The 72,089-nt window shown below is 41.3% G+C and overlaps 1 non-coding gene across 1 annotated transcript; it reads right to left on the bottom strand.

Moving 5' to 3' along the window:
- Window positions 1–46,982: 46,982 nt before the first annotated feature.
- Trnaa-cgc (transfer RNA alanine (anticodon CGC)) lies at window positions 46,983–47,055 on the bottom strand. Its single transcript has one exon. It is a non-coding gene; the product is annotated as a tRNA-Ala (tRNA).
- Window positions 47,056–72,089: the final 25,034 nt, after the last annotated feature.

A 72,089-nucleotide genomic window follows, 5' to 3' on the forward strand; every position in this document is an offset into this window, starting at 1 on the left:
TCAGCACCGGTGCTAACCTTGTGTGAATGCTCTGAAAAGCTAATCATTTGCGTATCACAGCATCTTCTTCGTGTCGGTTAAATTTCGCTTCTGTAGGCACATGTGTGTCCATATCAGGGTTGCCACAAGTTTCTCCAAAAGAAATTTCCTGATATTTCCCTGATTTCCAGACAAATTGTAGCATTCTTCCCCGGGAAATTTTGAGATCTCAAGAGTGAGGAAAGACATAAGCTGACAAAAAAATGTAGGCACTTCTGTATTTTAAACATATGAGACAAATCTTAAGTACTGACATCAACATCTTTTGTAATAAAACTATATTTAAATGGAGAAAGCAAGCCAAGTGAAATACAAACTCTCAAAACGCTGTAGAAATAACATCACTGGTCAGGATGAATTGCGACGGAATATTATCGATGAAGGGGGAAAACAAATGGCAGAAGAAAAAAATTTATTATTAGATGGCGCTGTATGTCTCAGAATACGTGAATGAAAACATCTGTCATGCACATTACCCATTGAAGTTGGTATAAACACACTGGGTACATGGCTTTTCCTCCTTTCGCCTATGCGATGTTCGCCATGACTGTCTCAATGTAGTATCACGCTCTGCTTGTAAAGCTATATTACTAGAATGATGACTGTGCACACGTCGCTCAGTAGAGGCTGAAGGGTTTGAAATAAGGCATTCGTCCGATGACTGCCATGGGTCTGGAGAAAATGATTCGGAGATTCGAAAAGATGGGATCTTTTGGTGTGCAACCTGGTAGAGGGAGGAAACGAATTGATTCGACGTCAGTGGAAGCAGTGGCCACAGCATTGCAGGAGGAGACGAGTGATGGTGTTGAAACGTGTAGTGCACGGAGAATTGCCCGAACATTGGACATAACCATGAGCACGGTGCATAAAATCCTTTGAAACATCCGTCTTTGTATCCATTCAAAATTACCCATGTGCAAGAATTGCTTTCTGTAGACCTGCCAGCAAGAGAGACCTTTGCTTTAGAATTTCTTGCTCGCATGAAAGTGGAAGATTTTGTGTACAGACGAAGTCCACTTCCATCTGACAGGATATGTCAAAACAGAATTGTCGAATATGGGCAATAGAAAATCCACACGCAAATCAACCTGTACCACTTCATCCTGGAAAGGTCGCTGTGTAGTGTGGGTTTATGGCATCATTTATCATAGAGCCATATTTTTTCGAAGACACTTGTGCTTCCAGTCGTGTTACTTGTACCGTCACTTGTAAGCGCTGTAGCGACACCACAGCTTAAGATAGGAAAGTTAGATTTGGTGCAATATTTTGGAGCGCACAAGTTACAGCCAGGTGAGGGCTGGATTGCAGTAAGTTCCGCTAATCAGCAGTTGCGAAGTGGAATGGAGGCCACAGGGGCCATCGAACCACTGAAAAGAGTAAACGCAGCAGTTTGCATGTCGCAAGCTATAGGCAGAAGGGGCCCACTGGCACAACCGGAGTGTGGGGTGTATGTGACTCAGAGTGGTACGTTAGCGAAACTGAGGTGCACAGCCGAGTATAAATAGTTGCCGTTTTCTAACGAGATTCATTGAAGTGTGGCAGCTCTCCTGGACGGCGGGGCGTGTCACGCAGCAGATGGGGCAACAGCGTCCCAGTCCACGGCGGTTCGTTGGTTCGACCCTCTAAGGCTGACGCGGGGTCTGCAGCCAGCCAGGGTGGACCACTCTTCGGCTCGCTACCAGGGACAGTCGTCTCGGCTCCCGACACATGCCGGAGACTTATAAGGCTACGGCCGCAGATTCGGACGCTGGAACTGGAGCGGTCATTGCCGCCGCATTCCCAGCTACGCCAGCCGAGAAAGAAGCAGCAGCACAGCCAGCCTATGGCTCCCGGTGGAGCAGTGTGGAGTCAATGGGGACGGTGGCCACTGAGCTGCTAGCACATACATCCTGACATAAATGGAACTCTGCAGCTGGCGTACAAGACCGGCTCGACACAGTGCGTTGCACAGGCCGCTGGGGTGCTACCTCAGCAATGCAGGGCCTGTGACGCGGACCGAGGTCAACGAAGCTCTGTAGTGGAAAAAATACATCATTTGAAAAGCTCGGACGAGTTTTAATACGGCACCTTCTGGCACCAATCCATTACAGCGCTATAAGCGTCATTTGCACAACCACGTCATTCCAGCTCTCCAACATCATGCATGTCTGGATGGGATCATTTTTATCCAAGATGGTGCACCTGCACACAATGAAAATCCAGTTAAGCAGCTGCTGAAATGCCATTTCGTAAATGCTAGAATTATCATCTGTAATTTCCCTATGGCCTGACCGTTCCAATCACCTGATAATCCGTGTGACTTCTGGCTGAGGGGCTATCTGAAAGATGTTGCGTTCAGTGTTCCGATTGCAAACTTAGCTGCATTGAAGGCACGCATTGCGCAACGCGTTCTGAGTGTGACCCTAGAAACTCTTTGATCAATTGTGGAACATGCTGTTTCTCGACTTCCACTCGTTGCAGGAAACGATAGACAGCATATTGAACATGTTTTGTGTCAGTCACTCGGAAATTAATAATCCTATTTGATTTTGATTCATGCTTTTTTGCGGTTTTGGCCTCAGGACAATTAAAATCCGAATTTTCCCATTCGATGTGGTATGACATTGCCATGGTGGATGGGCTTACGTAACTAGCAGTATCACCCCTGTACACCAATGCATACTGAGTAGTACAGTTCGTTTAGCGTCAAACGTACACTATAGACATTTTTGTATGGTTCATTTGTCATTTGTAGTCGACCACTATTAAATTATGATGCTTACAGCGCCATCTGTTGTTATATTTTGTAGCTATTTATTTTTCTTCTGCCATACGTTTTTCCCCTTCTCCGATAATATTCCGCTGCAATTTGACGTCATTCTGAGCAGTAGTGTCATTTCTACAACGGTTTGAAAGTTTAACCTTTAATTATAATCACCCTGTATGCGTTTCATTAAGACCACTGATGTTATTTTATTTAAATAAAACGAAAAACATTTGGTGACAAAACCTTGGCGTAGCAAAACAGATTTAAAATACCTTCACTGATTTCAGAAATAATCTCAGAGAAAAGCAGGCTTTCTGCAAGAAATGTGTAAGGTGGGGAACCAGCATTTTAGGTGACCTCCAATAAAATGTTGGTTCTACTATGTTCTTTATTGTCAGCTATTACACACTGTGTTACATCTATTATTTTAGTGGTATTCTTTGTCCACCTGATGAGCTGAGTAGTAACATGTTTGCCTACCACACACTGAGGCCGGATTCGATACCCAACCAGGTTGAAGATTTTTCTCCGCTTGTGGACTGGGTGTTGTGTTGTCCTCATCATCATTTCACGATCACCGACACGCAAGTCGGCCAATGTGGCGTCACATACATGAAGACTTGCAACCCGGGGGCCGAACTTCCCTAGATGGGGCATCCTGGCCATCATTGCCGCACTGTAATTTCGTTTTACATGCATTGTGTGATTTTTGGCTAGAGAAATATATGAGTACATAGCGTATAAACCGCCAGTGACTGCCACAATTTTCTTTTTCTTATTGTCCACGCCACAGTGTACTACAATATATAAAATGTCTAAACGCCGCACTGTGCAATATACTTGCCGTAAGATCGTCGCTGTTTCTGAAATCCATCGCCTGTGACCACTGGCCTGCCGAGGAGCACCACAGTCCTGGGTCCACGACGAAAATCCGTCACATTATGCCACACACATACAGATGCGTTCTGCGGGCAGATTGGTGCGACTAGATCTGACGGGCAGGTCCTGCACATTACTGGAAAATGATGGACTTCAGATCGGCAGACCCGATCCGTTAGAGATACCTGCTGAAATGGCCTCCAGTTTTGGCTCGTTGTGGAAGTCCACTTGTGTGGCCAGCTATTCACGTGTCACAGACACCATGTTGATGAAATGAGACTGCGGTGATCAATCTAAGTAACAGATAACTTACACGAATACTCTGAGAATCAGTACTAATGAGGATAGGTAGCAACTCACTGTGAAGATGATCGCTGAGACGCAGACAGGCACGTAGAAAAGACTATCATACTCTCACAACTAAATTTACATCCACTGCCTTTGTCAGAAAACGAGAGCACACACACTTTCACACAAGCACTCAGACACAACTCATGCACACATTACCGCTGTCTCTGGCCGCTGAGTCAGTAGTCTCTGAGAATCAGATCGAAACAAACCACTGCTCACGCCTCCCTGCCTCTCATCAGCAGCTGCTAGGCTAGTGGCAAGAACCGGTGGCAGCACTGACTGCAAGCTGAGAGGAATGGTATGAAGGGGAGAAGCAGTAAGAATGAGGAAGCAGGGAAGCAGTGCACGTACTCAACTGCGCCCAGCCAGTGACAATGCATGACATCTCAGTAAACATACCATTTCATCTACTGAGACAAAAATGAGATTTTTCCAGTGTTTTTTTTTCAGATTTTCTTGATATTTCCCTGATTCTGCTGACATGTTTCAAATTCCCTGATATTCCCTTATTTCCAGAACTTGTGGCAACCCTGCATATATTGAACACACCTCCTAATCCCTCTCTCTCTGTCACCTCTTCCTCCCTCTGTCTGTCCACCTCATCCTCCCACCTCTATATGTCCCTCTCCTCCTCCCCCTATCTTTTGCCACTTCCTCCAGCCCTCTCTCTGATTATAACTTCCTCCACCCCCATCCCACTGAAAATATCCTCCTCAACATCATTCCACCTCCACCTCCTCCTCTTCCTTTTCCACCTGTCCACACTATCCCTCTACACCATCCACCTACCTCATGAACCTCCCCATCCTCCTCTCTCTCTCTGTCCATTGCATCCTTCACTCTGTCCATCCCCATCGTCTATCTATCTCAACCTGTAGCCTGCTATGCTCATCAGCACCGGTAGTCCCTGAAACAAAGTTCAATAAAGCAGTCCAATACTACTACCACTACACACCTGTCATGCACGTCAGGAGCTTCAAGATAATTTATTTGCCCCTGAAGCATTTGCTACCATGCAAAGCAGCTTGCTAAATCAGGCCATACTATCCCAACACGACACACCTGTCATGCAGGGCAGAACACATGCCAGGGCTTGCCTCTGACATATAGGAGGCCCTGTGATTCAGCAGGCAGATACTATTCCCACACAACATGCCTGTCAAGCAGGGCGGCCTATATATGAGGTGCTGAAAAAAAAAACACATTTGTGTTGATATCTCCACTCCTACGGGAGCTAGGAGGTCATAAACTCGACTGTGCTGATACTTGTGAGGCCTGCTGTTTGTATGGCAAATTTGGTTGAAATTGACCCAGGGTTTGGGAAGAGACCCCAAACATACACAAAGATATAAACTCTGCTCTATGTATATAAGAGGTACATTATTATTACCAGAATTTACAACTGCAACACTCATCAAAATTTCCTTTTATTGAACTAACTTGGGTTAGCAACTGCAGATGCACCTTCATTCCTTATATCTGTGATGCTTTTTGATGGACTGTAATACAAGAGTACTTGTCATTGAAACACAAACTCTTCGAGGATATGACTTGTAAAATGTATGTTATTCTTTTCTTTAAATTGTTTTATTGCACTTGATTGAAAGGACGTCGTTATTCATATAACTGGAAGAACTCAACTGACTGAACCGTTAGTTAGTAATGGAAATAAAACTAGCGAGGTTTACTGCTCTTTGTGCAATGCAGTTTAACCTGAATACTGTTCCATGAGCCAGAATGAGATTTTCACTCTGCAGTGGAGTGTGCGCTGATATGAAACTTCCTTTGCCCGCGAAAGGCAAAGGTCCTGATTTCAGGTCTCGGTCCGGCACACAGTTTTAATCTGCCAGGAAATTTCATTGTTCCATGAGGTTTAATTGTCTTCATGCAATGCAGATTGACCTGCATATTGTTCCATTAAGACCTGCATTTGTCTACAGTAAATATGTTACTAAACAGCTAAAATAGTCATCCAGTCCGGACTGCTGGATGCCTACATAATGGCTTCAGGGACAATATAAATTTTATTTCCAATATTTTATATAATTGTTGTCGCCAGCGTGTGGTTTAATGGTAACATTAAGGAGTCATGTGTTCGATTCCCAAATGGCTCTAAGCACTATGGGACTTAACATCTGAGGTCATCAGTCCCCTAGAACTTAAAACTACTTAAACCTAATTAACCTAAGGACATCACACACATCCATGCCCGAGGCAGGATTCGAACCTGCGACTGTAGCGGTCTCGCGGTTCCAGACTGTAGCGCCTAGAACCGCTCGGCCACTCTGGCCGGCTGTTCGATTCCCAGTCAGAGTAGATTTGATCTGCTAGTGGATTGGTAGCCCTCATCATTATTGCATTATCATCGACGTGCAAGCTGCCGAAGTGGAATCAAACAAGAAGACTTGCACTAAGCAGCTGTCACCAAATCGGGTTCCCAGCCAATAATCCCATACAATCATTATAGCTTTTATATAATTACTAAACAAATTTAAAAATTTAAAAAGCTACCACAATCTACTCATTAAGAGGTATAACACAATAAGTCAAGTATTAAAGTTAGAAACAGAGTTTATGTCTTGAGGCAGCATGTCATTGCACACATATTACCCATACTACACTCATCCAGTATTTGAGAATGAGATCCCTTAGTGACTTCAAACAAACTTTACAAATAATTATTAATCATTTTCAAACGTTTTCTTGCTGACACACTTCATAATGTAATGAAACGAAAAAAGTTATCGCTCACAGCATTTTCGCTGTTCATGCAGTAAAACTTCATAATCAGTCATGGTGTTTTAATTTATTATTTCTTTGCTCAAATGTTTAACACATTACATACATGGAAGTTCGAGTCTTTAAAGCATTAGGGTGTTTTTTGTTGGGTGGGGGTTGCTGGTAACTATCTAATTATCTATTTGACTGTCAGGACTCCACAGAATAGTTAAATCCATGTGACAGGTTTTTGGTACAAGGCACGTAGATGTTTTTATTTTTTAATTGCAAGTAAAATGTGAAATGACGAAGAAAGTGTGATCTGTAACTTTAAATAGTATCTAGGAATCTTTACACAAGTAGCTTCACACTCATTGTTTTAGATGTACGTTAGGTCTCTCATTACACATGCGTGTGTATCAACACCCGTGAACACCCTAAATGATATTTTCACCTTTCAATTAGAAAACTCAACTTTGATATATCCTGTACAAATCGTTATGTCTTCACAAGTTGTTCTTATGTGAATGATCCTCATACATACGTGCTATGTGAAAAAACAAAATTTCACTCCAGATTACGTTTTATGTTAAAGTGTAATTGGTTGTTTCGGAGAGATAATGCTGTCATAAGCAGAGGAAGAAATATTTGTAATTCCCAAGAATATAAAATTTATGTGGATATTCAGCTTGCTGCACAAGGCACGGGATATATGCAAGTCGATAAAAAAATACGGTTCCAGAGACCTTTCAAATCTGAGCATTCGAATCCCGATCTTGGTATAAATTTTAATTCGTCACTTCAGTCTGCGTGTATACATCATAGATGTTTTCGACTTGAAAAGACTCTGGAACCGTATGGTTTTATTTCATTAAACCATGTATGCCTGCGTTTCAGGCAGTAACCTCCGTTTCGTTCGATGCTGACGTGCTAATCTATACAGGTGGTGAGCATCTACAGTGCTGTTCGAGTTGAGGAGGAATACCAAGTGGACTGAGGCATGAATGGGAATTTACATTGAGGAAGGAGGCATACTCGAGTAGTCCGTGCAGCTGTGCAAAGCCACTGTGCCAGGGTGGTGTAGTGATTAGCGCATCTGCCTAGTGAGCAGGAGACCCGGGTTCGAATCCGAGCTTTCGTGCAAATTTTCATTTGCCACTGCATTCAGCATATACGAGGGTTGGAACTTAAATAGTGGCAACTATTTATTCACAACCGATAAAAAAGAGTTACATGTTTTCACCTGTTAATGTCCTTCAGAGTAGTCTCCAATCCGTTGCCAGCGACGTGGAAGGCGTAATGTACCGTTAGCAGAGCCTCTTCTGTTGATGGTGCGAATGGAGCGTTCTACTGCCTGTCGAGTAACTGGAACAGTTCTGAAGCGAATGCCACGAAGAGGTTCCTTCACCTTCGGAATCAAATCAAAGTCACAAGGACTTAAGTCCGGCGAGTATGGTGGATGGTACAGTACTTCCCAGTCCCATCGACCGAACAGAGCAGGCACAGCTTGCGCTGCTTGCGCCCGCGCATTGTCGTGCAAAATGATGGGTGGGTTGCGCAGAAGGTGTCGCCGCCTCTTTCGCAAAGCGGGTCGCAGGTGATGCTCCAAAAACGAACAGTAATACTGTGCATTGACGGACTGCCGTGGAGGAACGTAATGCGTTAGGATAACACCATCCAGTCATACACGAGAATCACCATAACTTTCACCATACTGGGGCTCTGATGCACTTTTGTCTTTCGCTTCGACCCATAATGACGACATTCGTTGGATTATCGTTTCAGTTTTGGCTCGTACGATGTGGCCCATGTCTCATCCAGTTTTACAATACGGCGTAAGAATGCCTCTCCTTCGCGCTCATAGCGCTCCAAGTGCGTCAGAGCAGCGTCGTAACGCATCCATTTCTGCATTTCCATCAAGTCATGCGGAACCCATCGCGATGCAGTTTTTCGCAAGTTCAGACGTTCCTTCAGAATGCGAAGCATAGTCGTATGCACTAATCCGGTTTCGTGGGCGAGCTCAGGAATCGTATGGCGTCGATCACTGTCCACTAATGCGTCAACGGGATGCACTTCTTCTTCAGAGACCCTAGGACGACCTGCCCAAATGAATGTCTGCCGCAGTTCGCCGACCTTCCTTGAAGGCTTCTACCCAACGTGCCACTGTTCTGTATGGCAATGCCGATTCCCCGCACGCCTCTTGAAGACCTTGATGACACTGTCGTGCTGTACGACCTCTGGCACATTCAATCTTGATCCAACTCCGTTGTTCCTGTTGCGAAAACACAGTGACACCGTTACGTTAGACCGCTAGCTCACAAATGACTGTGTTTCCCTCGATTGTGCGCACACCGGTGACGTGGGACGGGCGATTTTTTGTGATAAGGTCTTATGGGACCAAACTGCTAAGGTCGTCGGTCACTAAGCTTACACATTACTTAATGTAACTTAAACTAACTTACGTTAAGGACGACACACACACCCATGCCCGAGGGAGGACTGGAACCTCCGGCGGGGGAAGCCGCGAGGACCGTGACAAGACGCCCCCTTAGACCGCTCTGCTACCCCGCGCGGCTGGGACGGGCGAGTCCATTTGCTCGGAGGTAAATTAGGTATGTCAACAACGTGTACTGTCAGCGACAATATTAGATTACACTGCACATTGTCTCCACAGCAGTGTTGCCACTATTTAAGTTCCAACCTACGTATACATTATACACGGAAATCCCGTGAACCAGTTCAAACATGATTTTGTTTCAAAAATGTTATCTAAATTTGCCCGTTATGATGTCGCAGTACTGCTAAACATTTTGTCATACATTTCGTATAACTTCTGTTTGGTTTTGAGAATGGTACACGTAATTATAGAAAATTTGTACACAGTTATTAATAAGTACCTTCAGGGTATCAGAAAACGACTGTGCGAAAAGTACAAGACATACAGAGAAATAACACACATCAGTGGATGAAACATCTCTTGCAAGTTTATTAATTTAGTTATATGCGTCATGGCGTAGTTTCAGAGCACACCACTAGGACGGCATGCGTGTCAGAACACGTAGACAAATCATCGGTCCCGTATAGTCGCGTGTTAGAAAAAGTACATATTTTCAAAGCGGGCTGCTTTCATTGCGCCTTCCTTGGCGGCAGCAGGTGCAGCGACTTCAATGAATAACAGCGCACATACTGACAGTCCGCCGCGTCACAAATAGCGCCTATATTGAGCACATGTAATCTGAGTTAAAAACTTGTAGGGATGCTCTATCCACAAATATGTGTGTGATTTCTGTATGTCGTATAGTTTTTACACTGTCGCGTTCTGAAGATCTTGACATACAATTAACCACGTACATAACTTTTGCCAGTTTCTTGAGATAAATGTAATTTTTACAGCTTTGTTCTTTTTTTCTGTTGCAGCTATTCTTGCAGCAGACTGAGTTTTGATTTTAAAACGTCGGCTCCCTTTCCTTGAACTTAAGAGGAATCGAATCGTTTCCAACATGGAATCAGAAGCTCAGAAGGTCGAAGCAATGAAGCAGAACGCAAAATATCGCAGGCATGTGATGAAGAAAAGGAAGCACGAAAGGAACATGGCCCAAGCAAAAGAACACGAAGAGCACAGGAGTCATTACAGGAAAAGATCTGATTTTGACCATCACAGAATATATGCACCCGCGGCCAAGCTCAAGAACGTAACCTCGGGCAGACTGTCTGTACCCAGAGGGCTTTTTCTTAAAGGAAAGACAAGCTCTGTTCTCAAGAAAACGGGCGATGCGCACCTAAATGCCCTTAATTACGCTAGAAAGAAAGAAAATCTTGGGCAGATAATAAAGATAGGAATGGATCAGGCACAAAAAATCAACAATCGGGTCTGTCCGAAACGAAAAAGCGGCATCAGTGATCCAGTGAAGCGATTACACGAAGAAGCTGATGTTATGAATGACGAAACTGTAACTACACAGGAAGCAAAACGTAAGAAGAACGTAGGTCGTATAAAAACAGTTTTGGGCCTAGCGGATCCAGCACCTTCCTTCATGCTCTCTCCGACGGCCGATGCACAGGGTTCTCAGTTTGTTGTGGGTGGCATTCCGACACCAGGGCACCCGTTAGTGAAAACGAAGGCTCATGAAAAGAGCGAGAGCCCATGGCGAAGTCCAAACAGTTTAGACTCACAGCGAGATGTGCGTGCACCTGACAGGAACCCATCGCAAAAGTCTTGCAACATCCTAGAGACCGAAGAAAAGGTGGACGAGATGGATGACTTATTTCTGGAAAAGCTCGTGTCTGATATTGGGCTGTACGCTTGGAATTCGCAAAAGCCCAGCTCCGAGCCGTACGAGAACTGTGATGAGAGACTGATCAAAGAGATAATGTCACTGAGGGATGTATCGCTGAACGAAATGGCGAAGTGTAATCAGGCGAAGGAAGCCGAACAGCCCAGAAAGATATCAGAAACGATTACATCTCACCCTACAGGACTTCTACAGTCAACACCAAAGCCCGCTGATTTTAAGCTTGCGGCATGCGACGACGAAGAACAGAGCCCCTGGGATTCAGACGAGCAAACTGGTTTCACCACTAACAAAGGTAAGTCCCAACAGAAGATGGAGACAACGCAGAGTTACTCTGTTGGCTACAGTGCTCTGGGCGACTGTTACCGTTATTTATTTACGGGAAAGGAAGCAGAAACGAGTGTTGGAGGAGCCGAAGGCACTGGTGATGAGCGCGCTGGGATTATTCCGTTCGTATCTCCAAGTACACCCCCTATAGCTGCCCGCACTTTCGACCCAAAGGCGTTCATGCAGGATGTCGAAGTTCAGCGAGAACCCCAGGAAGAGTTCAGATGTCCATCAAAACTGGGGTGTTCTACAGGTGGCGGTTGTGGCAACAGTCGTCATTTTGACAGATCTGGCAGCAGTCATCATTTTGACAGATCTGGGAGCTGTAGTCATTTTCACAGATCTGAAGATGAATTCAATGTGGGCGATTATGAGAGTGCTCTGTCCCAGTGCTACGAAGCTGAAGTTACAGGAAGAAGCGACGATTCCGATATAAGCTGTAATTTGTATAAATATAGGAGAGCCATGTACTGAGCTAACAGCAGAAAAAAGTGGCCATTATTCTTTTCATTTAACAATTACTGGCAATATTGTAACTATTAGGCATTCATAAAATGTATATATAATAGTACCTCCTGTGATTACCATCTATGGAAAGATATATTTTTGGAGGGTACGTAAATTATAATATTAGTATATATAATATTTTTAGAGCGCATTTGAGAATCTACGACTTTGGGATAAATATTAGAAAAATTAAACACCAGCGATTGCTCAGAATTCCATAAGAAAACGTCCTGAATCTCTTGAACATTTTTATACTGGTGTTCATTCCTTTGGAAACACGTAACGTCACAGAAGGAAAAGATATGGGCAAAGAGATGTTACAGGAAAAATGAACAAAGTACCTAGATTTATGCTCAATTATATTTTGTTATTTCAGATACTAGTCAATACAGTTCTGCGAGAAAAGATTTATCAAATCAATTTAGAGAGCAATATTTCCACTTTTGTTGCACGACCTGCCAAATGTTGCCCCTTAACTTTGAGACTGTTGTTCGCCATTTGCAAGGGAACACGTATTAATAATTTCTTTGCATACGACCTATGTCAATTTAAATGTTGCACTTTTGAAATTTCCTAAAGTGTGTTTGTAATTGTCATGATTGCGTTTCAGTTTAAGTAGCGTGAAAATCTTCTTTAGCTTATGAACGTGTTTAGTTTTCCCAGGTATTTCATTAAGAAAATTAAGATTATTTCAGTGAAAAATTATGCAGGAAATGATTTTCTTTCTCTAATGCTGCAGTGTTGGTTCGTAACCAGTACCTTCTGATATCTGTGTTTCGAAGCCCAGTATTTATCAGAGCCCTCTCCTATAATAAAATTCTTACAGAAATGACGTATTACTGTAATTGATTTCATTACATCATTTTTTCGGATGTTTTGTGCTCCTGGTTACCGTTAAGCGAAATCTTGCATAGGCCTGAATGAAATAAGTATTAATTTGTGTTATTACGAAGCGAATGTATAATCTGTTTACTAAAAATGTTGCAGCTTCTGTTTCCCAATCGTATGTAAGCAGAACATGTGAAGTATGCTAAACATAAACAAATAAAGGCAATTGAAAATTCAACGTTTAAAGTATTTAAAAATTGTGAATAAACCTGCTTGAAAGTCATTATTTCTCAGCTAACTTTCAGAGCTGCCTTAGGCTCACTGTTTTCCCATAATATTACCTTTTCTTAAAATAATGTCGACATAGCAAATTATCTTCTTCACAAAATACGTTTTACGGGTTTTACCCTTACAGACATCATATGGAAAGACGACTTCCTCAACATCTGTACTCCACAAGCAACCTTACGGTTTGTTGCGGAGGGTACATCTAGTACCACAGCCAGACGTTTGTGAGTGGAAGTAATATGTTGGTCAACTTTTCTTAGAACGCACTCTCCCGGAATTTTAATAGTAAACTTCTCCGTGATGCACAACGCCTCTGTCGTAGGATAGTAGGACCTGCCTTTGTAGTTTATTGGACACCCGAGTAATGCTCCATAATGCCTGGACTACTGCCTGTTTTCGACATTGAAGACTGCCCACAAGCAGGAGAATAGCTGGAAGAAAGGGTACAAGTTCAGTTGCGATCATATATATGTATCACATCACAACGCCACACATCATAGAACAAATAATGAATGACGAAGTATCTTGATACCATAACAGCTTACACGGGATAACACTTCTCAGTCCAAAATCCAGAGAGAAACCATTTAATAGCCAGGTGTGGATAGTTGCTATTTCTTGAAGTCGTATAGACCTAAACATATCTTCGGTTTTTCAGTACCTCCCAAAAAAAAAGTCGCTACGAGCCACAGTGTTGCCAACCGAAGAGGAATTTTCGACCATCGTAGCGTAGTGGTGTAATTCTAAAACTGCTAAAAATGTAGCATAATTTAACTGTCTTTGGTTTAAGGTAAAACTCCCGTAATTTTCCGATCCACAGTAGAAAAATATTTAATTCAGTATACTAAACTCTCACTAATACGGCCCTCAGTTGTCCGGTCTCTCAGTAATCCGGCACACTTCCAGCTTCAACTCGTTCAACCTGAAATGACACCTACAATAATGAAATTTCTTCTGCAACAATGTTGTTAGTTAATTATAATGTTCAACACTCCTGTACACTTCGAAATTGTGGCTTTCCTTACGGGTCATTATCGTGGCTTCTAAAGAGAAACACGTTTGCTAGACCTCAAGCAGAAACTCGAAATTGGATATAAACTGAATTGAGATTCTTTGCAGAAAATGTTTATGACAAAACTTCAGAAGAAAAGGGGTAATCATAAACTCACAGGAAAGTTACGATGAAACTAATGAAGAAGAGGACATATGAGGAGAGAACATGAGGATATCTCATGCTGGAAACGTCTTTCTGGAGAACGTTATGCAACAATCAGACTCATGGCAGGACCCATGAAATGCTTGTAAAGCCGTTGTGTGGTAAAGCATACTACCGTCGCGTATCATTATGGTCACCACCAAAACTTTGGGACATATTTCATAGTGAGTGTGGAGTGATACTAATATGCGTGTACACACTCAAGGACTAAGTTTTCTGTAAAAACGAATGTATCTTTTAATTTCATATAGTACAATCGCCATTTGTTTATATTAAATTTTAGACACTCTCAAGAACCCGGCACTTCCGCTAATCCGGCATGCGAGGAATGGCCGGTTTAGCAAGAATCTAGTGTATTACGTTAATTTTAAAACGTTAGGAATTGCAGTCTAACACAGGTTGAATATGTACTGTGAATGTTGGATGTAATTTAGTCTGCACATTTTCATATTCATTCGAATATGAATGATCCGATGACATGAGAGACGATACCATTTAACCACTACTTGGTGTCTGGGGCCCAAGGCTCTTCTAACTACAAACAAAATTTTAACGTGAACGTAGGCTTCTCATCCTCCAGATATGCTTTTTATTACAACTGGTTAAAATATTTGTGGTTATATCATGGTTTTTAGTGCGAGACTTTGAAATTTTTCCAAAGGGTTAGAAAACACAGCAGGTATGTAATCTGTGATTTTCAGTGTTACTTTTCAACTTGATTACGAAATTAAAAACCTGCAACAAAGTATCTTCCCAAACAACATTTGTAAGTCCATTGTTGTACCCAGTTCGTACAATACACGCACATGCGTTGCTGGAATAAATTCACATTACGAATCATGTTGTTGAAGTAAGAAGCTGTATTGTGTTTCATTCATCATGGATCATAATATACGCTTTGCAATGGGTTACAGGCTCGAGCAGGTTTTAGCAGATATGCAAAAGAGTGGTAGTGATGATGAATCAGTTTTTCGGAAATAGGGATGAGAGTGATGCTGATTGAGATGTCACAGGAAGATATACAGGTCGGAGATAAGATGGTGATGAATTTGAATAGGATGATAATGGCATTGAGGAAAATAGTGCGCCTACCGTCGTATCTAGAAGTGGGCCGTGGAACTGCACAGATCCGATGTCACATTAGATCACAAATACACACACGCGCAGATTGGTACCGATCACATGCAAAGTGTAGTAGCAATGCATACCAGTAGCCATGCAGAAGGCAGTACAATTCTGCACCATATCTTGAACAATGGATTCAATTTGACGCTACAGAACCACAGGCTCGTTCGGTCTACTAATAATAGCTGGTTTACTCAAGGCACTTGGGAAACCTTTGATCGAATTTCGATCAGATGACTATGGCTTCCCCATTTTTCGAGCCACAATAAGCTTTTCAAGATTTTCTGATATTCTAATGCGCGTCCGGTTCGATGATAAACTTGCAAAAGAAGAAAGCAGTTGCTGAATCAAAGGTTGAACCTGTATGGGTTGTGTTTAAAATGTTCATTGATGCATTTCGTCTTATATCCCAGGGGCTTATATTACAGTTGACAAGCATCTCTAAACTTCCATGGGACTGCGTCCATTCAAGGAGCACATTCCTTCAAAACCTGGGCAGTACAAGATAACAGTGTGCGTTGGTGTAGACTGTGAGAGAGACCATTTACCTCATAAATGAACAACTGTATACGGGGAAATCTCGTAAATGGACGGAAATAAATCAAGGTAAACGAGTGGTACAGGATTTAGTTGATCACCTGAGGGGAAGTGATAGGAACATTTACACTGATATTTTTTTACAATTTTGCAACTTAATTACAGCATTTAACAAATGAGCAACAATTTTTGTGGAAATATTTTGCGTTTTATCGCCATATAGTTGCTAGAAACACTTTGGCGTTAAAAAAATACCCTATACACACAAATTCTTTTTACCAGGGCTGATACCATGTGATCTTTAAGATATCGTAAACACTGAAGGAAGCCTCCGACAGTTGGCAATCAACAACAATAACCAGAACTATAAATTAAAGCGCCAATCGACACGGGAAACGGTAAAAATATATTATTAAATCAATTATTACAAAAGCCGTGTGAATCGGAGGCAAGTGTTTATGATATAGTAACGTTAAAGGTATAAGGCTACTAAATAATGGGTGCTCAAGCTGAAGAAGAAAGGGGAATATAGGGGTGAGCTTGCACGAGATGAAAAAAAATTGAGAAAACAGTTATTCTCTGCAAAACGTTTAAATGAATTTTTAAAAAGTGGTTGGGACCAGATGCTGATAATGCGAACGTGAAATGCAAAGCGTCTAATATGGTGCTAGGAGCAAAGCGAACCGAAATGACAGCCAAAAACGCAAGATGAACGTGAATGTTACTGACCATTTAGGAAGTATTTCTCACATAAGAATTTTTTTTGAAAATTCGAATGAGTTATACAGTGTCAATTGATATTACTACTACTACAATATTATTATTTAAGTTGTATTTTATGAATTTCAACTTTAATTCTATAGAACTCAATTACAATATAAGAATTTCCATAGGATTACAGAACACATTAATATAATTCGCTTCAATATAGCAGAAGCTCACTGTTAAGGTATGTTGTTATTTTCGTTTACAAATATTTAAACCAGAGAAAGAACAAAAGGATGCTACAGTTTGTTAGTCGCAGCTCATAGTTTCAGTGCAGTGCAACATGTTATAGAGGCAGTCGAACTCGGTTTTAGTAATTCGGCAATTCCAAAAATTTCCAAAAATAATAAGCCAAGAGACGCTCAATTTGCGCATTGTTAAGAATTTACTCTCTGCGAATATTAAGAACGATTTAAGTAACGATCTAATAAATAACAAATATTTCATCATTATAGACGAGAGTTCAAATATAAGCAATATCAGATTAATGTGTAAGCAAGATATATAGACAATTCTGAAGTCAAAACAACGTCGGATCTAATTCCGATTGATGGAGTGGAAGGTGATGCTAGGGATCTGTACAACCTTTTCAAAAATTGTGTAGGGAGGCTTGAGGTATCTGCTGATAATGTTGTTAAGGTCTGAGCTGATAATGCCCACATTAAGTTATGTAAAAATGAATCACTGAAGAATAGTTGGTTTTGTGATTCAGCACATTTAGTTACCGTAACTGGATCGCAAGAAATACCTATCTGATATAGCGTATTTACAGCTACTTTCCTCGGTTTCCAAAACGCTAGAGTACATTAGGCGAATTTCAGAAGTTCATGCTTTCTTCTCAATTAGAAATATTAAGCCCCAATAAAACTAGATTGTTTGCACTTTCGAACTGTGTTGACCGTGTACTGCAAGAATAAAATATGCTTGCTAAGCTATTTAGGGAAGCAGCATTCAATGATTTGAAACCTGTAGGTAATATGATATTTTGCGGGCTTCACCACCGTTACATATAGAATGATCTTCATTTCTGAATGAGGTAGCCTTCTCTTGCTAATTAAGCAGTCATGAGAAGCCTCCACAGAGAATCGGTACTAAGAGAGTCGGAGATTTATCAGAATTCTGGCAGTTTTATCAAATCTTTGTACCTCAGCAAGGACGACAAACCAGACATTCTAAATATATAGAACCATGATGTGTTGCTCGTTACTGAAGCTGTTGATGTGGGGAACAAAACGTGGAATCACTAAAAGAATTCAGGAGGAGGGACAACAGCAGTCCAGGCTAGTTTCTGTGATAGTTAGGGAAAGTGTGCGTGTGATGCATAGAAGAGTTTTCCAGTAAACAACAATTTGTATAAGAACATGTCCTTTGTGAACCCAAAATTTTCCCTTAGTCCTGATACAGACAGAGTATACAATAGAACTTACCGAGAAGTGTGAAAGGAAGGTCAATAGACATGAACCCGTTAAAGAGTTAAACAAACTATAAGTGTACTCTTCTGATACAGAAAAAGAGGTCTTAGTCTCGAAGGATAGCATCGTTTTTTGAAGTGCACTAGGTGAAGTAAAAACTGTTCGTTTATGTGTCGTCGAATATCGCCTAACTAGCAAAAATAATACTAATCTTAATAAATGGGAATGCTGATGTAGAACAAGATTTCTCCATGATGACAGACATTAGAAATAGAAAACGTAATAGGCTAAACCCAGAGGCGGAGTGATTTGTTAAGAATCCATCCAAAACAAGCACCATTGTTGTATTATTGGGTTAAGTTTGGAAAATGTGTGTACCAAGCTCTCTAACAAAGAGGAACAGATGTTTGGAGTGATCCATGATCTTCAAGCTCATCACTGTCGTCCATGGTGTCACTTACCGTCAATTGGCGTTGCTGGAATGGTATGGAATTAGATTGTTTATAGTTTAAGTCATTTATTTATTTTACACATCGTCGTAATTTATGTAGGCTGTATTCTAAATTGTATTTGAGATTGCAGCGAAATTTAAGTGTACCCGTAGCGGAAATGACATATTTTTGGCGACACTGACACGCCATTTTAGTATTTGCTATTGTCGAATAGCGCAGGCAGGGAGTGAAGAGCGGGGAGTTACGTGCTTGATCTTGAACCGTACATACCTGATGGGTTCAGGTTGTGTTTCCACGTTCTCACATTTAGTGGAATACCATATTTTCAGTCTAGAATGATAAGAGAATGCTTCGTTACTGATCAGTAGGTGGTATCAAGGGTCGTATGAAGTATTCTATAATCCGAATTTCCGTTGCGGATATTGCTTTCAAAGACTATCATGAGTGTAAATATTCGTCCCACATCCCATGAGACCGTGTTTATGATCCCCGGAACAAGCAAACAACTAACCATTTACTTCTTAGAATAATGTTGCTCGATAAGTTCGTTGGAAACCACCGATATCTCGACAAGTAATAATTCCAGTTACTATATGAATTTTTCAATTCGTGCCTTGGCTTACCTTGAGAAATATCTTAGTCTTTGACTAATTTATCCGGCCACATTGTCGCTAGTTACCAGAGCTGAGAAACTTTTTTAAAGTTAACAAACCAACTAGCTAGCTGATTCGCCGTGTGTAGTATTGTTAGTAGGCTGTTTAGGTTTTTATATTGGTAACGCCACGTAAAGCTCTGTATGAAAATCACTGGATGTGCTATGTGCAGTCTGTGGCTGGTTTGCATTGTTGGAATTTGCTACTGTAGTGTTGGGCAGTTGGCTGTTAACAGCGCGTAGCGTTGGGCAGTTGGAGGTGAGCCGCCAGCAGTGGTGGATGTGGGGAGAGAGATGGCGGAGTTTTGAGAGCGGATGATCTGGACGTTTGTCCATCAGACAGTAAATTTGTAAGACTGGATGTCATGAACTGATATATATATATATATATATATATATATATATATATATATATATATATATATATATAATGACTTTTTAACACTAATAAGGTAAATACATTGTTTGTTCTCTATCAAAATCTTTCATTTGCTTAGTATGCCTATCAGTAGTTAGTGCCTTCAGTAGTTAGAATCTTTTATTCAGCTGGCAGTATTGGCGCACGCTGTGTTGCAGTAGTTCGAGTAACGAAGATTTTTGTGAGGTAAGTGATTCATGAAAGGTATAGGTTATTGTTAGTCAGGGCCATTCTTTTGTGGGATTTTTGAAAGTCAGATTGCGTTGCGCTAAAAATATTGTGTGTCAGTTTAAGCTCAGTCATTTATAAATTTTCTAAGGCGATGTTTCAGTATGTCGAAAATTACGATTACGTTATGGCATTGATTACAAGTGAATGCCTGCATATTTCTTACTTCCAAATCATTAAAAACTATGAAATTGTCAAATATTAAATATGTAATTAGTTAGTTACTAACGTATCCCACGGATCATTTTGCACGATAGGTCGTAATGATTTGGAACGAATCATTATGCGTTCACATCGCAAATAATATTTCTATTTTTTTTTAAAAAAAAGAAAAAAGATATTCGGATTTGAGTAAGTAATCCCTAACCGCCACCTTTCACACATTACAATCGTAGAAATTCTTCTGTGGTATAGTAAAATTTGATAACAAACTGAGAAAGCCCCCTGTCAAGAAGAAACTTTCTAAGTTTGTTATCACTGGGTAAAAGATAAATTCTTGTTGTAGCATTGTGCACCCCTTCTTGTGCTAACGACAACGTGAATGTGGAGTAATGAACGTCATTTTTCCTTATAGTACTGTAATTATGTGCCTCATTGTTTCTCGTGAACTGCAATGGATTATTTACAACAAACTTTATGAGGGAGTAAATATACTGTTAAGTAGTAGAGCAGTAGTCAGAATGCCTAGAAGATGATCGCGGGTAAGTACCACGTATTGTTCTCACAGCATGTTTCTGCTCAGTGACGACTTCCTTTCTTGAATCTAAGTTACTCCAGAACATTATTCGATAAGACATTATTGAATGAAAATATGCAAAATACTTCAACTTCCTGATTTGTTTTTCTCCAAGATTTCCAATAGTTCTAAGCGCAAATGCGGCTGAATTAAGTTGTGTTAGGAATTCCAAAATGTGTTTTTTCCAACTTCGAAGTTTCCACGCCATAATCGATAATTTGACAACTAACAAATTTCAAGACATTTGAGCCATTAAAAAAAACTTACTTTGCTCCATAACACCATCGTCAGTGCTATCTCATTCTGCGTCCGAATCATCTGGCTGGAAATTTATGATGATGGGTTCAAGGCATATATCCATCTTCTCTCCCCTGTCAGAGATCTCTTCAATCATTCCAACGTGCCGCAGACAGTCCGATCACGATGAAGGAGAAACGTGGTCTCTTGTTTCAATGCACAAGCGATCATTGTCTGCTATCTTGAATGGTTTGTACCTTTCTGCTGCAAAGTCTTTAACCTGCGTCGAAATTAATTCCATTGAATAACGGTGGCTAACCAAAAGTACTTGACCATACTCTTGTGCAAGCAAGTCGAGTTCGACGTTTCCTCGCGTGACTTCTTTAAATTAGCGAGCTACAGAAGCTTAGCACGGGTCCGGGTTAAACAGAGCGCAATATTTTTACTTTTACACTAGAGCACAGTATCCTATTTCCTGGTTGTGTTTTCTCTGTAGCAGCTGAGTGAGAACTGGCATTGTTAATTTATAATGACTGACTTTGGAGCAATGGTATGGCAATAACCGTACGGTGAACCACTTCTTGCATTGTGACACCGTTCATTTAAGAATGGTAGCCACTGATGTTTTCTTACACCTAAATAATTTGCTCTCAGGAACAGAACTAGAAGAAGAACCAGGGTGCAGAATAATTATCCAAAAACTATTTCCTATGGGAACTTGAAACCTGCCAGTACTGTCTCTCATTTTCCAGAATTTTTGCTAGGATGCTGTTGTGAACTACCTATTGTTATGTCGTTCATCATTCTCAGGAACATACAGCTGCAGCTACGAGCATGTAACTTCATTCAGTTATAAACGTTTTTGCCATAATTACTTGTAACGTATTAAAACCAATATCGTTTCAATTCCTTTGCACTGACGAAGTACTACCTTTGAACCCAATTTTTTCATTCCTAACTGTAACAATTATATACTTTTCAAATACAAAGCGTAAAACATCCTTGTCAAATCATTTAGGCCAGCTTTTTGACGTTGCTACGGTTCTGATACTTTTGTTTTCTTTCGCTGTACAGTTTCCTTGCCGACACCGTATGATTCTGCAGCCCGTTCTTGCGTCTTCAAAACTTCAACAATACGAGTTTCGCTTTCAGATTCAGATTTGAAACAGTTATAAACGTGCTAAATAATCTCTCTCGCCTGGTTTTGAAGCACTTGCCGCCAGCTGGCATATTTATTTAGAAATCGCAAACACATTAACAAATAAACATTCGCACCTATACTGTTACAAGAAAATATCAATGACAGCTAAATGAATAACGCAATCGCTCTGTGTTATCATCGCTAAATGTGCACCAGTGCAACCTACAGGTGAGAGATTCTCGCGGCGTAGAAATAATGCGCAGATATTAAATGTGCGCTCGGAAAGAGAGTGAAACTTACTGACTGCCAGCACTCAATGGAGGAGGATGTGCATAACGGCTGAAAATTACGCCATCTTCCTACTTGAGACGGATTGTACTATTCGCTAAGATAGCACAAATATGAAAGACTTCTGTAGTTCACGATGTCAAATTTTATTACTGACAATTAATTAGGAATTTAAAATTGATCGTCTGAGTTAGGCCACACAAAAAAAGATATCGCTTATTATTGCTACGTTATATTTGTGCGTATCGAAGAGTATGTATCAGAACTTTAGTGAAACTGAATGATAAATTTACGAATCAATAACTTACGTAGACGAGGCAAAGTGATTTAGCCGCTGGTAGAAGTGTATTTAGTGTCCCCTATTTAATATTCCAGAATTCGATTCGTGTGGTGTTTGCGTTTACTAAATACTGTTCTAAATCAGTTGAGTTGAACAACCGTCGTCGATGCAGAAGCCACCGGTAAATAGGAGTGCTCCTTTTTCCCAACACCATTTAATGTATTCAGCTATGTTTTTCATTCTTTTTGTACCTTCGAAATGCTACCGTTTCATTCCCTTATTATCCCTCAGTGCCACTGTTGGTGTCTGGGGGACTCCACAGCCTTCTATTTTGTAATATTTCTGACGATGAAATGAAGATATCATTGATACTCTTTACAATCTTAGCTTACATTGTTTTTGTGCGGTGGAAAAGGTAATCTTCATTCCTGGTGTCTCCAACGTGAAGTATCACTCTATTTATCCATTTGGACCAGTCAACCTTTTAAGTGTTTACGATTTCTTCCGCCTGTCAAGAACGTAGCCAGGATTTTGTCAAAGTAGCGGTCCGATTTGTTAAAGGGGTTTTAAAAAGGCTCATGTTTTTCATCTAGTCTGAAAACGTACAGTCTTCGGTGCTAAGAAACCCCTCTACGTGTACAACTTACATTTTTGTTTTTGTGATTTATTTTTGCAAACGTTAGAGTGGTGACGGTTGGACTCACCGTTCGAATGATATTACAAATACGATATTCACAGTAGAACATCGTTTTTGTGGTAAAATTTCAAGACGTGGTATCTCACCTTTCCACAAGTGAGCCATCTTTATGCTCAGATACGTAGCAGAAAACGACGAACGGTAGACACCACCCAATGCAAATATCGCTGAACTACGCATGTTATCGAAATCTTACTCAAACTAACATTAAAATTAAATAGACTGTGCCGTCAAGGTAAGCACAAAAATAACGAAAAAATTATTTTTACGTCATTGTTTCAACAACTAAAAAACATTACAGTTTGAAGATAGTAATAGAGCATATGAAAAAGAATAAAAACTACTGAACAAAAGAATATTAATAAAAAAATTATTCTGAATAATTTTCCATATATTAAAGCAATATTTAACACATTCAGACAATATTTAACACAGTCACACCATTCATTATGTGAATGTCTTACTTATCAATTATATTTGCATGACAGCAACAGGCAAACAATAAACTGAGCAAATCAATATAGCTAAAAATATTTTAGTTTTGTACAACGTAATGAAAATATGTTTCCTTGTACTGCACATGTCATATAAAATCAGTGTAATCATTGAAGGTTAGGTAGATCTGTCAACTAGACAACCATTTGTTTTACATGAAACGTGAACTTCTTAGATAATTAATTCTTCAAAAGTACTCCATCCATTGCTGACAAAAGTATAACACACTTTACGCGAAGTCTTGTGGATGCTTGTCAATTTCAGGGCACTGAAAATTTATCACAATCGCATCTCCATTATTATTAAAAGCTGCTTAAAAACGCATCAACGATACAAGCCTTCAAGATAGAATGTAATAACCAAGACCAGAGTTAAACATCCCATGATTCAGTGCTAGCGTAATGAATGATGTGGCTTCTGCAGTCGAAAGTTTTTGGTTCGCATCCCGTTATGTGCAATTTTTATCATGTTAGCGCTGGTAACACGTTCTGTTCCTTTGTTTTGAGTGTAATACAAGTATGTTCTGCAATATTGGGTGCTATTTATCTTCAGTCTGATCTAAGAACGAGGGATGAAATAAATATTTAGCGATTTCCGAGAATGTGGTTAAGATTGAACCTAAGTGCGGAGCTTAACTTGCTGCGACTGAAAAGAGCAACAATAAAATTCATATTCTTTTACTCACGAATATTGATATCTTTATTTTCGAATGTGTAGTGACTACTGAGACTACTGAGAATGTGTTACTCCTCGTCTCATTGGGTATTTCTTTCAGTTACCTTCTGTACATACCGTAGCAGTTATTTCTATTTAAGACCCTAGTTTTATCGAGTTATGTCACTTGGCACGTGGTACAAAGTTTCATTCGTCGCTTCAGTCTGCATGCATACATCATAGACGTTTGAGGCTTGGAAAGGTCCTTCAACCATACAGTTTCATTTGATTTAAGTTACTTTCCAACTTAAGTTACGTATACAGGTGTATTTGAGGAACTGGAATAGTAGCAAAGTTCAACAATGATGTGACCGGTGTTGAGCTCGTTAAGAGAAACTCCCCAGTATAACCCTGGATCACTTAAAATGATATTGTCGAAACCGGAGGACATAAGGGATTTCAGCTCCTGCGTTAATGCAATTGCTGCTGCACGACGAGCCATATCGGCAGTGAGAAGTTATCTTTCAAACGTCGCAGTGATCATTCAGCAATAAACGGACGTCTGTTTTTTTTTTTTTCAGAAATATCTGTTGCGTATGATTCCTTCGCCATGTAACACACAACATTGACAACAAGGGCTCTCAACATGCTAACACTCTCACAGAATCTAATGGTGATACCCGGCACAGAAAGGAATATTTTAAAAGAACAAAAGGTGTAATTAAAGGAAGTTTGAAACGAAATTGTCTGTTTCCAGCTAGCCTTCTCTTTGTCTGTCAGATGAAGCGCGCGGTACGGCACTGTGCCACTCTTGACAGGGCAGAAGAGCGGAGTGGCGGACCAACTTTCTCCTCCCACAGAGAAGTCCGGCACAGCTCTGGACATTCATGAAGAGTAGATAGAAGCAACCCTATTCCCAACTCGAGGCCGGAGAACTCGTGTGTTTTGTGCTTGTTTCTCCTCGCGCTGCTACCCTTGTGCCTTGCGCTGTTATACAAATACGTGTAAAAGGTTCGACCATCGTTCCGACGCAACTATACTTTGAGCGTAATGCGTCGTAATAAAATTCGACCGAATCGCTCTACTGAGCCTAATGACATCTAGGTCTGCACAGACTCCAATGACATTCTTCCCCGTCTATCACGTACAAAAGTTATTGCAGAAGCTTGATACACGTCAACCGAATGTTTTATACCCAGGCCGCTGAAACATTGCACTTTACGTTTGCGTATGAAGCTGGCAGCGTAACAAGTGAAGAACGAGAGGCGCTAGGCGTTCAGCGTGGGGCGCCAGCCAACCACAGCGCAGTGAGCACCGCTGTTACTAGCTGTGGCGTCAAAGTCCCCGCGTTGCCGGTTTTGTTAAGTGAATGTGTAAACAACGTGAATTGTATGTTGTTTACCGCGTGTTTTCGTTGTACGGTGTTCTATATCGTTGTGACTTTTGTTACGTTGTGAGTTTACATACTTGGAAAATGCCACCGAAAAGACTTCGCTCACCTTGTGACAATTCTTTGCGTCGAGGGGTGCCGCTAAACAGCCAGGCACTGGAGCTACTACGCAGAACTCGTGAGTTTTCCGAGCAGGAGAAAAACTACATAAGCATTCATGGACAGCCATCAATTCCTGCCGATAAAGTGGTGGAACGTACATCGAAAACTCTTGGAATTAGTGCAAGAATCGCAGTAAGTGAGTATTACTACAAAACTTGGAAGATACTGAGGTGAGCCGTAATGATTCCGAGCTGTATCAAATAACACATTTTAACGACCCCGGGAAAGAAGAAAAAGCAGCATGCTCGTATCACAGATTTAGATTCTTTCCATACTGATGCCATTCGCAGGCATGTTAATGCTTACTACAGCAGCAAATGGTATCTAACTGTAGCTAAGTTATTAGTCTCTTTAAAAGAAACGGACTCTTCAGGGGTGGTAAAACATCACTAAAAATTGTGCTAAAAATATGGGTTTCCGTTACAAAACGCTAGACGGACGCGAAGTACTGTTAGAAAGGGCACATATTATTACCGCTCGAAGCATTTTCTTGCACAAAATTGTGGACAGAGACATTCATTCCATAATTTGGCTAGACGAAACGTGGGTTAATGCCGGGGAAGTTGTCAGTAAATGCTGGACTGATAACACATCCAGCAGTAGCGGCCATCAGCCGACGGGAAGAGGAGCTAGATTAATTGTGGTCCATGCAGGCTCCTCCAGTGGTTTTGTCCCCGACGCACTTCTAGTTTTTAGATAAAAAATACTGGTGATTATCATGAAGATATGGATCACACACGATTTGTTGAATGGTTCAGGAATCTTTTAAAACAATTTCCTGTCCCTACAACAATTGTAATGGACAATGCTCCATATCATTCGGTGATACTGAAGAAAACCCCAACCACAAATGATCGGAAAGAAGTTATGGTGCAGTGTTTACAGGCTCGCTATATTGCAGCGGATATGAGTATGACAAAGGTTCTATATAGTTCTCTTTTTAAAGAAAATAAGCCTACGACACCTACATATGTAGTAGACGAAATTGCCAAGGAACAGGGTCATAGTGTAATAAGGCTGCCACCAAGTCACTGCCATTTTAACCCTATTGAGTTGGTATGGAGTGATAAAAAATGTACGTAAGAAACAACAGCAAGTCCTTTACAATGCCAGAGGTGGAAAAGCTGTTGCGTGAAGCTCTTGTGACTGTGGATGCAGCCTCATGGAGGCAAAAAGTTGAGCACGTCGAGAAGCTTGTACGAGCAGCACAGACAATAGAAGGCATTATCAGTGGCCATGAACAGTTAATGATTTGTCTTGCTGGTGACGACGATGAAGACGGTTTTGGCCATGAATCGGACAACAGTGGAATTGCGCCATTATCGCTGTAAATTGGTGAGTGAAAAATTACTAATATTGGTTATTTATTGCAATCTCGGTTATTATTTATTTTGTAAACTATGTACAGTATTGATTTTAAAGTACCAGTCGTCGCCGGCCGAGGTGGCCGTGCGGTTCTAGGCGCTACAGTCTGGAACCTCGCGACCGCTAAGGTCGCAGGTTCGAATCCTGCCTCGGGCAAGGATGTGTGTCATGTCCTTAGGTTAGTTAGGTTTACGTAGTTCTAAGTTCTAGGGGACTGATGACCTCAGAGGTTAAGTCCCATAGTGCTCAGAGCCATTTCAACCAGAATGAGATTTTCACCCTGCAGCGGAGTGTGCGCTGATATGAAACTTCCTGGCAGATTAAAACTGTGTGCCGGACCGAGACTCGAACTCGAGACCTTTTCCTTTCTCGGGCAAGTGCTCTACCAACTGAGCTACCCAACCACGACTCACGCCCCGTCCTCACAGCTTTACTTCTGCCAGTACCTCGTCTCCTACCTTCCAAACTTTACAGAAGCTCTTCTGAGCTTTGTATGGAGCACTGCTCACCTTACTTTTGATAACTTTTAAAAGAAGCCTCATGAAGCATTTGAGCTATCTCAGTTGACACAAGAGGTTTAAATACCTGTCAGATACCTAGTTTCACATATAAGATGATTTTACTTAACATTAAATGAATATTGTTAACTTAAAAATTACTTTGCCTTCACATCGTCTTAACCCTTGAAGTGTCACTGGTATACTGTATATACTACTAATAAACAACTGGAATTACCATTGTCGTAGGACAGCTTTCCCTAAACTGCTTCGTTATCTTAGTAATAAATCATTATTCGTATGAAAAGTCTCACTCAACAAAAATTATTAACGCCGCATGAAAGCACGCACACAATTAAATCTAATATCAGTGAGCGCAGATCCCAGCAGTAATGCTTCCTTTAATTATGTAGTAATGCTTCCTTTAATTCTGTATGGTGATGGGTGATTTGAAGTGGTTAGCCAGCTATGAGAACGAACAAGACCTTTGAAGGCAGCGCAGCACACAAACAATAAAAATGTTTTTTTTTTGAAAGCCAGCGTTCAGTGAGGTACTGGCGGGAACAGAGCACTGATGCACAAACTTCTAAATTTAAATGTTTACTTAAACTGAAGTAAATGAGAAGGTGGGACTTCTATGTTATCTAACTCTGAAACTGCTGAATGTAATTGACTATATTGTCACTTTTCTATTTTATCGTTTCAACACTGACCTACAGAATTTGCCCTGACAAACAGAACTCACACTTTTCCTATTCATTAATTACTCACAATATTCGAGGATAACGGATATGAATGCTTCAAAATTGATAACCTGATTTCAGATAATTAATACAAAAGATTGGCCCTGAATTAGAATAAATCCTGACAATAACCTATACATTTCATAAGACACTTACCTCAGAAAAATCTTCATTACCCGAATTATAGCAATTTCGCAAACACCAATATTGTCAGCTAAATAAGAGATACAAACTATTGAAGGCTCTAACTACTAATAGGCATGTGGATAGCAAAGGAAAGATTTTGTTGCAGAGCAAACAACGTATTTACGAAATTTTACATTAATCAAGTGACAACCAGTTAAAAAAAATTATATAATCATCAGTAATAAATCTCCGTGACAGATACACATTCAGACCATCCACTCGTGCTAATACTGCAAACCTCCAACACTGCTAATTATTAACCTCTGACCTCCATCACTGCTGACTACTCACTCCCAAATTCCATCACTGCTGGCTATTCACCTCCAAATGCCATCACCGCTGACTGCTAACTTCCAACATGCGAGTCCAACGAGCCACAGAATCTCTTACAGAGTGTGCACAGCATAAAAATATTTCTCATCACTTCATAAGCATTTCAGTAAGCAGCACATATTACGAGCTCCAAAGTGTGCTCATAGCTTTCCAAGTAATAATGTGTCGTGTTTGAGGTGAGTTCTGCAAAGAAATATCAATGGTGAGGTCAATGGTCTCACTTTTCTACAGCTGTGCCAGCGCTTGTGGGAGTGCTGCTAGCTTCAAAGTTCCTGAAGTGGCATGAGGAAAGTTGAAAGTCCACACAACAACATAAATATTTCAAAGCGGCTAGTGCACAGCTAGGTGCAGCGTTACATAAAGGTTACATGTACTCTTTATCGAAATATTTACGACAGCAGTTTGAGCTACAAGAACAGTTTCATACCAATAAGAAAATTTCACAGGTTCAAAATTTACGGAAGTGTGTAGAAATTAAATCTCATTAATAACAGTGTCCAATAATTTCCATCGCCTTTGTGGTATTCACATTCACATATATACTCATCTTTCATAACTCTTAAAGTAGGATTGTTGGTTTCCAGCATTTTTTCCACAAACGAAAGTCCCTAACCACTACTCATTATTCCTTACCTTATTACACAATCATATACATATTCATCGACACTTCAATATTTCACCATAATAAATATGTAGCATAATCAAATTCTTCATATAGCATCTCATAGATCATAAACATTACTCAACATCATAATACACATCGCCATCATAATAACAGCATCATAACCGATCAATGAAATCTCAAAATCCTCGTAGCACCTTTTGTACAAGCTCAAAACCTCTAAAAAAATTCTCTGCTCGTTTCAATAGTGTCATCTACTTCAAACGTACTTCAAAAATCAAGATCCCGTACAAAATACATCATTCAAATCTCTCACAGTACCACAATGGTTCCGAAAATATATGAACAGTTTCCAAAGTACAGACAAAGTACAAATTCATAAATGTGAATTAATCGAACTGTGTAATTACGTAAGTGTGTGTCACTGACGTAGTAAATGTTCATTTCTCTCATTAAAATGGCCAGATAGCTGTGTAATTGTGTGTTAGAGAAATATGGTACCGATGTGTAACATTGTATAAGCAAATACCGTACTAGCTAGGACTCCTTGCGTTTGCCACACGCATGGTACGCAAAGTAGGCGTACCCCCATGAGGGCTAATGCAATTATACCCTCATATGTTATAGATTAAAACTGCAGAATAAAATGTATCGCCGAAAACCTTCTCTGTATACAGTAATTCAAAAATATTTCTTAGCAATGTTCCAAGTACAGAATCACTCAAATGCGTGTCCTGTAGCGCTGAACTGTGCTTCTTGCTGTAAGATGATTTCTGTCATTTCTTAACGGTAAAAATGTGCCAAGTGTCGTAGATATCGTCATCAGTAAGCAAAGTTCTCCAGAAGTCAATGTACTTACCTTGTCATATACATAAGTAAAGAGCTGTGCGTATAAATTTCGTAGTTATTACGTGCATTGCCGTGATCTTGAAAGTACAGTAATGTACTGTAACGTATTGTGTTACGAAAATGACTGTCTCACTGTAGCTATACCACAAAAGTCATTACCAAAACATATTTTACTGTCCACAAGAACGTAGAAAAACTGTCCAGACATAAAACACATTTGGTGTAAAAGGAATAATGAAGATTGTGTCACTCCTAAGTAGTGTCGTACTGTAAACGTGTAGCTGTCAAATAAACCAAATACTGTGTCATCTGTAACTTCTCAGAAAGTATTTTAATTACAAATTGTCTTTTCAAATAAACAAAAAAAATAATGCAGTAAAACCTCATTAGCAGTATATTCTCCAAGGATATGGACTTTATGCCCCCCATGAACCATGGACCTTGCCGTTGGTGGGGAGGCTTGCGTGCCTCAGCGACACAGATAGCCGTACCGTAGGTACAACCACAACGGAGGGGTATCTGTTGAGAGGCCAGACAAACGTGTGGTTCCTGAAGAGGGGCAGCAGCCTTTTCAGTAGTTGCAAGGGCAACAGTCTGGATGATTGACTGATCTGGCCTTGTAACAATAACCAAAACGGCCTTGCTGTGCTGGTACTGCGAACGGCTGAAAGCAAGGGGAAACTACGGCCGTAATTTTTCCCGAGGGCATGCAGCTTTACTGTATGATTAAATGATGATGGCGTCCTCTTGGGTAAAATATTCCGGAGGTAAAATAGTCCCCCATTCGGATCTCCGGGCGGGGACTACTCAAGAGGATGTCGTTATGAGGAGAAAGAAAACTGGCGTTCTATGGATCGGAGCGTGGAATGTCAGATCCCTTAATCGGGCAGGTAGGTTAGAAAATTTAAAAACGGAAATGGATAGGTTAAAGTTAAATATAGTGAGAATGAGTGAAGTTCAGTGGCAGGAGGAACAAGACTTCTGGTCAGGTGACTACAGGGTTATAAACACAAAGTCAAATAGGGGTAATGCAGGAGTAGGTTTAATAATGAATAGGAAAATAGGAACGCGAGTAAGCTACTACAAACAGCATAGTGAACGCATTATTGTGGCCAAGATAGATACAAAGCCCACACCTACTACAGTAGTACAAGTTTATATGCCAACTAGCTCTGCAGATGACGAAGAAATTGAAGAAATGTATGATGAAATAAAAGAAATTATTCAGATAGTGAAGGGAGACGAAAATTTAATAGTCATGGGTGACTGGAATTCGAGTGTAGGAAAAGGGAGAGAAGGAAACGTAGTAGGTGAATATGGATTGGGGCTAAGATATGAAAGAGGAAGCCGCCTGGTAGAATTTTGCACAGAGCACAACTTAATCATAGCTAACACTTGGTTTAAGAATCATGATAGAAGGTTGTATACATGGAAGAACCCTGGAGATACTAAAAAGGTATCAGATAGATTATATAATGGTAAGACAGAGATTTAGGAACCAGGTTTTAAATTGTAATACATTTCCAGGGGCAGATGTGGACTCTGACCACAATCTATTGGTTATGACCTGTAGATTAAAACTGAAGAAACTGCAAAAAGGTGGGAATTTAAGGAGATGGGACCTGGATAAACTGAAAGAACCAGAGGTTGTACAGAGTTTCAGGGAGAGCATAAGGGAACACTTGTCACAAATGGGGGAAAGAAATACAGTAGGAGAAGAATGGGTAGCTTTGAGGGATGAAGTAGTGAAGGCAGCAGAGGATCAAATAGGTAAAAAGACGAGGGCTAGTAGAAATCCTTGGGTAACAGAAGAAATATTGAATTTAATTGATGAAAGGAGAAAATATAAAAATGCAGTAAACGAAGCAGGCAAAAAGGAATACAAACGTCTCAAAAATGAGATCGACAGGAAGTGCAAAATGGCTAAGCAGGGATGGCTAGAGGACAAATGTAAGGATGTAGAGGCTTATCTCACTAGGGGTAAGATAGATACTGCCTACAGAAAAATTAATGGGACCTTTGGAGAAAAGAGAACCACTTGCATGAACATCAAGAGCTCAGATGGAAATCCAGTTCTAAGCAAAGAAGGGAAAGCAGAAAGGTGGAAGGAGTATATAGAGGGTCTATACAAGGGCGATGTACTTGAGGACAATATTATGGAAATGGAAGAGGATGTAGATGAAGATGAAATGGGAGATACGATACTGCATGAAGAGTTTGACAGAGCACTGAAAGACCTGAATCGAAACAAGGCCCCCGGGGTAGACAACATTCCATTGGAACTACTGACGGCCTTGGGAGAGCCAGTCCTGACAAAACTCTACCATCTGGTGAGCAAGATGTATGATACAGGCGAAATACCCTCAGACTTCAAGAAGAATATAATAATTCCAATCCCAAAGAAAGCAGGTGTTGACAGATGTGAAAATTACCGAACAATCAGTTTAATAAGCCACAGCTGCAAAATACTAACACGAATTCTTTACAAACGAATGGAAAAACTAGTAGAAGCCGACCTCGGGGAAGATCAGTTTGGATTCCGTAGAAATACTGGAACACGTGAGGCAATACTGACCTTACGATTTATCTTAGAAGAAAGATTAAGGAAAGGCAAACCTACGTTTTTAGCATTTGTAGACTTAGAGAAAGATTTTGACAATGTTGACTGGAATACTCTCTTTCAAATTCTAAAGGTGGCAGAGGGAAAATACAGGGAGCGAAAGGTTATTTACAATTTGTACAGAAACCAGATGGCAGTTATAAGAGTCGAGGGACATGAAAGGGAAGCAGTGGTTGGGAAGGGAGTAAGACAGGGTTGTAGCCTCTCCCCGATGTTATTCAATCTGTATATTGAGCAAGCAGTAAAGGAACAAAAGAAAAATTCGGAGTAGGTATTAAAATCCATGGAGAAGAAATAAAAACGTTGAGGTTCGCCGATGACATTGTAATTCAGTCAGTGACAGCAAAGGACTTGGAAGAGCAGTTGAACGGAATGGACAGTGCCTTGAAGGGAGGATATAAGATGAACATCAGCAAAAGAAAAACGAGGATAATGGAATGTAGTCGAATTAAGTAGGGTGATGTTGAGGGTATTAGATTAGGAAATGAGACACTTAAAGTAGTAAAAGAGTTTTGCTATTTGGGGAGCAAAATAACTGATGATGGTCGAAGTAGAGGGGATATAAAATGTAGACTGGCAATGGCAAGGAAAGCGTTTCTGAAGAAGATAAATTTGTTAACATCGAGTATAGATTTAAGCGTCAGGAAGTCATTTCTGAAAGTATTTGTATGGAGTGTAGCCATGTATGGAAGTGAAACATGGACGGTAAATAGTTTGGACAAGAAGAGAATAGAAGCTTTTGAAATGTGGTGCTACAGAAGAATGCTGAAGATTAGATGGGTAGATCACATAACAAATGAGGAGGTACTGAATAGGATTGGGGAGAAGAGGAGTTTGTGGCACAACTTGACCAGAAGAAGGGATCGGTTGGTAGGACATGTTCTGAGGCATCAAGGGATCACCAATTTAGTATTGGAGGGCAGCGTGGAGGATAAAAATCGTAGGGGGAGACCAAGAGATGAATACACTAAGCAAATTCAGAAGGATGTAGGTTGCAGTAGGTACTGGGAGATGAAGAAGCTTGCACAAGATAGAGTAGAATGGAGAGCTGCATCAAACCAGTCTCAGGACTGAAGACCACAAGAACAACATGGACTTTATGGTCGTGACGTAATCGTGCAACTAACAAGCAAACTGTACACACCATGAGACTGTGTCGTTTGTCCCCTGTACTCGTAAAGTTACTGTATTAATAAATTCCATACGTTGTTGATTGGATAGTTGACTTCCAAACATCGCTGCATGCGAAATGTGACAAAGCGGAATATTAACTTGAAGTGAAAAATTCAATGGCAACGACTACGTCAGAAAGCAGATTGTTTCTCAATAAACAGTTTTCCATGAGAAATGTGGTGTAATCCTTTACTTTTCTTAGTGCGCAGGGAGAGTTTGATCTTCAACGCAATTTTCATGCGGTATACGTCGGATCCTATAAGGTCGATTGTAAATCAGAAAAAATTTGTTACTGAAATGTTTCTTCTTGTGTGACAATGAATGACCAATATGTAATTTCTTTGCATTTGTCTTACCGTGTAGTTCTCTCCTTTTGTCTGCAGCAGAATTTATATTTTTGATATCAAAATCAATTATGTCTTTATGTCGAAGTTTGCGTGTATGCGCAAAAGGTACAAGCTCTCTGATTCTGTTCGGTGGTTCTTCATTCCTCAGTACAAGAACAGGTGGTAAGGCAGTGGAGTCATGACACATTTCATTCAGCACGTTTACAAATAAGTGTAAGTATCTATCGCAATGCTGATGCTTTCTGTGACAATAAAGTCGGCAAAGCTTATTGATTTCTTTCATAATCCGTTCAGATGGGTTACTATGTGGAGAGTACAATGAAATACAAAAAGGTTTTATTTTACGATTCCGAAGCATGTATGACCAAACAGCAGATTTGAATTGTGGTCCATTATCTGAAATGACTTCGGCAACGTGTCCAACTTCACGTAAGAAATTTTTAACAAATGCGTTGGATACAGACCGTCCAGTCGCTTTGTGTAACGGTGTGGAAGAAACAATCCATTCAATGTTTTGACAATGTATCTCCATCGTTTCAGCCTGTCAGGATTTAATTTTGATGACATATAAGAAATTGTAATGCACGATGGGCACTATAAACTTTTATGTGTTTGCCAGAAAGAAAGAAACTGTAATATCTCTTTATATTCGATGAATTATTCTGATACAATTCTACCCTTGAATGACGTTTACAAATTTTCTATCTTCATACTCGCAGAATCCATGCGCAAAATAGTTTCATGCAATAGCTATGCCATGACCGCATAAGTATTCTTTGTAGTACTCTCTCTGGTGGTGGTTAGTAAAAAAGAAAGGGATCTTCCGGGATTGTCTTCGTGCCGATTAGCATGAGCTTGGTTTGGAAGAACTGTAATCTGATTATTGAGATTTATCACAGAAGATAACTGATACGAACTGTACGATTAAGAGGAAATATATATATAGATTGCTCCTTCAAATAAAAGATGTGTATTGGAAATATGAGAATTAATGATATTTATCGATATATTGCGTAGTTGTTAATCAGAAGGGACTTCCGAAAGACTGGATACGAACCTGCATTTAATAATCCAAGAGCTCCATTACTTCTTCGGAAGGTTAAACTTCATCAAAGCTAAATATCCGCTTGATCTGAGGTTTCCCGACTGATTATACAACGCTCCCAAAATTACGAGGCATTTTATTTGTACAGATTAGCAGACTGCCGCAAAGCACGAGCCTGCAGAGAAGAAGAATCTTCGCCTGATTTCATTCTAACAAGTAAAATTTCAGAATCATTTTGAGTGACTGAGCTATGACTGTATTTCCTATCATTAATGATTGATTGCTCGAGCGAATTGAGAGCTACAGAATTACGTAGAAAGATAGGAGAAAAAAATTACAAAACTAAATTTGTCAAATGCCCAAACGATAGCTAAAGCTTCTAATTCAGTGACGGAATAGTTTATTTCAGATTTTATTAGCATGCGGCTAGCAAAAGCGATAGTTTGCCGAACAATAATGTCATTTTCTATGGTTTCTTGAAATAAATGAGCACCAAGACCAACTTCAGAAGAATCCATGCTAAGATAGAAATCTTGTGACAGATCTGGGTGGGCTAAGATTGGCGTGTTTAGTAGTGCTTCTTTCAAAGAATCGAATTCCAGCTGTGCCTGATCATCCCATCATCTTAGTGATTTTGCCAGTGAGAGAACGACGTTTTTGCCGGCTGGAGTGGCCGTGCGGTTCTAGGCGCTACAGTCTGGAACCGAGAGACCGCTACGGTCGCAGGTTCGAATCCTGCCCTAGGCATGGATGTGTGTGATGTCCTTAAGTTAGTAGGTTTAATTCGTTCTAATTCTAGGTGACTGATGACCTAGAAGTTAAGTCGCATAGTGCTCAGAGCCAGAACGACGTTTTGGTGTTACTAGAATTTGCATAGACAGTAGAAATTCACGAGACCTAGAAAAATGAGAACTTGTTTTTGTGGATGGAAATGGAATGGCTCTGATTCGTCTAACTTTTCAGGATCCGGCTGAATGCCTTTAGAAGAAATAGTGTGACCCAAAAATTTCACCTTTTGTCCTACCAAATTCAAAATTTTCCAAGTTAACTGTAATTCCAGATTCTGCAAAAATTCGTAACACACTGTTGAGGATGCGATTATGTTGTTCCCAAGACGCTTCTGCTATTAAAATATAGTCCACGTATGAGGTGATGTGACGTTTTAACAACTCCGGTAATATGGAATTTAGACTACGAATGAATGCTGCCGAAGAAATGTTCAAACCAAAAGAAAGTTTGCGAAACTGATAACAAATGCCGAAACAAAGAAAAGTCGTGTATTTCCTACATTCTGGATGAATTTCCATTTGATAAAAGCTGGATCTGAGATCAATAGAAGACAACGCTTTTACACCACTGAAATTTTGGAGAAGTTCTTCCAACGTTTGCGGCCTATCTGTTTCAGGAATGATTATGGTATTTATTTGTCTGGAATCTAAGACAAGCAATATCGCTGTGTTTTTCTTCTTAACAACGTGTAATGGGTTATTGTATGAGCTTTCTGCATGTTCAATAATGCCCTCGTCAAGCATAGATTGTATTTCCATTTTAACACGGTCCCTACAATGTGCCAGAATTACGTATGGCCTAATGCAAAATTTAGTATGCTCACAAACACGAAATTGGTATTGAAATCCTTTAATTGTTCCTGTTTGTGCAGTAAAAACTGTGGAATGTGCTTGTAAAATGTCAAAAAGGTCCTGCCCATCATTACAGTACTCAATTGTTTGAATTTCATTCTGAATTAAATCGTTAGTATCTAATGCGTCATCAATATAATCTCTGTCAGTACTTGCAAAATGATTGATAGTGTCAAATTCCGTCGAAAGTTCCATACTGTGATCTAACAAGAGGAAAAGCTGATTAATTTCCTCGTCATGATTTAAAAGCAAATCTTCAAATTTCAAAGCTGTTGACTTAACTTCTTTTTCTAAACTTATTTCAGCACCGTGAAAGTTTAAAATTGCTTTATATTCATTCAGAAAGTCTATACTCAATATAACTTCTGTCGACAATAATGGCACAATAAGAAAATTCATAGTAAATCTATGGCTTTAACAAAAGAATTCTAAGTAAGTCTGTTGGCGTACGTCTACACTTTTTCCAAAAATTGCACCTTGTAATTTAATCTTACGTAAAGGAAGTGTGGGGCAATTGTTCGATTTGTTGCATTTACTGAAAGCTGTTTCACTAATTACTGAAATAGTACTGCCAGAGTCAAGTACTGCCGTAAATTTTATGTCATTTGCTGTGATGTGAATTACATATCGTGTTCCTGGAGTAAGATGTCCCTAATGTCTTCCATTTTCACATAATTAATAGAGACAGCAGATACGTCATCAGCTTCATGAGTTCGTTTTGTGGCTGCCTGTGGTGCATGTCATTGTCTGTTATCTCTTTGTTGTAGCGCATCGTTACTGGGATTTAGAGATCAACTTATACAATTTCATCTTGTCGAGAGGGCCCAGCCCTGTGTGAAGCACGCCAGTTCCGATTAAATTCAGGTCTGTCGTCATGATTATAGCGTCTGTCGTCATGTCGGTAATTTCTTTCTTGTCGATCACGTTGTGTAGAATTTCTCCCGGAATCGTAATTGCGAGGTCGACCTTTGCGTCTGAAGTTATTTTGCCTCCCTTGATATGAATTTGTTCTGGGTCCTATATTGTCTGTTTCTACAGTTATCGCAGTCACATTCATTACCACAGAGATCCGGTAACGACATTCATCCACAATCTTGGCTTCATCAGTTTGCTCATTGCTATCCTCCTAATTGGTCATCAGAGCACAAATCAGAATTCATGTGTGGCTATTCGGAGAATGAACCAGCTATAAGAATGCAATTGGTTATTCGCGACTGTCACAGTGAAGGAGATTTCTACCATGCCTTCCTTTCTACATATTGGTCTCAGGCTACCCAAGATCGAGTATAACACCGTATCATAATGATGAAACATTTCGAACAATCTGAATTTTCCAGTTCGGTTAAATATTTTGAAGATATGTTGCACAAAAATCAGTATTTGTCTAACCCCTACAGCCCCATGGAACTCATCCGCATTTGTTTAATTAAATTTTCTGACAATTTAAGACATATTATTTTGGCAGGACGATGCAAAGATGATACTGAAGCTTTTCAGGGAGTGTTGCAAGAACTGGAAATCGACACAGACACTCGTGGGATGCGAAAACGGGAAAACACCAACAATTACAGGTCACATCCGTCACAATTCCGTGACGGCAGAAATAGTAACCGGGCACGACAAGGGAACTTTTATAACGCAAATCGTGATCAAAACAGATACCACCCATATGGCAACCGTTGGCAGTATAACAATAGTTACAGGGCACATTATGACAGCCATCGAGTACATCAGATCTGTCAGAGGAGTTAGGCGGGAAACAAACAGCGCGTCTATGATCGGGAACACATCGAGTGCGTTTAAGTCCAGTGCAGTTCTTTTTTCCGTTGTAACCGTGAGTTATTTATGGTTCTGGTTCCTTTATGCAAGTAAACATCATCTCCGATGGCCAGGTGTTAGTTTGGTTTAGCTGTAAATTCAATCGACGGATCTTCCGCGGAAGTGGAAGATACGACGGAACTGCTGATGTAGTTTCAAGTTTCGCCGTTAACGTCGGGAAGTGGCTACAACACGCTGAAGACACGCCGTTTGCAATCCTGTAGCCGCGGGATGACGTGGAACATCAGACACACCTGCAACCGCCGGCCGTGCACGCGAAGCTCGCAAGTAATGCCGCAGGCGCCGCTGGCAGCCGTAATTACACGCCGGCGGACGAATGTAGTTTACTTGCAGTTATGGCGAGGCAGGCTATACAGGGTGAAAAGTATTTAAACCGACAAACTCTGGGAGGTTGTAGGGGACATCAAAACAAATATTTTTCCCTAATGTCTTTTTTGCCTATAAGGATTATTTAAACCGGTGGAGGACGTATTACGCTTTTCAGTTGTTAGAGGCCGTATTACGATCTTCAGTTGTTAGAGGGCGTATTACGCTCTTCAGTTGTAGGCAACTGCTGTCCAACAGTGTAGTAGTGCATTGTCTCTATTTACTAATGGAGCGATACACCTGGAGTGAGTACACTGATATGGTTGGCGCGTACTACGCAGCTCACCACAACGGACGAGCTGCACAGCGGGTTTATCAACAACACAATATCCTAATCGCCGTATCCCGCATCATACTACCTTTGCTGCTGTGTACCAACGTCTGAGTGAGACCGGGTCATTTAGCAGATTACCTGGACAGCGACGCCGTCACACGGTAAGAACGCTGCAATTTGAGGAAGCTGTCTTGCAGCATGTGGAGCAGGATCCTTCAATCAGCACTCGTGTAATTGCACTTAACATGGGGACGAATCAGACGAATGTGAGAACAGTTCTTCGAGAGCAGTGGTTACGTCCATTTCACTTACAGCGTGTCCAAAACCTGGAGCCAGTTGATTATCCACCCAGAGCACAGTTTTCGCAGTGGTAGCTGGAACAGTGTGAAATGGATCCTACATTTCCATCCTCTGTGTTGTTTACCGATGAGGCAACGTTCGGGAGTGATAGAGTCTTCAACACGCACAATTTGCATGTTTTGAGTGAGGATAACCCACATGCCACAGTTACTATCGCTCATCAAGTGCGGTTCTTCGTTAATGTGTGACACGGTGTTGTTGAAGACTGTTTAATTGGGCCGTATCTGCTACCTAGGCCATTAAATGGCAGGCACTATTAAAATTTTCTCGCCAGAGCATTGCCAGAATTGCTGGAAGACGTCCCGCTCCCTACAAGAGAACGCATGTGGTTCCAACATGACGGGGCGCCGGCACATTTCAGTCGCCGTGTGCGTCGATTCCTGGACTGACGGTTCCCAGAAACGTGGATGGGCAGAGGTGGTCCTGTACCATGGCCTGCTCGATCCCCAGATATGTCCCCGCTGGACTTTCTTGTGTGGGGAGAGATGCGCAACCTTGTTTACGCAACTCCTGTTGCATCAGAAGAGGATCTGGTTGCCCGGATAGTAGCAGCAGCAAGAACAATTCAGGATACTCCTGGGGTTTTTGCAGGTGTCAGACAGAACATGATCCGACGGTGCAACCTTTGTTTACGTGTCAATGGAGGCATTTTTGAAAATCTGTTGTCATTGAAATCGTGTTGTGTTAATATGTTGTCTTTTGGTCATAAAAAATGGAAAAGTGTTTGTTGGTTTAATTAGTTTGCAGCCAGAGAAAACTTCCTCTACCGTTTTAAATACTCCTCATAGGAAAAAAGACATTAGGGAAAAATATTTGTTTTGATGTCCCGTACAACCTCCCAGAGTTTGTCGGTTTAAATACTTTTCACCCTGTACAGTGGATGAAGTTCACCATGAATCTACCAAGTCCGCTTTGTCGAAGTACTAGGCATCATGGAAAAGGTTATGAAGAGCAAATATTCTGCAGCTGTTGGGAAGCTTAAGGTAAGGAAACAAAGTCCAGGTGGACAGGAAACGGAACAAAAATGTTAATGTCAGCGTACGTGTGTATGCTGCAATACAGCAATTATTACTGGTACGTTGCATTCGACAGTACTATTTAATTATTTATTCCAACGAGCATGGCACTGATGACTGGAGGGAACTAACGGACCACACAACCTCGAAAATAAGAAAAGCTGTACAATATCATAATTTACCATCTGGCTTAAGCCTCGTATGTCACAATGACTAACTGCCGACGGAGTGCCTCCCGAAAATGAACGGTGAGTGAAGGCGAGTACAGTGGCGACTCACAGAAAACAGCGAGAAAGCTATGCACGTAGAACCAACTTTTCAAGAGCACTGTTAATCAAAAGAGCAACAAGTTTTTTCTCGTACTCTGTTTCTATCTGAACAATTCTCCAAGGAATGTGACATACCTTGGCCACGATCTAAGTGTTAATTAGTGTCGCTTGTGCGTAGATTCCATAAAAGTAGTCTGAAAGCAGTAACTGTCCACTATGCCGGATAGGGTTTCCCGTCGGGTAGACCGTTCGCCTGGTGCAAGTCTTTCGAGTTGACGCCACTTCGGCGACTTGCGTGTCGATGGGGATGAAAATCTCCGACCCAGCCGGAAATCGAACCCGGGCCGTTAGGTATGTCATTCCGTCGTACTGACCGCTAAGCTACCAGGGGCGGACACTTTCCACTATGAGAACAGATGTCCTTCTGTTCAGATAGCTCATGCAGTTAATCTGAAAGATACATAGGAAAACTTCAAATAGCTACTGATACGTATCCAGTATTGAGCTCTCAAGATACAGGGGTTGCATAGAAATATGGAAACACCGCGAGAAAAGCGTGCCTGAACTAAAGGCTTCAGGTTGCGCTACTGTATTTGGACGTAAAAGACACCTGTGCAATGTGCCCAATGCTTTGCAAGTGTAAGAACAGTGTAGTGTTTAGTTGTGACTGCTTTATGTCAGGGCCAACAGAGTTCTAGCCGCAGATTTATACCGCATGCAAGAAAGTGGAGAAACGTCATCCAGTAAGACTCAACGCGGACGGAAGTGTGTGTTGAAGGACAGTGACGGACGGTCATTGAAGAGGACTGTGACGAAATATAAAAGGACGACAGCTGCAAAAGTAACTGCAGAACTGAATTTCACACTTGCGAACCCTCTCATCACCAAAATAACACGAAGGGGGCTCCGTAAGCGGGGAATTGCAGGGAAAGTTGCATTTCCAAAATCACTGATCAGTGATGCAAATGCCCCTAACAGGTAAACGTGGTGCCGAAGACATAACATGTGGACAGTGGAGCTATGTCATTTGGTCGGATGATTCATGTTTCACCCAGTTTTCAGCTTTTGGCCGCGTTTACTCACAAGAGTGAAATCTGTCGGGGATACGGTGATGATATGGGTAGCCATGGAGTGGTATTCCATGGGGACCATGGTTACTGTCAAGGATTATGTGACCCTTTGGCTAATTAAGTCCATCCCATGGTTCCCCTGTCGTGGTGCTGTGTTCAAAGACGAGAGGACCCAGCTTTTCACACAGCTCGCATGGTCTGGGATTGGTTTTGTGAGCATGAGTATGAACTGTCACATCTCGCCGATGCACCAGTCTCCAGGTCTCACTATTATTGAAACTTTGTGTTCTACTTTGGAGAGAAGGGTGCTTGATCGCTATGTATCTCCGTCATCGTTATCTGAACATGTTATATGATACCCTTTAAAGCCATATATGACCTGTATTCACCCATTCCGACACGACTGGGGGCTATTTTGAATGTCAACCGTTTTCTCACACCTTGTTAGGTATGATAATATGTTGTGTTTGTATTCTTTCCATATTTTTGTCTACACCATGTAATTGCAGTCCATGTCGGTACGCAGCTCGCCTACACAAAAAGTACTGCTACTTTCTACTCGAGAGAGATAGCGGAGACGGACCAGAAACACTACTCTGGGGAATAAATGGTCAGCTCGGAATGGACTACTGCGTGGACAGAAGCGCACATCAAACTGAGACTTGAAAGTTCCTGGCAGATTAATACTGTGTGCCAGGCAAAGACTCAAACTCGGGACCTTTGCTTTTCGCGGTAAGTTGTCTACCAACTGAGCTGTCCATACACAGTTCGCGACCTGATCTGAGGTTTGTTAAAAAGTTTCATGAAATCCATGGACAAAAGTTCACGTGCATACATGTACTTCCGAGAGTGGTTTCGAAGAATCAGTGAAGCAAGAATAAAGGAAGAAATGTTTGCAGGGCCGCAAATTAGGGATTCTGCATCTACATCTACATTTATACTCCGCAAGCCAACCAACGGCGTGCAACGGAAGACATTTTACGTGCCACTGTCATTACCTCCCTTTTCTGTTCCAGTCGCGCATGGTTCGCGGGAAGAACTACTGCCGGAAAGCCTCCGTGCGCGCTCGAATCTCTCTAATTTTACAGTCGTGATCTCCTCGGGAGGCATAAGTAGGGGGAAGCAATATATTCGATACCTCATCCAGAAACGCACCCGCTCGAAACATGGACAGCAAGCTACACCGCGATGCAGTGTCTGCTACTTGAGTTTGCTAAACATCTCCGTAACGCTATCACGCTTACCAAATAACCCTGTGACGAAACGCGCCGCTCTTCTTTGGATCTTCTCTATCTCCTCCGTCAACCCGATCTGGTACGGATCCCACACTGATGAGCAATACTCAAGTATAGGTCGAACGAGTGTTTTGTAAGCCACTTCCTTTGTTGATGGTCTACATTTTCTAAGGACTCTCCCAATGAATCTCAACCTGGTACCCGCCTTACCAACAATTAATTTTATATGATCATTCCACTCCAAATCGTTCCCAGATATTTTACAGAAGTAACTAAAATGGCTCTGAGCACTATGCGACTTAACTTCTGAGGTCATCAGTCGCCTAGAACTTAGAACTAATTAAACCTAACTAACCTAAAGACATCACACACATCCATGCCCGAGGCAGGATTCGAACCTGCGACCATAGCAGTCATGCGGTTCCAGACTGAAGCGCCTTTAACCGCACGGCCACATCGGCCGGCCACGGAAGTAACTGCTACCAGTGTTTGTTCCGCTATCATATAATCATACAATAAAGGATCCATCTTTCTATGTACTCGCAATACATTACATTTGTCTATGTTAAGGGTCAGTTGCCACTCCCTGCACCAAGTGCCTATCCGCTGCAGATCTTCCTGTATTTCGCTACAATTTTCTAATGCTGCAACTTCTCTGTATACTACAGCATCATCCGCGAAAAGCCGCATGGAACTTCCGACACCATCTACTCGGTCATTTATATTGTGAAAAGCAATGGTCCCATAAAAGTCCCCTGTGGCACGCCAGAGATTACTTTAACGTCTGTAGACGTCTCTCCATTGAGAACAACATGCTGTGTTCTGTTTGCTAAAAACTCTTCAATCCAACCACACAGCTGGTCTGATATGCCGTAGGCTCTTACTTTGTTTATCAGGCGACAGTGCGGAACTGTATCGAACGCCTTCCGGAAGTCAAGGAAAATAGCATCTACCTGGGAGCCTGTATCTAATATTTTCTGAGTCTCATGAACAAATAAAGCGAGTTGGGTCTCACATGATCGCTGTTTCCGGAATCCATGTTGATTCCTACAGAGTAGATTCTGGGTTTCCAGAAATGACATGATACGCGAGCAAAGAACATGTTCTAAAATTCTACAACAGATCGACGTCAGAGATACAGGTCTATAATTTTGCGCATCTGCTCGACGACCCTTCTTGAAGACTGGGATTACCTGTGCTCTTTTCCAATCATTTGGAACCTTCCGTTCCTCTCGAGACTTGCGGTACACGGCTATTAGAAGGGGGCAAGTTCCTCCGCGTACTCTGTGTAGAGTCGAATTGGTATCCCATCAGGTCCAGTGGACTTTCCTCTGTTGAGTGATTCCAGTTGCTTTTCTATTCCTTGGACACTTATTTCGATGTCAGCCATTTTTACGTTTGTGCGAGGATTTAGAGCAGGAACTGCAGTGCGGTCTTCCTCTGTGAAACAGCATTGGAAAAAGGTGTTTAGTATTTCAGCTTTACGCGTGTCATCCTCTGTTTCAATGCCATCATCATCCCGGAGTGTCTGGAAATGCTGTTTCGAGCCACTTACTGATTTAACGTAAGACCAGAACTTCCTAGGATTTTCTGTCAAGTCGGTACATAGAACTGTAATTTCGAATTCACTGAACGCTTCACGCATAGCCCTCCTTACGCTAACTTTGACATCGTTTAGCTTCTGTTTGTCTGAGAGGTTTTGGCTGCGTTTAAACTTGGAGTGAAGCTCTCTTTCCTTTCGCAGTAGTTTCCTAACTTTGTTGTTGAACCACGGTGGGTTTTTCCCGTCCCTCGCAGTTTTACTCGGCACATACCTGTCTAAAACGCATTTTACGATTGCCTTGAACTTTTTTCATAAACACTCAACATTGTCAGTGTCGGAACAGAAATTTTCGTTTTGATCTGTTAGGTAGTCTGTAATCTGCCTTCTATTACTCTTGCTAAACAGATAAACCTTCCTCCCTTCTTTTATATTCCTATTTACTTCCATATTCAGGGATGCTGCAACGGCCTTATGATTACTGATTCCCTGTTCTGCGCTTACAGAGTCGAGAAGTTCGGGTCTGTTTGTTATCAGTAGGTCCAAGATGTAATCTCCACGAGTCGGTTCTCTGTTTAATTGCTCGAGGTAATTTTCGGATAGTGCACTCAGTATAATGTCACTCGATGCTGTGTCTCTACCACCCGTCCTAAGCATCTGAGTGTCCCAGTCTATGTCTGGTAAATTTAAATCTCCACCTTAAGACTGTAACATGCTGAGAAAATTTATGCGAAATGTATTCCAGATTTTCTCTCAGTTGTTGTGCCACTAATGCTGCTGAGTCGGGAGGTCGGTAAAAGTAGCCAATTATTAACCTAGCTCGGTTGTTGAGTGTGACCTCAACCCATAATAATTCACAGGAACTATCCACTTCTACTTCACTACCGGATAAACTACTACTAACAGCGACAAACACGCCACCACCGGTTGCATGCAATCTGTCCTTTCGAAACACCGTCTGTGCCTTTGAAAAAATTTCGGCAGGATTTATCCCTAGCTTCAGCCAGCTTTCAGTACCCATAACGATTTCAGCTTCGGTGCTTGCTTGAAGTTCCGGTACTTTACCAATTCAGCTTCGACAGTTTACAATTACAATACCGATTGCTGCTTGGTCCCCGCATGTCCTGACTTTGCCCCGCATCTTTTGAGGCTGTTGCCCTTTCTGTATTTGCCCGAGGCCATCTAACCTAAAAAACCGCCCAGCCCACGCCACACAACCCCTGCTACCCGTGTAGCCTCCTGCTGCGTGTAGTGGACTCCTGACCTATCCGGCGGAACCCGAAACCTCACCACCCTAAGGCGCAAGTCGAGGAATCTGCAGCCCACACGGTCACAGAACTGTCTCAGCCTCTGATTCAGACCCTCTACTCGGCTCTGTACCAAAGGTCCGCAGTCAGTCCTGTCGACGATGCTGCAGATGGTGAGCTCTGCTTTCATCCCGCTAGCGAGACTGGCAGTCTTCACCAAATCAGATAGCCGCCGGAAGCCAGAGAGGATTTCCTCCGATCCATAGCGACACACATCATTGGTGCCGACATGAGCGACCACCTGCAGATGAGTGCAGGAGGAGGACATTAGTGTTTAACGTCCCGTCGACAACGAGGTCATTAGAGACGGAGTGCAAGCTCGGGTGAGGGAAGGATGGGGAAGGAAATCGGCCGTGCCCTTTCAAAGGAACCATCCCGGCATTTGCCTGAAGCGATTTAGGAAATCACGGAAAACCTAAATCAGGATGGCCGGAGACGGGATTGAACCGTCGTCCTCCGGAATGCGAGTCCGGTGTGCTAACCACTGCGCCACCTCGCTCGGTGCAGATAGGTGCACCCTGTACCCTTCATGGCATCCGGAAGGACCCTTTCCACATCTGGAATGACTCCCCCCGGTATGCACACAGAGGGCACATTGGTTTTCTTCCCCTCTCTCGCTGCCATATTCCTAAGGGGCCCCATTACACGCCTGGCGTTGGAGCTCCCAACTACCAGCAAGCCCACCCTCTGCGACCGCCCAGATCTTGCAGACTGAGGGGCAACCTCTGGAACAGGACAAGCAGCCATGTCTGGCCGAAGATCAGTATCAGCCGGAGACAGAGCCTGAAACCGGTTCGTCAGAGAAACTGGATAGGCCTTCCGTTCAAGAGTCTGGAATGTCTTTCGCCCCTTGCCACACCTCGAGACAACCTCCCACTCTACCACGGGCGAGGGGTCAGCCTCAATGTGGGCAGCATCCCGGGCAGCCACAGCCTTAGTCCAATCGGGGGATGCGTGGGACAAGCTGGCCGTCCCCGACAAACCCCCATCCGAACCCCCACAGTGATACCCATTGGCAACAGCCTCAAGCTGTGTGACCGAAGCCAACACTGCCTGAAGCTGGGAGCGAAGGGATGCCAACTCAGACCGCATCCGAACACAGCAGTTGCAGTCAAATGGTTCAAATGGCTCTGAGCACTATGGGACTTAACATCTATGGTCATCAGTCCCCTAGAACTTAGAACTACTTAAACCTAACTAACCTAAGGAGAGCACACAACACCCACTCATCACGAGGCGGAGAAAATCCCTGACCCCCCCCGGGAATCGAACCCCGGAACCTGGGCGTCGGAAGCGAGAACGCTACAGCACGACCACGAGCTGCGGACAGTTGCAGTCCCTATCCATGCTAAAAACTGTTGTGCAAAGAACGTCTGAACTAATCTACAGAGAGCACCAACAATTTGACACAAAATTTAAACGGTTATCAAAATACAAGATTGCCTAGTAAATGCAGTAATGCTGCTACTTGCGCACTGATGACGCACTGCTCAGCGGCGGAAGGAGATTACGCGATTTTACACTATTCAGGCACTAAAACGCAATGCTGCAACTCTCTAATAAAATACTATAATACCCCCGAAATTTATGAATTAAACAATGCAGAGCTTCTTTCTTTCAGGAGTGCTAGTTCTGTAAGGAGCTTTCTTTTTTGTAGTCATCTAAAGGCCTCAAACCAGCCATAATTGCAGGTCTTCTTCACCGTACCAAACAGAAAAGATATGTAAAATTAATTAGAATTGCAATCGTTGACAGCTGTTATTATAGCTTGTAGTTTTCATGCAGTGATAGTGGTTTGACTGATTTAAATGTTGGATATGAGTATTGGAATACTGAGCGCGTTACACGGCGTTTTTGAAAAAAGCTGCATGTAACAAGTTCTGCAATAGATTTCAGCTAGTAATAGCGAATGCACTGTTAAAAATTCCAAGAGGAGGAAATATATTTGGAAACGGCTCGGAGACATGGGAAGATTCCAGATGGATTACATCATAGTTTGACAGGCACTCTGAAACCTCATATTTAACTATAAGACATTCCTACTGAAGAGGAATGAACATCACTAAAAATGGCAGTCACATAAGTAGTTGGTACAAGGAAGGTAAGTGTGAAGAAACCTCGGGAAACAGAAGAAATACTTCAACTGATTAACGAAAGAAGGAAGTAGAAAAAGGTTCAGGGAAAGACAGGATTACAGCAATATAAGTCGCTTAGGAACGAAATACAAGAGCTATTCGTAAAAAAAGGTCCTATCGGTCATGGAACGGAAAATACAGTGAAAATCTATAGGTACATTTCAGATAGTCCAAAACATCTGTGGAAAGCTTCATCTAATTTTCACTGCCGTTTCTGTTTCGCGACCTATCGGATCTGACTTTTCGAATATCCCTCGTAAATGAGAAGTACAGGAAAGCGAAGGCGCAGAGGCTGCAGGAAAAACTGTGAAGAAATCGAACAAGAAGTGGTCGTCGGAAGAAAAGTAGTCCAGACGTTATTCTTAATAATGGAAACTAGTTTTATGAGAAATCAAGAAACTTTAGTAGTATTTGTTGACCCGAGAAGCATTCGACAATGTACACTGCTGCAAAATCTTCTACATTTTGTAAAATGTATGAGTAAGCTTTAGGAAAAGACGAGTATTATACAATATGTACAAGAAAACAAGGGAAAAATAAGAAAGAACGCCCAAGAACGAAATACCCGGTTTAAAAAGGATGTAAGAGAAGTTGATCGATGAAAAAAATAAGCACAAAAAAGATTAGGGAAATCCAGGAATACAAAAACACAAGATTGAAATAAATGGGAAGTATAGGGAAGCTAAGGCGAAGTGACTGCAAGCTAAATTTGAAGAAGTCGAAAAAGAAATGATTGTCGGAAAGACTGACTCGGCATATAAAAAGTCAAAACAAACTATTGGTGAAATTAAAAGCAAAGTGGTAAAATTAAGAGTGCAATTGTAATCCCATTGTTAAGTGCAGAGGAGAGCGCGGTTAAGTGAAAAGTGTGCAATTGTAACACAGAAAAGGCACCATCCAAAAGTTTTCGCCGTTTAATATCCATTGATAACTTGTACTGTACTTCTAATTCTGAATGTGTAAGCTGTATTACAGAAACTATGTTTAATACGTAATGGATGTAATAGTGTATTTATTTGTGAATGTTTGTAATTAAGATTACTGGGTAATAGCCAAGGGAACTAACGACGAAATGGCAGTAGCTGTGCCGTTGTTTATCTTTGCTTATGGAGAGTGTCTGTCGCGCTGCATATCAGAGAGGAAGCAGAGCAGCTTGAGTCATGAAAGAGTGCGGAAGTGTCTTTTGGACGCTGCCGCAGACGCGGCGTGAAGCTATGATGGCGCCAGTATAGACGAATCTACTTCGTTAGCCCGCAAGTATGGAGGAGCACGGTCGGAGTGGACAGGCGGAGGAAGCTGCAGTTCTATTGCCTGTCTCATAACTATCCGCGCCCCTGGAAACAACTCGTGGTCCGCAAACAGCAGCAACAGCAGCAGTTCAGCATTGTCGTCTGCAAAGCTACAACATCGTAAGACGGTTAATTGACAGCGTGTAACTAATATTGTACAGACTTTATCCAGTGTCATTTCTTTCATAGACTTGTAGGGCACCTGTGTTGTCATTGTCCTCAGACGTTATTACCGAAGAGGGAGCCTTTTCCTTCACCGTGTGTCGTAAAAAAATGAAAATTGGGTAACTATTTAGTGCCAGTTTTGTTTGTTTGCTAATGATCAATTTCCGTCTAAGTTCTGCTCAAAATGTGTGTGAATTCCTAAGGGATCAAACTGCTGAGGTCATCGGTCCCTAGACTTACACACTACTTGAGCGAACTTAAACTGACTTACGCTAAGAACAACACACACACCCATGCCCGAGGGAGGACTCGAACCTCCGGCGGGAGGGACCGCGCAGTCCGTGACATGGCGCCTCAAACCAGGCGGCCACTCCGCGCGGCTAAGTTCTGCTGCCTCAGTAACTATTTATTCTTGTACTGCATAACAGAGACTTAACTAATTTGTTATTTTGAGTATTAACTTCGCTCACTTAAAGTAACATTAAATTTCGCTGACAAAACTAATAACTAAAGACACGGCACAAATGAAGAGGGTGCAATTTCATTTATTCTGTATTTAGCTTAGCGAGTTACTTTTGATGGCTTGGTACATATTCATTGTTGCTCATATGCTTGAAGTAAATTCAGTCTTTCAGTAATTAAAAGTAAATTGCTTGCTTTTCTCCAAATTTTGCATTAAGTTGCACTGAAGTTACTGAAAGTCATTATTTTACGTAGCAAAGTGGCAGGTACGGCCAGTCATTTATATGACTAGTAACGTCTTTTAACTTTGCTTTTAAAATGTAGTATTTCAGATTTAGTAACTACAAACTCAATGCTTTCTGACTCATTTATTTTCTCGTGAACGGTTATGTTGTGGAAAGGCGTGACAACCTTCTGTTGCCACGCCACTGATCATTAGCTTAATTTTCTTTGCCATTACCTTTCTTAAGAGTCTGAAACTTCATTGCCCTATGGGGTGGCGACCGTTTAATTATCCCTTTATTGCTCATCAGTGTGTTTTGTATTATCAGTATTTTTGGTGTTAAAATATTACGTGGTACTCTTTTCTCCCTGTGTGGTCCGTGAGCGATTGCACTATATTCCACCCATTTCAAACCTGTTATCAGTATTCATATCAGGTTTAGAACAGATTCTTCCTTCAGAATGGTCTGTTGTACACTTTCCTGCTACTAACTGGCATTTTTTCCTTTGGTAACGATAGCCTTACTCACTGTAAATTTCATAAGGCATACACGATCACAGTCAATTATATCGCAATCCAGTAGGCCGATTTGGAAAGCGGAGGTTATACACTGAAGGCCTGTATGATGACGTTACACAATAAGAAACAAGAGTCGATATAGAAAACGTAGGGGATCCAGCATTAGAATCACAGGTTGGTTGGTTGGTTGGTTGATTTGGAGGAGGGGATCAGAGACCGAAGTCTTCTATCCCTTCGGATCAGGGAAGTATGGGGCAGGCGGTCGGCCGTGCCTTTTCAAAGGAACCATCCCGCAATTGCCTGAAGCGATTTAGGGAAGTCACGGAAAACAAAGTCAAGATGACCGGATGGGGGTTTCAACCGTCGTCCTCCCGAATGCCTGTCCAGTGTGCTAATCACTGCACCACCTCGCTCGGTTTAAAATCGTAATTTGAAAGAGCTCTGGAAGAATTAAGACCGAAATAGGCAGAAGGGATCGATAACACTCCATCAGAATTTCTAAAATCATTAGTGGAAGTGGCAACAAAACGACTATCCACGATGGTGTGTAGAGTGTATAAGTGTGGCAATTTACTTTCTGACATTCGGAAAAACATCATCCACACAATTCCGAAGATTGCAATTGCTGACATGTGCGAGAATTATTGCACAGTTGGCTTAACAGCTCGTGCATCCAAGTTGCTGGCAAGGATAATACATAGAATAATGGAAAAGAAAATTGAGCAGGTGTTAGATGAACTTTAGGAAAGGTAAAGACACCAGAGAGGCTATTCTGACGTTGCGATTGATAATGGAAACACGCTTAAAGAAAGATCAAGACACGTACAAAGATATGGTGACCTGGAAAAAGCGTTCGCAAATGTAAAATGCTCGAAATTCCGAGAAAAATAGGAGTAAGTCATAGGGAAAGACGGATAATATATACAGGGTGTTACAAAAAGGTACGGCCAAACTTTCAGGAAACATTCCTCACACACAAATAAAGAATAGATGTTATGTGGACATGTGTCCAGACACGCTTAATTTCCATGTTAGAGCTCATTTTAGTTTCGTCAGTATGTACTGTACTTCCTCGATTCACCGGCAGTTGGCCCAATTGAAGGAAGGTAATGTTGACCTCGGTGCGTGTGTTGACATGCGACTCATTGCTCTACAGTACTAGCATCAAGTATATCAGTACGTAGCATCAACAGGTTAGTGTTCATCACGAACGTGGTTTTGCAGTCAGTGCAATGTTTACAAATGCGGAGTTGGCAGATGCCCATTTGATGTATGGATTAGCACGGGGCAATAGCCGTGGCGCGGTACGTTTGTATCGAGACAGATTTCCAGAACGAAGGTGTCCCGACAGGAAGACGTTCGAAGCAATTGATCGGCGTCTTAGGGAGCACGGAACTTTCCAGCCTATGACTCGCGACTGGGGAAGACCTAGAACGACGAGGACACCTGCAATGGACGAGGTAATTCTTCGTGCAGTTGACGATAACCCTGAAGTCAGCGTCAGAGAAGTTGCTGCTGTACAAGGTAACGTTGACCACGTCACTGTATGGAGACTGCTACGGGAGAACCAGTTGTTTCCGTACCATGTACAGCGTTTGCAGGCACTATCAGCAGCTGATTGGCCTCCACGGGTACACTTCTGCGAATGGTTCATTCAACAGTGTATCAATCCTCATTTCAGTGCAAATGTTCTCTTTACGGATGAGGCTTCATTCCAACGTGATCAAATTGTAAATGTTCACAATCAACATGTGTGGGCTGACGAAAATCCGCACGCAATTGTGCAATCACGTCATCAACACAGATTTTCTGTGAACGTTCGGGCAGGCATTGTTGGTGATGTCTTGATTGGGCCCCATGTTCTTCCACCTACGCTCAATGGAGCACGTTATCATGATTTCATATGGGATACTCTACCTGTGCTGCTAGAACATGTGCCTTTACAAGTACGACACTACATGTGGTTCATGCACGATGGAGCTCCTGCACATTTCAGTCGAAGTGTTCGTACGCTTCTCAAAAACAGATTTGGTGACCGATGGATTGGCAGAGGCGGACCAATTCCATGGCCTCCACGCTCTCCTGACCTTAGCCCTCTTGACTTTCATTTATGGGGGCATTTGAAAGCTCTTGTCTACGCAACCCCGGTACCAAATGTAGAGACTCTTCGTGCTCGTATTGTGGACGGCTGTGATACAATACGCCATTCTCCAAGGCTGCATCAGCGCTTCAGGGATTCCATGCTAAGGAGGGTGGATGCATGTATCCTCGCTAACGGAGGACATTTTGAACATTTCCTGTAACAAAGTGTTTGAAGTCACGCTGGTACGTTCTGTTTCTGTGTGTTTCCATTCCATGATTAATATGATTTGAAGAGAACTAATAAAATGAGCTCTAACATGGAAAATAAGCGTTTTCGGACACAAGTCCACATAGCATATTTTCTTTCTTTGTGTGTGTGAGGAATGTTTCCTGAAAGTTTGGCCGTACCTTTTTGTAACACCCTGTATGCACAAAACCCAAGAGGGAACAATAAGAGCGGAAAACCAACGACAAAGTACTCGGATTATAAAGGGTGTAAGACGCGGATGTAGACTTTCGCCCTTACTGTTCGATTTATGAATGGAAGAAGGAAATAAAAGACAGGTTCAAGAGTAGAATCAAAATTCAAAGTGAAAGGATATCAATGATAAGATTCTCTGATGAGTTTGCTATCCTCAGTAAAAGGGAAGAAGAATTACAGGATCTGCTGAACTGAATGAAGAGTCTAATGAGTACAGAATGTGGACTGAGAGTAAATCAAAGAAATACGAAAGTAATGGAAAGCAGGAGAATGAGAGTCCGCAGCTCCTGGTCGCGCGGTAGCGTTCTCGCTTCCCGCGCCCGGGTTCCCTGGTTCGATTCCCGGCGGGGTCAGGGATTTTCTCTGCCTCGTGATGACTGGGTGTTGTGTGATGTCCTTAGGTTAGTTAGGTTTAAGTAGTTCTAAGTTCTAGGGGACTGATGACCTCAGATGTTAAGTCCCATATTGCTCAGAGCCCAGGATGAGAACAACGAGAAACTTAACATCAGGTTTGGTGATCACGAAGCAGATTAAGTTAAGGAGTTCTGCTACCTAGGCAGCAAAATAACCCATGACGGTCAGAGCTCTCGTTGGTAGCACACTGCGACTTGTACACGTCGACCGCAGCGCTTGGGGTCACACCACCAAGTTGCGACACCTGAAGATGGGCGTATAAGAGCCCGAAACCGGTCATTTGTTAAATAAAAGAACCTGAAACGTCCCCTTAGAACAATTGCACACGACTGTGCTTAAACTGACACACAATATTTTTTAGCGCAACGCAATCTGACTTTCAGAAATCCCTACAAAGGAATGGCCCTAACTAACATTAACCTCTACCTTTCACAAATCACTTACCTCACCAAAAATCTTCGTTACTCGAACTACTGCAATACAGCGAGCGCCACTACTGCCAGCTAAGTAAAAGATTCAAACTACGGAAGTCACTAACTACTGATAGGGATAGTTAGCAAATGAAAGATTTTAATAGAGAACAAACAATGTATTTACCTTAATAGTCATAATATATATATCAGTTCATAATATCCAGTATAACAAATTTCAAAACTCCGCCATCTCTCTCCCCACATCCACCACTGCTGGCGGCTCACCTCCAACTGCGCAACGCTACGCGCTGTTAACATCCAGCTGCCGCTGCCCAACACTACAATGGCAGACAACAATGCAAACTAGCCACAGACTGCACACAGCACAGCCAGTGATTTTCATATAGAGCGCTACGTAACGTTGCCAATAAGAAAACATAAACAGTCTACTTACATAGCCCCCATACTCCCCACAAAATATTTTACAAATTGTTTTGGGCAGTGGCCAATAATGATTTGAAAAATTTTTTCATAATTAAAATAACAAATATATCAAATGCACACACTTATTTATACAATGTTGGTCAAAAGCTAAAATTTTCTCACAGTCCATAAAGACAGTCCAGATCGTTCATCACTGTAAAATTGCAGTGTTTTTCTCAAAGTGTGAGCAGTAAAAGAAAATGCACACGGAAGTAGTGGATTTCCATGGAGTCTTGAAGAAATAGTGTTGTCCTTCCAGCGGAAAGACAGTGCTGACTCTTGACATGCTGATAGGTAACGGGCCACAACAGAGCAAACCCACAGCAGAGTCATTCGACGTTTTGAGGAATATTGGTAGGTAGGTCATCACAGAGCAGACCCACTGTAGTCCTGGTAGAGATTGTGGTATTGGTGGGCCAGCAGAGGTGCAGACCCACTGCAGTCCTTGTAGAAATAATGATATTGGTGAGTCATCACAGGTGCAGACCCACTGTAGTCCTTGTAGAGACGGCCAGCAGCCATCTGTTGCGACTGTGCAGGTGCACAATCACCATCGAAGAGTCCTGCAGAGAAGATAGCAAGTCCATAAACCACCACTTGTGGACTCACAAAGTTTTTGGAATTGTCCTTAGAACCAGCAATGCTGTTATTCAGTCCCTTGCTGAATTAGTAACACACGTGCAAACACTAACAGTCCCAACTTCTCACATATTGTGCATTACTATGACCAACAGAAATGTCTGCAGTGAAATGAATGCTTACAAGTTACTGAATTTGATGAACTGGTGTCAATTACAATATTATAACATGAGAATACAATTACAAAGGTACAAAATACATCATTAAAGAACATAACAATACAGATAACATTTGTAGTAATACAGGCTTTACAAAAGAATAGAACTAACATATACATCAGTGTTACAGGAATTATGACATGAGTACATACATAAAAGATCAGAATAACTTTTGAAACATCAACTTTACACATGAGCATAAAACAAAACAGAATAAATAATGTCTAAACATCTTTACAAAGTAAATAACATATTATTAATGCAAATTATATTTGAGGATGACAGTATTCCTCATCATAGTTCATGTAGCTGAGTATTAGAAAAATTCTACAACATAAGTCTTATCAGATAAACATATAAATACAGGAAGAACATAAATACACAAGGGTACACAAACATATAGCAGAATAATACAAGGAAAGGACAGGGTTTGTTTTACTGCAGTATTTTGCAAACAAAACTTTCTTTACTTCTCGAAGATCTCCCTTCGTTCTTCATTATTTCCAAAAGTCCTATCTATACCTGCTTTCTGTACTTTTCTCGTATAGCGTCTCAGTGCATTTCTTCAAATTCATCGCAACTCATTCTCTTATAGGCTACCCCCTCTTAAGCTAACTTAAATCTACTGAGCTCAGATGCTAAACTGAGGGACGAGGCAATGCAGCAGCACAAAACAATTAACACAAACATCAATGACAAAAAATTTAAATAGGTAAAGCAATTGCAATATTACAACTAATATAAGGCACTGTGCAGCAAACAAGAAAAATAAATCAGTAGCAAAACTAGCTTAACAGAGTAACACAAAGTAAAATTTAGTAACACCACACCTGGCAAACAGCAGTAACTTATACTTAAACATGACATAGCTCAAGCAGAAAAAATATTACAGTAAAAACAACAATGCAGATAAGGGAAATGTATATTCACATCTTAATATCTATGTAATTAAAGTGGTGCACCACAACTTATTCTACGAGAAATATTACCAAGTAGTTGAAAAGAAAATTATGTATGCAAATCCTGTGAAGGGAAATGTCTTTTTGTGCTCTTTCGTTTTTTTTTTAAGTTATTGTTTACTGGATCTGTATGCATAAAATATCTATATTAGTACATTCATAAAATTTTATTTTAAACAATGCTGCAGTGCAGCTAGAAACTAGATATTAAATGAAATAAGCAACTATGTACAAAGGAAGGCATGAAACATCATTCATTAGCCATATGGCATTTCATAAGATAGTAAAAAAATCTCTCAACTCTCGTAGAAAGATACTTGTCATAATCAGGTGTGCAGATGTAAGAATGTTTCCAAGTAATGAGCGTGTTGTATTTGTGGTGCTTTCTATAAAGGAATGTCAATAGCGAGAATTAGGGCCCCCCCTTCTTTTTCTACCTATGCCTCTGCAAAGGCTTTCACTAATGGCTTTTTTTTCAGGCGTCTGACAAAGCTGGGTGCCCATGACGCATTACGTGCAGGTGATCACTTAACTTTCTTACGGAAATATTCACGACAGCCGTTTCCACTACAGTGACAGTCTCATATAAAAATATTTCACAGGTCAAGAATTTACGTTGCAAATGTGTAGAAACAAAATCCTATAAATATAACAGTGTCCAAAAAGTTTTCCTCGGCATTGTGATACATTCGCGCATTTCCACACATTTCATAACTCTTAAAGTACGATTCTTGGTTTCCAACATCCTTTTTCACAAGTCAGAGTCCCTAACCACTACTCCTTATTCCTTACCTTATTACACATATACATATTCATCAACACGTCTTCAACAATTCATCATAATAAGTACATATCATAATAAACATTCCTCAACAGCATAATACACATCGTCATCGTAATAATAACATCAAAACACCTCAGTCAAATCTCAAAAACGTCGTAGCTTTCTGCAATAATTTCAAAACTTAAAGAAAATTCTCTGCTCATTTCAATAGTGTCATTTACCTCAAACGTACTTTAAAAATCGCGATCCTATACAAAATATATCATTCAAAGCTCTCATAATATAACAATGGGTCCGAAAAAATATGAACATTTCACAAAGTACAGACAAAATACAATTTCGTAAGTGTGAAGTTATCCAACGGTGTAATTGAGTAAACATGTGTCACTGATGTAGTAAAAAAAATGTTTATCTCTCAGTTAAATGATCAGATAGCTGTGTAATTTGTGTGTTAGTGAAATATGGTACCGATGTGTAAAGTTGTGTAAGCAAATACCATATTAGCTAGGGCTCCTTGTGCTTGCCAAACACATGGTACACAAAGTAAGCGTGTACCCCCCTGAGGATTAATGTAATTATACCCTCAGGTGTTACAGATTACAGCAATGGAATGAAATGTATCACGGAAAACCTTTGTATTACAAAAATCTTGAAAAATAAATGGTTTAAGTACAAAATTAAGCACTCAAATGCGTGTCCTGTAGCGCTAAATGTGCATCTTGTTGTAAGATAATCTCTGTGGAAGTGTCGTAGTTATTGTCCTCCAAAAGCTAAGTTCTGCAGAAGTCAATGTACTTACCTCATGATAAACAAAAGTGAAATGCTTTGCGTAGAGATATCTTAGTTATTATGCTTATTGTTGTGATGATGAAAGTACTGTGCTGTAACGTATTGTTGTGCTACAGAAAAGGCTGTCTCCTTGTAGCTATACCACAAAAGTTACTACTAAAACATGTTTTACTTTCCAGAATAATTCAGAAAAATGTGCAGATATAAAACAGATACACCGCAAAAGCAACATTGTAAATTGTCACTCATTAGTAACGTCGTGATATAATCGTGTAGCTGTCACATAAACTAACCACTGTCTCATCTGGTATCTCACAGAAAGTACTTTAAATCCAGAATGCAGAATGTATTTTCAAGTAAACCAAAATGTTTCATTAGAATCTCATTAGCAGTACTGGTAAATGTTCTAAGTATGTGAGCCTTATAGTCGTTACGTAATCGTGCAACTAACAAGCAGGAATGTACACACACAATAACACTGTGTCGTCTGTTCACAATAACAATGCATTCGTAATTTCTGTTTAAATAAGTTCTCTTGGTTCTTGACTGGATATTTAACTTCAAACATTGTTGCATGGTAACAGTTTCTAAAGCATACTAGTAACGTGAAGTGAAACGTTTTATGGCGAAGACAAAGTTAAAAAGCAGATTCTCTTTGAATAAATGGATTCACATGTGAAATGTGGTGTAACCGTTTGCTCTTCCTAGTATGCAGAGTTTCAACTTTAACGCAATTATCATGTGGTATACGTCGGTAAAGAATACTGGAATTTTTCTCAAGGTTAGCGTCTATATTATTTTTCTCTGAGGCAGCCAGCGCACGCGGCAGCCTGCGGTGCGAGTCATTGTCTGTTCCTTTGTTGGTGCACGTCGTTATTGGGATTTGGAGACCTAGCTTCTATAAATTCACGTTCTCGAGAGTGCCCTGCTCTGTTTGAATCCCACCAGTTCTGATGCAGTTCAGGTCTGTCGTTATGATCATATCGTCTGTCGTCATGTCGGTAGATTCCATAGCTTCTTTCTTGTTGGTCACGTGGTGGAGAATTTCTCCCTGAATCGTAACTGGGTGCTGGACCGTTGCGTCTAAAGTTATTCTGTCCCCCTTGATAATAATTATTTTGGTTCCCATATTGTCTGTTTCTCTGATTGTCTCTGTGATAGTCATTACTGCGGAGAGGTGATCTTTCCCTGTAATAATTACTACTCTGCCAACTGTTGTCATACGGATGGTGTCTGTTTCGGTTACGATGTACATTGAAAGAATAGCCTTGTCGTATATTATTTCTGTCATCGCGGAATTGTGACAGATGTGACCTGTAATTGTTGTGCTCCTGTTTTCGCGTTCCGCGATTGTCAGTGTCAATTTCCAGTTCTTGTAACAGTCCCTGAAAAACTTCAACGTCGTCTTTGCAACGTCCTGCCAAAATAATATGTCGTAAATGTTCAGGTAATTTGATTAAGCAAATGCGTATGAGTTCTGAGGGGCTGTATGGGTTTGACAGGTACTGATTCTTGTGCAACATGTCTTCAAAATATTTCACAAGACTGGAAAATTCAGATTGTTCGAAATGTTTCATCATTATGATGCTATGTTTTACTCGGTCTTGTGTAGCTTGAGACCAATATGCTGAGAGGAACGCATGGTAAAATTCTCCTTCATTGTGACAATCGTGAATGACCGATCGCATTCTTACAGCTGGTTCATTCTCCAAGTAGCCACACATAAATTCTGACCTGTGCTCCAATGACCAGCTGGGAGGAAAACAATGAGAGAATTGATGGAACCACACTTGTGGATGAATGTCGTTGGCAGAATTCTTAAACGTTTTGAATTTACGTGTAGTAATGAACAGCTTATAGTCAAAATCATCGTGTCGGCGAGTAGCATATCGGTCATTGTTACGTCGTGTCGGCGGTTCCATCTCAAAATTCAGTGTACCTTGCCAATTTCTTTCATAATTTCCGTAGTGCCCTGAGTTATTATTTTGTGGCTGTGCCGTATTTCTATGTCCCTCTTCCCGTATTGGGGCGCGAGTGGCCTCTGAAATACGTAATTCTTGTATTACCTGTGTCAGCTGATCTTGTACTTCCCGGATTCCTCTTTGGTGTTGCGTATTAATTTGATTCTGATTTTGTTTGAATTTCCTAATTTGTTTGCACTCTTCTGTGTCAGTAATGGCTACAGGTCTTGTGTCATTCAGATCATCATCTACCTTTGCAGATAAGTTAGTGAACTGATCCGAAAGTTCGGCTACTTTCTCCGATAGTGTACTTATTTCCTCAGTGTGTTTTTCTGAACCAAGTTTCAGAGTGTCCATTTGTGTTGAAATCGTATCTACTGTGTCCTTTAAGTTTTCTTGAGTTTTTGCAAGTTGCGTAACCGAATCGGCAGATGCAACTGAGTCAATTTTAGCTTGCAAGGTGTCGTGATTTTCATGAACAATAGTTTGGAGTTCTTTTATGGCTGCTTCGTGATTCTGTAATGCATTTTCATGCCGCGAAAAAATAGGTTGAAAATGCTCACAAATTTGTGTTTTTACATCATTACAGACTTTTTGACATTTCGATTCAATGTTATGTAACTCAGTAGTTAAATCTTCACGTGTTTGTTCAAGCTTATGTTCCACTGAGTCTAACTTTTGAAGCTTTTGTTCCATTGTGTCTAACTTTTGAAGATTTTGTTCCATTGTGTCTAACTGTTGCTGTGTTTGTCTCTGGTGTTGTTCCCTTGTCTCTAACTTTTGAAGATTTTGTTACAGTGTGTCTAACTTTTGAAGCTTTTGCTGTGTTTGTCTCTGGTGATGTTCCATTGTCTCTAACTTTTGAAGATTTTGTTCCATTGTGTCTAACTTTTTAAGCTTTTGTCCCATTTGTTGCATTAATTGTAATAACAATGCACTGGTGTCTGAAACATGTTCCTCAGTGCTATTCGGTAATACATTTGAACCGGCAATATTCGCAGTTTGAAATGCAGAAAATGTGTCGTGACTTATGTGAGAAAAGGGTGAGGACGCAAAACCTGAATCTACAGTATTTGCAAGATTGTGTCCTGTCATTTCGGATTCCTGTGGCAAGCTGTTGCCGACCGATCGATCGATAATGCTTCCCTGTTCACTAATTGTTTCACTGTCTACACCATTGTTTGCAGCCCGCTCCATTTCCCTATGGACAATTACCAAATTACTACTTTGAACATTAGTTAATTCATTACTCGGTGGCGCTAACACACTGCTTTCGTCTTCACTGTCATTTCTCAGTTTACTTTGGAGCCTAGTATTACGTTTTTCACACGCCATTATTGTCACAATATTTCACACGAGAACACAAAAAAACACAATTTGAAGAGCAAAAATAAGAGAACACATTAACATAGAACCGAAAATAATATCTAGTTAATCGCAAGCGCAGCTGCGAAATAGTTGGTGCAAATCTACATGCATGCCACAACTGTTTTACTGTACAACAATGAAAGACTGCAACTACAAAGGAGATTCTCTCTTCATTTACGCGCTAGCAATAAACAAAAGCTACACTAAATACACAAACTACAAGAAAAAAAAATCAGAAGATTCCAGTGATGTATCCTCGGCTAAGGGTCGACATATGAAACGTCCCCTTTGAACATTTATACACGACTGTGCTTAAACTGACACACAATATTTTTTAGCGCAACGCCATCTGACTTTCAGAAATCCCTACAAAGGAATGGCCCTAACTAACATTAACCTCTACCTTTCACAAATCACTTACCTCACCAAAAATCTTCGTTACTCGAACTACTGCCATACAGCGAGCGCCACTACTGCCAGCTAAATAAAAGATTCAAACTACGGAAGTCACTAACTACTGATAGGGATAGTTAGCAAATGAAAGATTTTAATAGAGAACAAACAATGTATTTACCTTAATAGTCATAATATATATATCAGTTCATAATATCCAGTATAACAAATTTCAAAACTCCGCCATCTCTCTCCCCACATCCACCACTGCTGGCGGCTCACCTCCAACTGCGCAACGCTATGCGCTGACCACTGTTAACATCCAGCTGCCGCTGCCCAGCACTACAATGGCAGACAACAATGCAAACTAGCCACAGACTGCACACAGCACAGCCAGTGATTTTCATATAGAGCGCTACGTAACGTTGCCAATAAGAAAACATAAACAGCCTACTTACAAACCTTACAACTGTAGCGATATTTTCAACCTCAGGTATAATGCTCAGTTGCAGATGTTCCTCCAACAGGATTGTTTGTCAAAATAATCATATTTGAATCCGTGTGATTTCTGGCTGTGGGGTTACCTGAAGAACTGGGTTTATCATCGGAACACTAACACACATTGAAGACTGAAGATGAGAATAGCGACGAAGGTAGGCAACATTCCACCTGAGATGTTTCGGGCACCAGTAGAGTAATCTCTACTGAGGTTACAGGCTGTCGCTGATGCAGGTGGTCGTCACATTGAGCGTTTGTAACCAGGAATGTAAACACGCTACGCAATGAACAAACTTTACCTTCGTATGTGAAAATTAAAATGTATTTCTATGAATAATTTACTCGTCATTTCTCTTCTACATGTTATCACAAATGTTACCACAAAGTTTCATTGTCCTACAGTCACTTGTTTTTCATACGGGCCTCCTCAGGTAACGAAAGTTTAATTATAATCATCCCGTACCTGGACTCTGACTGAAGAGAAGATGGTATCAAGGCTTCCTTTCAACGTCAAAATGTCTCTTACACTAGGTAATTATCAGAGTATTACGTGATTATAACTAAGCCCCAGTGAATGTTCTGCCTCAATTACGCGAAACCAGTACTCTGAAGAAAGTCTGCAACGCTACTTGTTCGGAAATTACAATCCAATTTCAGCGTTGCAGGCTGCTAAGAGAAGTTGCCGCATGCTTCGCTGAATTTTACGCCAGTTTAGCACGCACTGCTGCAGTTATTTCGCGTATCTCTTTCAGTGGAAAATGTTTGTAGTCGGCTGCATCTTGCTCTTTCTTTCACGTTACTTCTGTGTTTTGAGTTTGGTCCGTGCACCAACAAATGTAACTCCCGCGAAACAAGTCACAGTGCCTAGGTTCTGGAATTTTCCTTGTGAATAAATAATATCAGAGCAGCAGTGTGTATGAAGAACTGAGCTGTGGATATAAAAAAAAGGAATGCGAAGTTAACTCGTTGTGATGGATCTAAAGCAATACGTGCAGCTTTCTGTAAACAGTCTCCTCTCGGTCCATCGTCTTTGTTTTAGTTTCAGTGGTGCAGTAACGATATGATGTTTGAACTAAAGATGTATCCTGTAGCAAAACAGTTTATCAGTTGCTGTATTAATCACCCATTAAGAAATACGTGTCAGGCACAATGCTATGTTGATGTCTGTGACATTTGTAGTGTACGTTAAGCCATTTTTGGTGTTATCCATTTTGTGGAGCTACTCTTTGCTACTGAAAAGAATAAGACACGGCCCTTACCCCACGCACTTAAACCGCGTGAGTCTGAGACAGACATCAACATGCACATGTGGGGAAGAAGGCTCTCCAGAAGAAATCGTCTTTTTCTGTGGACAATATGCCAACATCGGACACACATTACACTTAGACCTTAGCAATATTCAAGACACCATACAGCTTGCGTTCTGTTACGTCCACTGGTGTCAGCTTTTCTGAGTAAAGTAAACGGGTTGTATTTTCTATGAGAGATAAATAGGAGATTAATAAAAGAAGAAGGTGAATTTACAACGAAGTTATCTAATGAGCACAAGATACGTTAGTCGACAATTACGGGTATAAAAAAGCAAACGACAAGCATCACAGATTTTGCATAAAATATTCTCGGTTTACTTGCCGCGTCAAATTTGGATAAAATTCCGAGCTTTCGATGACTACCTCCGTCGTTTTCGTCAGGGGTAAAACTGACTGTAGTGGGCCGGTGAGGCTTCCGCTTTTATGGGCAGTGGACGGCTTCTCATTGGCTGGATGACGTCACGGTGAAAACGGCGCGTACGGAGGTGGCAGCCTCTATGTCCATAGATAATGTTCGCGCGCTTTATCTAGCATTGCTTGCAGTACCATCCATCGCAACAGGTGGAGAACTGCGAGGAATGAAAGAAGTCTCCCTCTGTGCTAATTCCTTATTAACTGCGCGCTTCCATGCATTGCTGAGTGCATATCCGGAGTCTCTGTTGAAATTATTTTCACATACTCTAATTTCAAAGCTTCCCTGATGACAGAGTCCCAATAGTTTGAAGCGTGAGCAAGTATTCTTATTTCATCTAATAGAATCTTATGTTTGTTTAACAAACTGTGCTCAGCCACCGCTGATTTTTCTAGGTACCTTATTTCAGGTGAAGCTGATGTTCCACACAGCGATCGGCACAGTTCTTATAGACTGGCCCACATAATTTTTGCCACATTCTCAAGGAATGCTGTAAATACCCGGTACTCTCAGGCCGAAATTATCTTTCACGAGTCGCAACATTTCCTGAATCTTCCTGGGTGGCCGGAAGACTGGTCTGATTCCCTGCCGGCTCAGGACTCTACCGATCTTGCTGGTCGTTGCACCGCAGAGTGGTAGCCGCGCGATGTGTTGGTCCTCTTGATCTGTTTGAACAGCGTCCTTCCTCGGTTTCTTCGCCAGAATAGATCTGATATCGCGATCAGAATATCCATTTTTCTGTATACCGTCGTCAGATCGTTAATCTCGGAGCCGAAATAATCCTTGTCCGAAATAGTCCTTCTCTGTGTACCAAGGTATTCAGCATAGCTTTCTTCTGAGCTGTGTGGTGAAAACTACGTGCGTTTAGATATAGCTCTGTATGAGTCGATTTTCTGTACACAGAATGTCCGAGACGTCCATCTGATTTTCGCTCCACCAGCACATCTAAGAAGAGTAACTTCCCATCTTTCTCCACCTCCACTGTAAATCTAATGTTCTGGTATATACCATTCAAATGATCAAAAAGCTGCTGCAGTGCCTCATTGCCATGTGGCCAGATTAAAAATGTATCGTCAACATACCTGAAGAGGCAGGATGGACGTAAGGGAGCACTGTTCAACGCTCGTTATTCGAAATTCTCCATGAAAAAGTTAGCTATGGCTGGTGACACGGGCGAACCCATGGCTGTTCCGTCAGTCATTTCATAATATTTTCCACCATACATAAAACAGGTGGTCGTCAAAGTGTGTCGAAATAACTTCAGTATTTCAGGAGAGAAATGAGCAGCCAATACTTTTAACGTAGGTTCCACCGGTACCGTTGTAAACAAAGAGACCACATCTAGGCTGATCATGATGTCAAAAAATGGCTCTGAGCACTATGCGACTTAACTTCTGAGGTCATCAGTCGCCTAGAACTTAGAACTAATTAAACCTAACTAACCTAAGGACATCACACACATCGATGCCCGAGGCAGGATTCGAACCTGCGACCGCAGCGGTCGCTCGGCTCCAGATTGTAGCGCCTAGAACCGCACGGCCACTCCGGCCGGCGATCATGATGTCATTCGGACCTATCCTCATCTGCTGTATGATGCAAACAAACATTTTTGAGTTATTAATCTGATGGCTACAGTGGCCGACTATAGGTGCTGATAATTTGGTTAAATATTTTGCCAACCGCTATATAGGAGGCGCAATAGCATTAACAATAGGTCTCAACGGGACTCCATCCTTATGGTCCTTGGCTAAACCGTATAACGTGAGTGGCCTTAGTGCTCTTGGTCGTAAATTGTTGACTAGTTCTTCTGAGAGTCCAGAGTTCTTCAGCAGCTCCCCTGTCTTCCTGTTAAGTGCTGCTGTGGGATCCTGTTTAAGAATCCGATATGTGGCATCTTCCAATAATAGGGCCACTTTCTTATGATAATCGGTAGCATTGAGGATAATGTGGCATTCCCTTTGTCGGCTGGTAGCACAACTAACTTCCCCAACGATTTCAATGCCAGTTTCTCCACTCTGCTTACATTGAACTTAGGAGGCTCGCCTGTTGCTAAAATCCGACTGGTGGCAAGCCTTACCTCATCTGCTGCCTCTTCAGGAAGGTGCCGAACCGCTTGCTCTACTCCAGTGATAATCTCGGCCACTGGTAGCTTTCGTGGAGCTGGAGAAAAGTTCAGTCCCTTGCTGAGAACCGAGATGGCGGCGTCATCAGTTTCCTTGTTGGAGAAGTTGACAACAGTGCGATGTGCGTCGCTGGACCCAGAAATTCCTTTTCCACGGTTAAGGCGCACAATTTATCAGCCTGTTTTGCTGTAGTCTTGCTTAAATTATCTCGCTGATGTGCAGCCAAGGTTATGTCTGCCCATTCCCAGTCCCAAGGTGACAAAACTGCAGACAAAAACAGATGGCAACTATATAAAGAGCGAGCGTTGACATCCAGTTCACACCTCGTATGATGTATCCTCTCCCTGACGATTGCATGACTTGTCTTCGCAAAATTCTATTAACTACACCTGTTCGGATGTGATGTTTGACAACTGTGAAATTTGGTACAACCTCCTTCTCACGACAACGTTGTAGAAAAGCCAGATTACTCATCATCTGTGACTGTTTCAAGCGCAGCTTCTCCAGCCGACGAACGCTGCGCGTTACATCCTCCCCGCAGAGGAAACTAATATGACTACGAAGCCTTTCGCAACAGGCTGAACAAAAATGACTGACAAGGCACAATGCATCTTGTAGAGGGTATAGTATGGGCGTATTGGAATAATTAATGTCAGTTGGTGGTTTTAAAGTAATTCACACGACATGAAAACTTTGTGGAAACGTGTCGATTTACTGGAGGCTAGTTTATCCCAGGGAAGTATTCGAGTGACCTTGGCCGGCTGGGGAGCGGCGAAGGGAAGCGACAACAGGCGGCTTAGGGCGGCTCAAGCTCTGAGAAAGGGGTAACAGGGTGCGGCCTCCAGCTGCCTTAAGATGAGTGACAGTGAGTGGGCAGTTGACCCCATGCTGGTGTACCGGGAAGCAGAAGGAGAACTTGTACGCCTGTTGATAAATGTCCGTCGTCACGTTTTCAGTGAAACATGCGAGAAAGACGCGCAAAGCTATGGTGGAGCGGTCAACAGAGGCCAAAATATGTGTGTTCGTGACTATAGCAACTTCACACTGAATTCACAGTCCGCAGAGTCTGGAGTAAATCAGGTGAAGAGCGACAGAATGAAATACGCCGGCCTCTGATGGGAACGTAGGACCAAGGAATCTGAAGTACTCTCCTGGGAGTTCAAATTCCGGAAAAATTGGTGTTTTTTGCAGATGCTAAGCTTGATGGATGGCCTGGGAGGAGCTAAATAGCAGAAGTTGAGAGGAAGGGAAATTTTATGGGAATTTGTTCACTTCCCAGCGCAGGCATTGGTCGGCGCTGGGAAGCGACACACAATTAACGCGACTTGCGCTGCAATTGGTGCTGGAGGGAAAACCGAGGTGAAGAGCGGACTGGGAGAAGTCTCCGTAGTGGTCTTCTGTTCCCAGCTTGCCTAAAGTGCGGACGTAGCGTTCTTTACTCAGCTTGCCTGAGAGAGAGTGAGCATCTCTGCAGTTTAGGACTTAGCAAACGGAACGATTGAGCTTGTAGATAGTTTTCGTTCAGCTATGTACTAAGCAAGATAGCTAGAAGTGAATAGACAAGCACAGCCTTTCAGCACCACGAGGTAGGCTGACGTGCGCTGAACGACGCCGCGCCACCACGCTGAATTTGATGATATTTCGCCCGCTCCGGCCACTGATTTATTTGTTGGATCACATCAGCAAAGTTTCCACGAGGGTTTCATGGGCCGTGTATTGTAGAATTCTTCTCGCACTTCGCATTATGCCTGGGTCAGTCGATAGGAATTACTTTTGATTTATCGCGCTTTACTCCTGGAAAACGCAATTTATTACCACTGCCTCTTAGGAGAGTCATGCAATGTGATGATTGAAGGTAGTGAGTTATAATAAATCTGTGCTAATCGACTGCATCTGCTTTCAATCAAGTAGTTGAAATCCCAAGTCACTTTCTTAATTAATTTTATGTTCAACATTTGCATCTGATGTTCAATAGCTGAATATAACATCAATGTGCACCCCTTTTTATTAAAAGGGATCAATTCTGAATCAATTAATGTCAACACTGCCACCGCAGTTCAATCATGAGTCACAGGGCCTTATTACTTTCTTTGCGTTATCCGACATTGCGGCAGTTTTGCACTCTCTGTTGATCTGTTAGTCAATTACGTGGGGTGAACACATACCAAAACCAGATAAGTGACGGGTAGGGTGTTACAATATCATAAATTTTGTATCTAAGCATTATTCTCCTGATGAATCGACAAGTCCTAAAACTATCAGGCTCGCCATGAACACAGATCTAAATGATGCTATTTACAAGTGGCTTACATAAAAAATATCACAAGGAGAACTTATCACTGGTTCCATTATATTTCCAAAGTCAATTCGATGTAATGAAGAGCACAGGCTGGTTAGAACGCTTTAAGTCAAGACACGGCGTTCATGAGCTTCAAATACAAGGAGAAAAGCTGTCTGCTGATACTTTCAGAATCAAACTAAGGGGCCCAGCACCTGATTCTGAAGTAAGCAAGCTTGTGCTAATGCTACTGGTAACCTCCAATTGTCTACGCTCGTCATTGGGAAAACTAAGAAACCGCGTCGTTTCAAACACGCTAAAGTGACGGCAATGCCCGTTGTTTACATCTGACAAGAGAGCACATGGATGGATGGTACAATTTTCACGGAATGGTTATGGAAGCTTTTGTACCTTCTGTAAAAGTTCATCCGTTAAAGAAGGGCGAAACGAATGACACACCAACTCATCCATCGTGTGATATCTTACACTAAAAGAACGAGGTCATAAACGAGATGTAACCTCCTTATTAAAACACGTGGATCAATTCGCTGTTGAGATTTTCATATGGTTCAGAGAAAAGAATTGTTACGTAAGTTATTGGAAATATAAGAAGGTCTGTTAAGAAATCATAAAAATATTGATTTGACAGATGAGTCCAGCGTGATCGGAGCAGCATGGAAAAGAATCTGAAACAAGCTTGGAATAAATTTTGGGTATGGCGAAAGGTTCTCAAAGTCTGACTGAAAATTATGAACAGAATGATATGTTCGACATGCTCAATATGCTAAATGAACTCAATTCCTATGGATGTACTGAAGAAGACGTTCAAGAATGGACGAGTTTGATGATGCGGATCCAGGGCACCAAATCATGTAAGACGCCGTAACTTTGAACCTCATCACTAATAAAGCTGACGCAGCAAGTATGTCATCAACTAGTGGTCCAGAAAATGCAGGTGCAAATATACCGGCTGCTTCTGAAACATTTGCATGTTTAGATACTGCCTTGCAATTGTTTGAGACTCAGGATCTAAGCGACCAGTATGATGCAAAGCTGGTACTTTTTGCCGATGATACAAGTATAGCTATCACACCCGATAGACAAGAATTAACTCGTGAAATTGTAAACGATGTTTTTCAGAAAATCGTTATGTGGTTCTCTGCAAATGGGCTCTCATTAAACTTTGACAAAGCACAGTATATACAGTTCCACACAGTAAGTGGAATGACCCCATTAATAACTATAGACTTCGATCAGAAATCGGTAACTAAGGTAGAATATTCAAAATTTCTAGGTGTATGCATTGATGAGGGGCTGAACTGGAAAAAACACACTCAGGATCTGCTGAAACGTTTGAGTTCAGCTACTTATGCTATTAGGGTCATTGCAAATTTTGGCGATATACATCTGAGTACATTAGCTTACCACGCCTATTTTCATTCTCTGCTTTCGTATGGCATCATATTCTGGGGTAACTCATCATTGAGTAAAAGAGTGTTCATTGCACAAAAGCGTGTAATCGGAATAATTGCTCATCCAAGATCATCTTGCAGAAACTTATTTAAAGAGCTAGAAATCTTCACTGTAGCCTCACAATTTATATTTTCACTTATGAAATTTGTTATTAACAACACGAACGAATTCAAAAGTAATAGCAGTGTACATGGCTACAACACTAGGAGAAATGATGATCTTCACTACTCATGGTTAAATCTAACTTTGGCTCAGAAGGGGGTAAATTATGCTGCCACAAAAGTCTTTGGTCACTTACCTAATAGCATCAAAAGTCTGACAGATAGCTATATAGCATTTAAAAGGAAATTAAAAGAATTTCTTAATGGCAACTCCTTCTACTCATTAGATGAATTTTTGGATATAGTAAGTGGGTAATTTCCCAACCTCCACAAAAAAAAGAAAAATATTACTCAGTGTCATGTAATACTTCGTCTGATGTAATAACTTGTATAGACACCTTTTATTAACCTGACACGTTCCACATCATTACGAAGTGTCGTATACATGATTATGGAACAAATACTAATCTAATCTAATCTGATCCAATCTAGATATGTGTGCGTGGCAGCTGCTAGTTAGCAGGTAGACTTGCTTAGACATAACTGAATTAAGGACTTTTTAAGCGCTAATTCTACGCGTGTGTACCGTATTCGCAAAATGCACATGTTTTACATATTTTTTGTTTACTAGGCTGTAGTGCATATTGCTATTGCACTTGCCTTTGAAATAATAAAAGAGGTTAATGTTGTGAACATATGTAGTTTTTATTGGAGGATTATCCGAATAAATCAGTTATCTGAACAGCTGTGTCCCCCAGTTAGTACGAATAATTGACGTAAGGTTGAAAATACGTGAAGCTACAGGAATTGAAAATAAAAGTGAAATCGTGGACAAATTGTCTAGATAGTAAATGAAATAAAATGGAATTCGTGAAAATGTAAATACACTGAAAATTAACCGACGATTTGCGTAAAACCAATTTTGCGGTCGGTATTTCAGACAGAAAACAGTTTGCGTTAAGGGATAAGACGCATTACCATAAATGTGACATATATTTTGGTGATGTTGTGCCCCACAGCTCGTTAAGATTTAAGTAAAGTGTAAGTAGGCTGTTTATGTGTTTGTATGTTGGCAGCGCTATGTAGCGCTCTGCATTAATAACTCTGACAGCGCTGTGTGCACTCCGTAAGAGAGTCTGTGGCTGGTCGGACGCGGTTGGAGGTGAACAGCCAGCAGTGATCGAGGTTGGAAGTGAGTAGTTGGCATTGATAGAGGAGAAGTGAGTAGTTGGCATTGATAGAGGTTAGAGGTCAATATTTAGCAGTGTTGGAAGTTTGCAGTATCAGCGCGATCGGACGATCTGGACGTGTCCGACTTGGAGATTGAATATTATTCATGATTATATAATTTTTTGAACTGGATGTCATGGACGATAATATATTTTTTTGAACTGGATGTCACATTATTAAGGTAAAAATACATTGTTTGCTTTGCAACAAAATCTTTCCTTTGCTAACCACATGCTCAGCGTTGAGATGATAAAGAATAGTAAAGAGAAAGTAGGCTCAGTATGTTCAGTTTCACTCAGCAACTTAAGAACATTGAGTAAGCATTCAGCAATTTAAGTTAAATCTTATAAAGAAGTTTCAAAAGTCATTTTACACATAAAATCATTTCGTT

Source organism: Schistocerca cancellata, chromosome 5 (assembly GCF_023864275.1).
Source record: "Schistocerca cancellata isolate TAMUIC-IGC-003103 chromosome 5, iqSchCanc2.1, whole genome shotgun sequence".
Lineage (NCBI taxonomy): Eukaryota > Metazoa > Arthropoda > Insecta > Orthoptera > Acrididae > Schistocerca > Schistocerca cancellata.